At 52.1% G+C, this 72,089-nt stretch overlaps 1 protein-coding gene across 1 annotated transcript; it reads left to right on the top strand.

Moving 5' to 3' along the window:
* Positions 1–19,171: 19,171 nt before the first annotated feature.
* LOC119110185 (tyrosine-protein kinase Drl) lies at positions 19,172–61,244 on the top strand. Its single transcript, XM_037233922.1, has 10 exons — positions 19,172–19,349; positions 34,136–34,267; positions 34,695–34,801; positions 49,345–49,475; positions 50,666–50,834; positions 51,604–51,745; positions 52,854–53,042; positions 58,160–58,662; positions 58,874–59,173; positions 59,468–61,244. Exons 3-10 carry the CDS (start codon positions 34,695–34,697, stop codon positions 59,577–59,579), a joined length of 1,653 nt encoding a protein of 550 aa, XP_037089817.1. The 5' UTR covers positions 19,172–19,349; positions 34,136–34,267; the 3' UTR covers positions 59,580–61,244.
* The last annotated feature ends 10,845 nt before the right edge of the window (positions 61,245–72,089 follow it).

The following is a 72,089-nucleotide window of genomic DNA, read 5'->3' as shown; positions in this document are numbered from 1 at the left end:
CCTCTTATTTCACACGCATCTCAAAATTTCCAGACATTTATTCCAGTCGAACACGCACCCAAAGCATCGAAAGCAGGTTAAGAGCGGTTAAATGCATTAGTTCCCTCGAATGATGTAACAATTCACTCAAACTCCTGAGCTTGCCATGTCGACAATTGTTGCATAACCCTGCGCGGCGCTAAGCAAGGCAGCAATCCCTAAGAGCCCATAAACCGAACTTTAGCGAGCATGAGCTTTGTACAACACACATTAAATACTCCCAAGGCCATGCGAAGACTAATATGCCGCTTCCCTCACCGCGGTGGCGTTTATCGCGCAAAACGGCACCACGCGATGAGTCCCAGCGGCTCGCTATGGTAATGGCTGTCGTCTCGAGAGCAGCCGATGCGTCGCCGCTGATGCCGCCGCCGCTGGGCCAATCCAACAATTAATTCTGAGCCAGTCGGAATAGCGGACGGACGGATCGCACGGCGGTGGCGCGAGATAGCACCCGCGCCGGATCTATTTTCCATTAACTTCCGCTGTAATCGGATAAAATGCTCGCGCCGGCTTCTGTCGGAGCGCGGCGGCGCGGCGGCCGCGCTGCGGCGCCAGTGGCAGATCTGGCGCCACCGACACCCGCCCGCCAGTCGCCGCCGGCCGGCCGCCCTCTCCAATCGGTTTTTCGCCGGTTTCATCCAAACGGCGCTGGCAGACGGCAATTCGTTTAAGCCGGTGCAATGATTAGGGTGGCGGGGTCGGCCGGCGACCAGCGGGGCGCCTGATGGCGCCGGGGCCGACGGGTGTGCGCGCACCACCGCTGTCCCCAGCTGATGAAGCTGATGTGAACGCGATTCCCGGGGACCAGAAGCTGACGTGGGCCGCAGCGGGCCGTTGAGCGTCCGGGACTCGTCTGCCACGGACATGGTCTGATACCTCCACCGCAGCTCAGGCGCCGCGACGGATGTGGGCGCGGTTAGCGTGGCGCCGGCTCGGACCGGGCGGGCCGCCCCCACCCCGCATCCGCCGGACAGCGGATATATGGCGGTCGTCCGCTTCAGACACGACCGCCGGACGGGCCAGTAGCGGGCCTGTTTTTCGCCGGCCTTCCGCTGCCGCTGGTGAGGGGCATTCCGGAGGCGTGCCGAACACGACCGGAGCGGGCCAGTGATGACTTCATCAGGCTGCGCCGCGTCGCCGCCGCCCGCAGACACGCCTCAGCGCAGGGCTCCTGGCCGCGGGCGGGCTACAGACGCGCGCCGTCGCTGTCGTCGCCGGCGCTGTCGATGTTGCTGTGGTCTACGAAGGTCAGCGGGAGGTACGCATCAGGCGCTGAACAGCTGCAGCTCTGGATTCATGGAGCAGCTGCAACCGCTCGGCCTGATAGCGGTCGCTGTTCAACCGATCAAAACGAGCCCGGTCCACAACGAGGTCTGCTTGCGCCCGATGGTTAGCGATGCGGGAGGAGAGCTGTAGGGAAGAAAACCTGCCAGGGCAATGCTTTTTAAAGGATGGCTGTAGCGGCCATAGACTTTCCTGTGCCATCACATGCACGCATACCTGGATTCAGTACACGCAAACTGAGATCAGTACCAGGAAAAAAGAAGGCTCATCGTATGCACTAAATAAAAGACGGATGCATTCGTCATTAACGTTTAATATTTCTATCAACTGTGTTGTAACACAATTAAGCACATCTACCAACATCTGAAATGTCGCTTAAAGTAGTGACGTGCTGGGCTGATCTTCGATCAGCAAGATAATCGCAGGCTTTCGCCACAAGAAAATGCGAAGCACGTGAAGCCATATTCTTTCTATATCCTTGCATCAAGTTGAAAAAGCAGAGCGAGCTTTCTCTTGTGTACCTCACGATTTCAAAAAATCTCCAGCTCACGCTAAACTGAGTGGAAACCTCTCCCGTTTGTTGGTAGCCATCATCTCCAGCCCTGGCGAGGCCGTACCTTTTTAGTGGCGGCGTCCCGTATTTCTTTACGATGCTCGCCCCTGCAGCACTTGTAGTTTTAATCTTCTCCGAGTGGCTAGACAACAGAGGTGGGAAACTTGGTGGCACCGGCTGTCGCACGCGGTAGGCAGCTCGGCTGAAATGCGAGACGGCCGCGGAGTTTTAGAAGCTTGGATAACCACGGATGCGACCGACTCTGGACGTTCCGCGGTGACGAAACAGGCCCGTCACGCGGGGGTAGCGGAAACCCCTCAGCGGGGGTAGGCTAGGCTACCAGTGCTTCTGTGGCTACGACGCTGGTCAGGGTGGAAGAGCTATGGCTTGTTTTCGTTGGACGGGGGCTGGAGGGAGAACTGCGGCGAGCGTCTCTTTAAATAAGCTGTCACACGCCAATTACACTTGCTCATGGCGTTTGTAAGCTAGAATACTATTCAACGCCTTCGCTGCATCGGCGTTATTCGGCTCTGGCGGCAAGTTACTTGTACGAATAGTTCAACACTGCATGTCCTCATTGGAACGCAATGATTCATTCCGTCAGTTCGCTATGACCTCCGACCTTTTCCAAAAATGATAGATTTGCCCACGTATAAAAATTAACCCTCCGGACCACGCTCTGAAAATTCTCTAGGTTTATCGCTAATCACAGCCCACTTACCGACTAACTTTCCGTGTAAGCGGTGCCAAATGGCATTCGGGAGATTTCCGACGATTACGACAATTACCGAAGAATATCGACCGGCCGCAGGCTGTTTATGTCATGATCGCTAGCGCTCCACAAGCAGGCGCGCGATGACGTGCAGCGCATTACTTTCTATTAAGGAACGCGTCGTGTATTGAAAGGAGTTGGGGTAATAACACAAATTGCTCTTGGAACTTGGAGAGAGAGTAAATCTTGGGAGCAGCTGAGGCCAGAACAATGGCTATTCATGCTTTCTTTATGTTACGTGGCTGACCGAGAAATTTCCATGGCCCTGATGGTCACTAGACCCCAACCGAGAATTAACACAGGATTAGCAAATGGCGTACTCTCCCTGGCACACATGTTTCGACATGTCTGTCATTTTCGGGCAGTGGTGGGAAAGTGCGAGGCATCGTTCCCTCTTTTTATCCTTTTCTTTCTGTCCCCTCTCGTCCTTCTAGTGCCGAAGGCAGCGAAGGCCAAAATACGTTCGCGTCTTCTATTTTCTGCATATAATTTCACCGGCAAGAAGAAAAACGCCAGTATTGATATCACAAGGAGTGTTTCACATTTCGACGGGGTCTTGGACCGAAATAGCCATCTTGAAGATCACTCAGTTCAGTTCACAGCCCTGCCCTTCTTAAGGCCTAAGCCCGTTTGGCTTTCGAGCTATTCACTCCCGCTGCGCCCGCGAAGATGGGGAACTATTTCGGAGAGTGTATTCTAAGGTCACCTTGGCATTCATGACGTCAGCATAACGTCAGTTGCATCTTGCCATTTCATAAGTCATACGGTGATCAAAGCCAAGAAAAACATAATGGTCGAGTCGTTCATATCCGGTGTTTGTGAGCACGATTTCCAGATATAACGGCCATCAATTGGCTCTCAGTCAATGTGGTGCAGGACACGGTGATGTAATTAAATAAACACGTGTAGAGGAATATATTTACTAAACAGAGAAACCGTTTGTCTAGAGCAGTCTGTTCTTGTTAAAAGTGACCAAGAGTTGTAGATGACTTTGTTGCATCAGATCTGACGCTTTTCTCAATATCTTCAAATGTGAGACATTCTCTTCATTGAATGGGCCCTATTATTACATCCGTACTTACACCAGGTCGGGAAATTTCCTCTACGAAACATAGCAGCACTGTTCATCGTATGATCAGCGTACGCCAGGTTTTCTTAGGGACCGGAACATAATATGATGTTCATGGCTGCCAAAGCAGCAGGTTTCAAGCATATGCAGAAAGCGATCTACTAAGCGTACCGGGGAGCTAATGGCAGAGAGGGGAGGGGAGGCATGGTAGACTGGAATGTGGTGCCTCTAAATGCGTGTGATGTGGCTCCACGTGGGGAATGCGATAGCAGCCATGCTGTTTTGTCTGGACGAGAACTTTGAAAAATCTATGTCGGAGCGAGGAGAAGGGTGGAAAATCTGGAAATTGTCCCCTTACGAAACCCGCGCCCGCGAGTTCGGCGTGGGCCGTCTCATCACTTTCATGTGATCCGGTGATCGCGCAGTCATAGATATGCTTCCCTCTTCAACAAGGCTGCATGATTCCCTGGGATCATGATCTGGCTGGGCTGAAAGGTCTGACTACTGCAAATCAGGAAACGCCACGGGATGGGGGACCGACAACTACACACCTTTGTGGACACGGGGTGTTACAGAATAGACTATTTCCAGCGGTGGGGAAAGAGACTCCTCTGAGAGGAGGAGGGTGCTCTCTGAGCGGTGTGGGCGTCTGCGGACCCGCTGCACCGTTTGAGAAGGAGCCGGCCGGCCCGGGAACCGGCGCTGGGCGTGCCGACCGGCCGACGGCAGTCTCGCAGCAGCCAATGTGACCTGGTTCAGCCCTGGCCACGAACAAGCGGGGGCGTGCCGACCGGCCGACGGCAGTCCCGCAGCAGCCAGTGTGACCTGGTTCATCCCTGGCCACGGACCGGCGCTGGGCGTGCCGACCGGCCGACGGCAGTCCCCAGCAGCCAACATGACCTGGTTCAGCCCTGGCCACGGACCGGCGCAGGGTGTGCCGACCGGCCGACGGCAGTCCCCAGCAGTCAATATGACCTGGTTCAGCCCTGGCCACAAACCGGCGCTGGGTAGGCCGGCCGACCGACGGCAGCCCTCCGGCAGCCAATCAGACCGAGCTCAGCCCGACGTCTCGGCCCGCCGGCCACCGCTCCAGCTCATTTCGCCGCCGCCAATGGACGATTAATAAAGGCCGCGGCGGCCCGCCGGTGCGGGCTTGCGCCGCGCGGAGGTCAGCTGCCGCGTCTTCCGAGGTGAAGCCTCCTCCGCCGTAGGACGTCGTCGATGCGGTCGGAGCGCGCGGTCCGAGGTGGAGGTGTGCATCGATCGCCCCGCCGTGCAGCTCCGACCGCTCGCCCAGATGAAATTATTTCAGTTTTCGTAAATGCTTCAACATCTGAAGTCGGAGAAGAATTTCCTGGGAACGACGTGGCTTTAATTGTATGCAAACACGTATGGGTGAACTGAACTTTTCCTCCAGGGATGGTGAGCTTTCCGTTCCGGTAGCGCACTCTGTTAATAACAAAAATGGCGATTTCTCCCACTCAATTAGCGCTGCTTTGCCAGCACGCTCGCCGCACGTATTTTCCCTCTCGATCCATTTGGCCCGCCTGATTCTCGTTTATACTCGTTAGCCACGACGGTGAAGTCGCCACGTTACGCCACTGGGACGGGCTGCGCTTGACAGAAATGTAAGATGAGGCTCAAAGTTGGCTGGCGCGCTCCCTAATTGGGCTACGGCACCCTCCGCAGCTCTCATTGGTGCCCCTCCATCGGCCCTATTAGCGTTCGTCCCCCGGGGAGGCCTGGATAAGCAGCTACTTTGCATAGTCCACCCAGGCGAAGCTGGATTAACGAGAGCTGACTCTCAATTGCCGCGTTTGCCAACGCTCCGCTTATTAGTGGGAACTAGTTACGAGGGAAGATCTTTTCTTAACTACCGTTGCTTGAAATATCTGCAAACTTATTTCGGTGCCTTACGCAGTGAACTCATCCAAGATAAACTGTCTTGAGAAAAGCAGAGAAGTTAGTGGGTGGTTCAGGAATGGAAATTGGCGTGCGGTGTCGGAAATAGTTACTGCATTACAATGATGACTTGACTCCAGTTCTTGCAAAAGGCAAGCGCAGTGTCTAAAATGCTCAGATACCTTCACAATACCTTACCTTACCTTATGTTACGCTACTGCAGCCTCTAAGTTATTTGAGAACATTTGTGAACTAGACACTGACGGCCTGCTGCGTTTATAAATACGCTCCGTACTTGCTATCACTCAAAACCCTACGGAATTACAGGAAACGCAGCGCCGATGGTTAACCAATCGGACTAAACAATCGGCATCGATGCCAAGGGCCAGTGGGACAGGCCATATTTTTAGAACCGTCGTCTCAGTGGATGCACTGCGCAGCATCAAAAACATACCGAGTCGGTGTGGCACGGGTCTCTCACTTACACTGCAGTAAACTTATCCGCTTTGGCCGCCTGGGGAGACGGGTGGTGACCTGATCCTAGAGGACACCTGGACCAAACGAGTGTTCATGCCCCAGCGCCGGCTCCCTAACGAGATGAGAAGGTTGCGGTGTTGCGGCGTCGGCGGATGGCGAGCCGAACGTTCCCGCTCTTCAAAAGGCGCCGCCGCCGCGCGTAAACAAACAGGCCATTGGCAGCTAATGGCCGTACGCTGCCGCATTAACGGCACACGCCCACCGGGAGGCCGACAGACGGACTGGACACGGGCACCGGGGGCGGTGCTCTGATGGCAGAGCCGGAGCTGTCCGTATGGGCCCCGGGGAATCCAGCCGGCTTTGTCCCGAGATAAACTCACTCAGCCTCTGAGAGACGCCTCTGTTTCGGGAAACTAACTTCGTCCTCGTCGGATCTTGTTTTGGTGCCTCGTGCGGCCCCCGTGAAAGTGATTGCTGCGATGAAGGTTTATACTTGGTGCGTTTATACGCAGCGCGCTTAGAAACATTACACCGCTATGAATGGGTACCTCGAGCGTGCGTAGTCTCCGTTACATTAGTTACAGCGTTACATTAGTCTCCGTTACATAGAACGCGCTTGCGTTGCCTCACACGCTCCACAATGCTCTGCACCGAGACATCGCGCGTCCCTCGCGATCCCGTTTTGGACGTCAGACGCTCGCCGCCGGCCCGTCCGTGTCGGGGTCTGCACTCCGCAGGTCGCCGTGTCCGGCCGTCCCATACTCAGCGCGCGGCCTGACTCGGGAGGAGCCGGCGGCTGCCGCCACAGATCAGTGAGGCGGCCGACGCGGTGGAACTGGCACGTCATCTGGCCCGCTCCCAGGCCAGCGAGCCGCCGCCCGGCTCGACCTGACGTGGCCGCCGCCCCCGAGCAGGCGGCGACGCGCCACAGCGGGGCGCACGTGGGCCGGCTCGGGCGTGGCTAGACAACATGTGTCGATTGGGCTCAGGTTTTTTGAAATTAAAAAAAAAATTGAAGTTGGAGATTGGACGGATGTCATCTGACAGGGCTAAAATTCTTTAGCTCATGTTATTCTGTTGTGACTTTGCATGCTCAGAACTTACTTTAGGCTGCTTGTTTTAAGATAATTTGATTCTGGAGTATAATGGAGCTGCTAATAGAGAAAATTAAAAAATTCCACGTCTTGAAACATAACAAAAACATCTTTTGATTCTGGAATGTAATCAAGTTGTCAATAGAATATGTTAAAAATATCACGTTTTGAAGTATGAGAGAAAGTTTCTATAATGTAGGACATCGATGTTCATCTTGGCAGGAGAGCTTATGATACTCATTACCCACCTAGTTACGCTTCGTCGTCACTCAACATCCGACTAAGCTGCCTTCGTCAAGCTTATTGATAGTCAAGCTTAGTGGGCATCGGTATTAAGTGTGAATTGTGGATGTTTTCACAAAGGCCTGTAACACACATCACTTACCCATGATCATTTTATTTCTTTCCATTCGATTCTAGTGAGATAATGAAGCGACGCGGGTAATAACCAGGTTTATTGATTGCAGGTAGCGGTTATTTATTATTGAAATGAGACTTGAGGATATTCGGACAACCTAGTTCTTTAGCACTTCTTTGGACAGACAGCTGGTCCATCCTTGGACTTTGGATTGGACTTTGGATGACCTTCAAGAGAACAGCATCTCTAGTTCAGACGGTGGGGGCGGCGGGTTTAGCTTACAGAGCTCAGTGAAATGTCAACCCTAGGACGCGGTAAGAGAGTAGGGATGATGCTTATGAGACAACTCCAGAGCCGTTTTCCAAGACGTCCATCGTGAGCATGCACATCTGTTTTACGTTTCGTTTTCGAGTGACGTTTTTCTAACGAATGAAACAATTAAATTACAAAGAGCGTACATGCGTACGCTCTTGTAATGCATGCTAACGCTTGGGCATGCTTTAAATCTGGAGTGATAACGAGTACAAGGGATCGACCATTTAGAATTCCGTTTCACTTTGTCCAGGAACAGCAGAAAGTTTGCTTATTTTGCAAACGGTGCCGAGGGCCAGACAGCCTCGGTATGGAAACGCCAGCTTGATTGACACAGCATAAAGGAGTAATGATGCAACGACCTTAAACCGCTACGCGCTGCAGACGTCTGTATAATCCAGCAGTCTGCAACAAACCATTAACAGTGGACATGCATTTAGTACGACTTCACATGGTACAATCTGGACACAAAGCATACCGCTCCACTGAGTGATGGCTTATTCAGAGTGGTGGTATCAATGTTATGTGAATGTTAGGGAAAAACAGCCGATTTGGTCCTTGGAATGGGATTACCAGGCGATGTTCTCAGCTTCTGAAAGCATATTGCAATTTAGAGAGCAGACAACGTCTGGCTGCCAAGCCATATGTTCTCATCAAAGATTTATCCAAATAATTTATTTCCAGCGGGTCACATATCAGCCCGAGACACTCAGAATCTGCCGCCGCCAGCCGTCTCTTGTTCTCTCCCGTCCGCCTCCGGCAAACAAGTTCATCAGCTGCGCGCGGTGCGGTCCGCGGCAGTTGAACCCAGAGGGGAGCGAAAACGTTAAATACCGCACAGTCAGCAGGTAGAATCACGCAACTCAATTTACGGGCTGTCCCCGGAGGCGGCCGGGCCGACGCTGCCGTCAGTCGCAGTGTCGCAGTGCCGCAGTGTCGCGCTGTCGCCGGCAGTCGGCGACCGGGCGCGGAGGCGTAATGTCGCGCGGTTACTGCGCCGTTTACGACAAAGCCGAACTCGTTTAGGCGCCGCAGTCATTTGGTTTGCGACCGGCGGCCGTTGAGTTATGACCTGTTTACGGCTGGCAAATGTGAAAAATGCGCATCTGTGACAGCCCCGGCCGCGCCCTGGAGCAGTTGCGTTGGACGCGGGCGTTGGCTTCGGTGTGCCGCTCCTAGGAGGCCGTCATCCGCGGCGGGCCGGCCAATCTCGCCCGGCCTTGCCTTATTCAGGTAAATGAGCACTTGGCGCCGGTGCCGCCGTCTGCAGCAGATTGAACGTCACCAACAGCGAGCCGCGGGCACCGAGACGGCGGCGGCCGCCGGCCTGTTAGGGCGGCCGAGGCCTTGCGGGTCGCTGTGCCTGGTCGCGGTCGAGCGGCTCCTATTTCCGGCGGCGGCGCGCGTGAGGCGGGCGCCCCGCCGAGAGGTCCGGCTAATCAGCTCCTGGGCAATGCGGCCCGCTCGTACATCAAGCCTCGACCGCTCCCCAGATCAATTAGACGAGGTCGGGCCGCCGGCTGCCCCCTCCCTCCCCCACTGCTCTACCGCCTCCACGCCCACCCGCCGCGGGAGGTGCCCGCGGCACCGCGGGCGGCTTACCCGCCGGCCATGGAGCTTTCCTATCTGCCCCTCTTCCGCTCCTCTCACCGGACCGGAGCTGCGCCCTCACCAGCAGGGACGGCGCCGCTGACCGAAAATCATGGAGACGGAAATAGATTGAATGAAATCGACGGTATTTTAGAACCATTCTTTTCGCCCAAGGCGTAATGTTAGGTCTCAAGATTATTTGAGGGGCGCATCGCTGTCCCTTCCGACGCCTCCACCTCTCCACGCTGATGCATATCGTCCACAGTATGAACGTAGAGGCTGCCGAGCGTAGGTTATTCCCTCCGTTACCGGTCCGAGCCAACAACATCCTCCCGTTCTGTTCTGTCCACGCCTCACGTTAGTCACCCCCTCCCCCTCTCCCTCCATTTCCCCGCCGCAGGAGAAGCCGTGGTCGCGGCTTCATCGCCGCGTCCACTCTCCTCGCCATTTTCGGGCGGTGGCGGCGGCCATCGGTCACCGGCCGTCGGTGACGACGACGGTCGTCGGCGCGGCGTCGCGCCGCCGACGAACCACGAGGACGCCGCGCGCCCGCCGTGGGCAAGTTGGACGTCCGTCCGACCGCGCCGAGCCGCCGCCCATTGTTGACGAGTTAGTTATGGCGAGTGGATCCGGCGGCGACGTCGCCGATGACGAGATGGCGCCCGCCGCCCGTCCCAGTCGCTCGAAGCGGGGTCAAGTGGCGCGCGGTCGCCGCCGGCTGCTCGGAGCGGCGCTCACCGCTGACGGCGTGTCAGCACAGGCTCCACGCGTCCTATCGCCGGCCGCGGCTCGTCCGGCGGCGATTACCAGCGCCGCTTCAGGGGCTCGGCTTTGTAGTGAGGCGCGGCTTCGCAGCGGCTCAAAGCCGGCGCCGCCGCGGCCGAGCCGGGGACAAATGGGTCCGTGAGGACGCCGGGCGGTGGGGTTTCTGCCCGGCCATAAATATGGCTCTGAACTGTCACCAGCCGTAAATCGGGGCTGGTATGGCGAGCCGCCCCGATGGCGAGTAATTATCAGACGTCCCCTGGCGCCACTCCGCGCTCTCGCGTCACGCCTGCAGCTTTTCATGGCGCTCGCCCCTCCCCCTCCCCCCACCACCATCACCGCCACCACCAGCACCTGCTTGGTCGTGGGATGTGACCGCGGTACGGGTTTATCCGCCAGGCTTTCTCTCCAGCATCGTCGTCGCGGGCGGGATGCAGTGTGGGTGTGTCTGATGGATTGCGAAGGGTACTGTTTCGTATCCTGGATTCGTGGATGCTCTTGATGACGGATGTGCTGGCGTGTGCGTTTTTCTACATCTATCTAATATTGTGATTCAGCTGAGGCAGCTGCGTTCTAAAAAAGTTTTGTAAAACTAGCGCGCACGTGAAAGCATCCAGTCAAGCGTGTTCACAAGTTCATATCGAATTCATTTATATGCTACGTGATGGTAGAAAGGACAGCATTAAAGCGATAGTTTCTTCCTCGCAATATTTATATAAATGATCCATACGTATATATATATATATATATATATATATATATATATATATATATATATATATATGTATATGTGTGTGTGTGTGTGTGTGTGTGTGTGTGTGTGTGTGTACAGACAGATAGATGGATAGATAGATAGATACATAGATCGATGAACATATCGATTAATACCCCTACAGAAAGCATAATTTTATGCTTTGAATGACTTCCGGTTAAGCGGCACAAAGGTGGCCAACTTACCCGTACCCAAGCTACCTGTGCCAAGCAAAGGTATGTTGCTTGATGGTCAAGTATACCACCAAAGCACAACGGAGGGACAATGTGGCCAAATTGCGGCCTAGATGTCGTTTTCAGTATCGTGTTTCTAAAGCTCGCACGGCGGAGATAAGGCAATGATAAAAACAATGTGTGTCGTAGACTGGACAAACTTATCCACAAGGCATATGAACGGCCAAGGAATATGAGTACCGAAATCACCCAGGCTAGTTTACGTTCAAGGAACCAATATAAATTTTTAGCGCTACACATCCGGTTCTTTCTGTCCATGCTTTTTTTCTGAACGGTGTCTGTGACTAGCCTGATAGGGTTCATCGGCCCCAAAACCATGCGTTGTGAAGACCACATTATGATGCAACATTTTTACGCCCTGTCATAATTTGGTAATTGATGTCATACTTGCAAATAAAATTAGCAAAAAGAATGTACTAAGAGTGCTTTCTGTTATTCAGCTTACGTCAAATGCTTGTTACACCCAGTGGGAATCCCTCCAAACCTACCATTATGCCGCTCCCCTACGCTGCACCTCTCAGACATATGCGAGACACCCCTCCAGGCTGGGTCAGCTGCGTATGCTTAGCCTCTCTCCCCGTCTCCTGCCAGCCGCGGGGGTCGACCCGGGAGCTCTCACCGCAGCGCCAGCTTCCTTTGTCGGCGGCCGCCGGCCGGCTGAGTCGGCAGATCCGGGGACCGTGTTTTTTCGCGGATCAGGCTAACTGTCCGGCCTGGATCGAAGCCGCGGCATCAAAGCTCTCTTAGAGGGAATGAGAACAATAAGTTCGGACATTTTCCGGCGAAGAGAAGATATTTCTCGGCGCGGTGTCAAAACAGTGTTTTTATCGGGGGCTCTCTGAGAAAATCCATTTCTTTAATGATCCCAAGCTGCACTCGCCACCCTGTCGCCGCCAAAGATTAATGACTTCAGAATGAATGAAAGACGTAATGCACACCAGGGTGGTCGCCGAGGCCATGATTTATAAAAGTGGGTCCCTTGAAAGTGTATTCAATCCGTTTGAAGCCCAAATCTCAGGATCTACTCTCACCAAAAGTGACATTTTTCGTCCCGGAGAATTTATTGTCAACGTTCTGTTCTGAATCGTACCGAAAATCAAATAAGGCCTGAAGCAACGTTCACACAAAGGCTCTACATTTCATTCATATCAGAGCAGGCATTTGTTCCTTAATCTAACAGGAGACGGATGTCTGCCTCTTGCAAAACTCTCACAATTGGGCGCTGATTTATTCCGGCTGAAAATGTTGTTTGTAAATAAATGACCTGTTCTTTGCCTATTTACAGGGCTTGCAGGAGGTGTTGTTTAAGATTGTCATAAATTTGCTTGTTTTGGTTCGAGGTACGCGATGATATCAAGCGGAGAAACAAGCACGGCAAGTTAGTTTAAAACAAGTCATGCACTCAGTTCGTATGAACGCAATACATTTGCAGTCAGGGCCGCTCTGGGAATACACACAGTTCCGACCAAGGCTCATACAATCCGGAACTTAATGACGTCATTTAGAGTAGCCTTCGCAGTATGACTAAGGTATATACTGATAAATGATACACTGACGGCATGAGAGATGCTCCAGCTGGTGTTACCGTGACACAAACACAACATACACTGCAGTGCTGCGCGTTTGCCTAGTTCTTGTGACGCACTGGCGGCATGAGAGATGATTCAGCTGGTGTTACCGTGACAAAAGCACAACATACACTGCAGCGCTGCGCGTTTGCCTTGTTCCTGTGACGCTTTTGCGGCCTGCATCGGTGCGGAAGTGTTACTAGTCACAAGGATGAATTTGGCAGGCATGCACTCTCGTCAGCACAGACACATTTGCACGTTCTGCCCAGGTCCACCTGGCTCAAAACAGCAAAGTACGCAACACATACTGAGAACTGAGGCCAAAATCGAAGACGAGTTTCCATTAATGGGGCTCAAAAATATCATCGGGTCTCTGTGGCTGCACAATTTGGGCTCATCATTTGCGAGTCAAAGTTCAATACGTTGCATTCGGAAGGTCTACGTGACACAACATACAAAAGTGCATGATAAGGCATAATCTTCCTGCTGGAATTTTTCATCCAGCCAAGCCCTCAAACCCCAAACTCGAATGAATGACCCAAGTATACCAAACGAAAAAGGAGGGAGATGCTGTAGCTGCCGCGCATTCAATACAGACGAATGGCTCAATTCCCTTACCTTTTAAATGCAACGCTGTTTAGCCAAAACTGCGACAATTATCCCAACAAACGGAGAGTCGAACGTGTTGACACCGAAAATAGTCGAGCACGGTCCGGCAGGGAGCCGCACGCGTCGTCGGGCGGTCCACCTGTACCGCACTGCCGGGAAGTGCTGCGGCACAGTATACCACACGTGTAGCCGTCCTAGCGCTCTGAATCGGATCGTGTATCCCCGCGGGCTAATACAGGCATTAAAAAGGGGGGTGTTCCACGTTTGTATCCGGTTTTGAACTGAAAAAGCCATCTTAAAGATCATTCGGTACAGTTCACAGCCCCGACCCTTCCTGAGACCTAAACCTCTGTAGGTTTTTAGTTGCACTCCCGCAAAGATGTGCAGACTTTTTCGGGGAGATAATTTCAAGGTCACCCAGACATCCATGGCATCATAATCACGCCAACTAAATTTTGTCATTTTGTTGTCCATGCGGCGAGCAAATCCGAGAAAGTATAATTGTCCAGTCCTTCACATCTGGCATTCGTCAGCACGATTTCCAAACATAACGGCCGTCAGTTGGCTCTCAATCAATGCTGTGCAAGCTACGGCGACGTAATCCAACGGTGACGTATTGAGAAATAAATTACTAAACCGAAAAATTGTTGCCTAGAGCAGCCTTTTCCACTCAAAGTACACCAATAGTTACAAGCAAGCTTATCTCACCATATGTGATGTTTACTTCAATATCTTTAAATATGGAATATTCCCTTGAAATCTTGGATAGCTCACCAACACTCGTATTATCCAGCTTTTTAGAGTACTTCAGTGTCTCCAGTGATAGCAAGTAGTGTATCTCGAAACCTCGCTTATCTAGAGCGTGTCTTCCGTCTTTTGTTCGTGCTGATCTTCCCCAGTAAGAGCATAGTGGGGACTAAATGTGTGTGTGTGCTGCGTGTCGCGTACGGACGATGTCATGAACGTCCCACATTCAGCCTATATGTTGTCTGCGCCTGATCTCCATGCTGCAATACATGCTAAATGGTCAGCATAGCGAGTCTCTTACAAAAACCGATGCATATTTGATCTTCATCATCACCGATTGATACGAAAGACGGGCGCATACCATGTGGCCTAGTAAAGGTTGGAATACGATGACGCCTGTGGGCCGCGGACTTGTTGAATCCAAGAACAGTTGAGCACTGCAATCGCATCACAGCCGCTATCGCCTGTAGACCACCGAGCCGGACACACCCGGCGCTCACTTCTGCCACCATCGGCACCGGCAGTTCACCTGAGCAGCACTCACCTGGCCGGACCGGCAGGCCGGCTGACTGGATCTGCGTTCTCTCGCTCTCATAACACCCCCACTTCTCGTTGCCACGGCAACGGGCACAAATACGCTTCCACCTCGTCGCCGCGCGACATTTGCGCCGCAGATTGATTTCCGGCGCACGGCGGGCACAGTCGGCCTCCGAGCGTTGCTGATACACCGAGCCGGCTCTGCCGGCGGAGGGCGGGCTGCTGCGCGTGTCGTGACGGCACTGCGTCTTTGCTAGCGCGTGCCGGGGCTCGTCCGCCCGCCCGAATGTGCGAGCTGACCCCGGATACGGACAGACGCCTGGGTCTGACTGCTACCCTAAATTTCAGCCAGCCGCATAAATTGTCCGCGTAACTGCGAGGCCCTGCGGAGGTGTCGGACGGCTCCTGTTTTGCCAGCAGTTATTCTGACGGAGAATACGACCCAAAGCTGCTATAACTGCCAGCTGGAATTAATGGATGGTTCATTTTGCTCGCATAATGAGCAAAAAGGCACGATGACGAGCGGTGTGCTCTGAGGCGAAATAGTCAGTGTTTAAAGGCTGGTGGTGCCGTGTTTCCGTAATGTTTAACTGGGTACAACGTGCCGGAAAAGGTAACGAATTGATTGAATTGAAGTTTGTCGAGATGTCAGTGCTGTTTCACGCAAGGGAGTCGGCAGCACGCGCTGCTTTCCGTGCGTGCTGCCTCATGCGTGCGCAAGCATGCGCTACCTCATCCTTGTGAGCATTGTGTCATAACGGCGTCTGGGACCCCTAGGTCTTGAAATGAGGCGGACCTTTCTTTTTTTTTGATCTTTTTATATATTTGTCCAATTTGTGTTGGGTCATCGGAAGGGATCTGTTTAGTTTCCAAATGCAATAGCGATGCCTCAGCATGCAAGAGTATTGCACCGAATATCTGCGCCCAAGAAATGTTCTCGAAAGTAGCCCTTACCCATCAAATGTTTTGTACACCCTCCTAGGCGTTGACCCACGGGCATATCTCCCATTCGTACAATCGCGAGGCTGATAAGGGCCATTCTTGCCTGCTGTCCTACGCCAGGTCGAGGGTCCGGACTAGAGACGCAACCTTGCATCCCGCCACCCCACCAATTTCTGCCCCGCGAGAGCACACGGGCGTTTGCCTAGGTTATGGGTCAGACTTGTCGGGCTGTTGTGGGTCCAACTTTTGGTAGGCAAAGGATGGAATCTTTGGGGCCTTTTGGCGAAATGTAGATTGAATTTCCACCCTTTTCCTTCTCAGCTGCGGTTGTAAAACTGCTATCACGGTGTTTAAGATCTAATTTGGTGCACTATAAATCCGTTGTGCAGGAGCTGTGATTGCTGTTCTCTAAGTAACACCGCTGGTGTTAGCCAAGCCATGTTATGTATTGCACAGGTCTAAAAGTAGGGTGAAATCCTAAAATGCATAACGCAATAAATTGGTTCTTGGAGATTAATGACGGATCATTATTGTAGCGTAACGGGCTTTTGTGGGCTGGATCACTTTCTAGGCGGGACGAACTGGGTTGCGGACTGATATTTTGTAAACAAGTTGCGTCTCTAGTGTGGAACCTCAGCGCGTTAAGTCGCGTTGCAGGCGCTACAGCGGTGAAACGGATGAGTGCTGCGCGGGCGAAATGCGGGGCGAATGCATGTACCTGATGTCGCAATGGGACATACAAACGACCACGAGTGGAAACTCCCCAATGTGTGCCGGCCTCCTAGTTGGAACTTGCGTACTGTTTTAGCCGCAGCCATAAAGTGGACTGTCGGGGCAGTGCAGGGGCACAAGTATCTGTGACAGGCATCATGGCCCGCCATCGGATATGTCAACTTATTATTGCGATGACGTAGTCACGTTTATCAAATCGCTACTGAGTTTCGATGGATGAAGTGCATTATCGGCCGTCAAACCAGGGAACAGGATGTTTGGACAGCCGAACTTTTTTGAATGTTGTTTCCTGGCTCCACAGCGTGGTCGGGTTCTTGCCCATTGTTGTGCTCTGTGGCATGTTGCATATTGTTGGGTGTAATCGGACCAACATCCGCCTGAAAAATATCACCAACGGCGGTGGTAGGCCGGTTTGACCAGGGCTCTCTTTTGGCCGCTGGTGTCGTATTTGTCAGCGAGTTCAGGTTCTCTTAGCGGTTTTCGTCAAGACTGCTTGCATCGCTGGTAGATCAATGTCTTTCAATTGATCCGCAGGGCTCAACCTTTAGACACTCCACTGCAATCCCTGGAGGGGCATGGTGCAATCGTGCCCTGCCCTTTGATTGATCCATGATTTATATGACCTTTTTATGCCCTCTTGAGTGAATGCAGTCCCTTGGAATGGAATTTGGTCGCTTCTCGACCATCTGAAATCTTTTGGGTTACTGTACTTGCACCTTGCATTGCCCTTTAATGTATACAACCGGTTTTTCTCTCCAATAGCAAAGCAAGCATGCGATCGGCAAATGAAACGCACCTTTCTGAGTTTGACGCGTTTCTTAGCGCATTGTCTAAATCTTGTTTGCGCGATCGTCGCTAACCACCGTTGACCCCTTGATATTCAGATAATTGCACGTCGGCGTGACCGCACTCGTCGGTCAGATCACAACTGTCACCGCTCTTTTTGTGTGCGCCACAATTTAATTGACAACGCACTTTCCGGTAGGAACTAAATTGCCTTGGAAATAGCACGGCTTGTCTAGAAGAAAATAGTTGGTAATATTTCGAGCGGCAGGAGTGATTCATATAGCTTTTAGCTTGTATACACTTTGAAAGACTTTGAGCATCCACCGAATCATTCGTACTGTTCAGCTCGCTGGGCCAAGCATTGTTCTCAACTGATTCATGTTTCACATCGTAGGTTTCCCTAACACGCAGTAGAATATGAGCGCAAGCGACAAATGCTGATTTCTCAGTGTTTGCACCATTCGCTATCCGTAAATTGAAACCATCCACGCCAGGAAATCGAAAGCCCTCCCAGCAAGCATGACATCACTCCGGTTACGTGGCATAGCTGTGACGTCACGCAGGCGAAAATCGGCATATGTGCAGCAATTGCACTTATTACTCTTGTTTTTACAGGCTAGTTTCGTGGGGGTTCGTTGATGCAAGGGCTACCCGGGCTTCCAGAGCTTAGAGCCGCCACAGAAAGTCATTTCAAAGAGAAATGGCAGGTGTTCCGGGCAGTTGTGTGTGTACTTGACATGATAATCACACTATTACAGCTGGACAGCTTCTGGTGGACGTACCCAAATATGCATATTAAGAACGACCAGGACCTGACAATCAAAGCCACAGAATCAATAGCCGTCATTGTCAAAACTGACGAGCTCGCCGTGCGCTGGACCCTGCGACCCCCACCCCGACACCGTGAGAGCCGGGCGTGGGTGGCGGCCGGGCCGGCGGGACTCTGAGCTCCGGCCACTGTCGTGTGGCCCGGGGCTGATTCTGTCCGCTTAGAGGGCCGGGCACGCGCCGCGCGTGTGACAAACGGCCGTCCGACGGCGCTTAACTGCCATCACAGCGAGGCGAGCACGCCCCCGGCCGAGCCGGACGTCTGAGCCGCCCCGCGCCCGGCCCTAAAAACGCCCCGAGCTCACCGCCGGCCGCAGCACAACGACCGCGCCGGCATGACACACCCTGTAATCACCCGGCCAATCATGAATTGCCGGCGTTATTAATTTCTATTGAATGCAGGCATGCACGGCGCTCGTGGCGCTGGGGGCAAGCAAGGAAACTTTGTAGACGAAATTGACAGTTTATGAGCCTAATTCCACCTCTGTATTGATCCTGCCCGGCAGACGGTCGCGTGATCTACGACGTTAGGTGTATTTACGACAGTCCAAGAGCTGGGGAGAATTTCAGTCTATCGTATATACAAGCAAGTGCATCAAATGATATTGAATTCCTGAAATAGCATAAATAGCCAGGATGCGTGACGATGCCAAACTTCGAAAAACATTTCCTGCCTTCAAATACCTGGATATTTTTATACGATTTCACTTGATGACCACACGTCATTCCTCGCTTAACCCTATATCAAGATTTGTTCAATCCCAGTGACGACCAAATAACAATTTAAGAGGTAGACTTGCCACTGGTTAGCGCACCACTAGGGGTGCAGCAAGTTAAATAACCTGATGATGGTCATTGATCCGAAGTCCTCGGGAAAACCGCCATTTGTGGACCGGCTTTAACAGCCATTTTTGTTACTGGCGAGACGTTTGAAGAATAAACAGGAAAAGCTTAACGTCTGAAGTTTTTCGGTCTAAATCGGCAAAGGCAAACAATGGAATGGAACGATTTCACCACCACTCTCGCAGAATCACGCTTGATACAGACGAGGCGATGGGGAAGTCACGAGACCTCACGGGGCGACCGCTGCCTCAACCCGTCCATCATTCTCTTCGACAGCGGATGCTGGTCCAGTCATTTCGCTGACGATGCCTGTTGTTTCAGGTGGTTAATCTGGTAGCCCCCCCCCCCCCCCCGCCTGAAGCATCGCCTCAGAGACAGCGGTGGTCGTCTCCACTTCCGGGATGCGCCGAGCGGCCGGCAGGCGGGCGGCGCTGCCGCTGCCGCTGCCGCTGCTGCTGTTGCTGCTCTGTCTCGCCGCTCGTGCCAGCGCCAACCTAAACATGTTCGTCGACAGGGACGAAGTTCGACGGTTCACAGGTGAGACCACTGCCCTCAGGCTCAGCGGCTCAGCGGCGCGACAGCTGCTGAACTGACGCCCGCTTGGGGCGCAACTAGGCCCGACGAGTCGTCAACAGACGGGTGGGAGGCAGGCGTGCTGCGCGCTCCGGTGGGACGGTGCCGCGACGGCGGGGATTTAGAGGGAGGTCTGGATATGTCGCGGTGCTGTGTCTGGCATATGTTCCAGTAGTCAGATGAATAACCTGTTTTGCTGCTACAATGCGGAATATATGCCGCACGCTTCGTGGGCTGAGAACGTACCCAATTTAAGCAATTGCTCTGGCGTCCCGACTAAAACTGCCGCAACAGATTTGAAATGCAGCTTTGTTTGACGGGTTATCGATATGAACTGCTCGTTCAATGTGGAGTCTTTTCACCCGGGATATTCCATGAGGTCAAACGCCAGACCAGGTGCACAACAAATGCTGAACAATGCCCTTGCGAATGCTTTATGGACCTGGCAAAGGCCGACCAAGAGTAATACGAGCATTAATCATTGCCACATCATTAGCGTCCATAAGCCGAGAATGCCGGTGCGACAGCGCTGCTGGACACCAGCACACATGTGCCCTGTGAAACGTGACATATGCTGGCTCGCAGCTGGCTTGTGAATGGTCACAAGGAACGTGATCAAGCCATTCTTTTGTAACTGTGGTCATGATTAATTGTCGCTGTCTGTCGGAAGCACCCACTGAAACGATGTCGCACTTATACGATGCCGGCGCGCAAAATCGATACTTTTGCGTTTCTTAAGGTGATTTGAAGGTAGATGCTTTGCTTTCCGATGCCTGTAGAATGTCATTTGCGGTATTGGTATTAGATTAGAATATCACTTCGTATTATTATTGTAATTCATAGTTTTGCAGGCCCGAGGAGCACGATTCCAATGACAGTGACTAAAAACGACAAAGTTGAACATGTGTTACTCGCCTCCCACCTATTGTGGTGCCCTAATATTAAATGTAGAATTCGGTGTATGCTGTCATTTATGGGTAGACTAATCACGTGGCATGTAAAAATTATTTGGCTTTGATTTTGATCTGACCTTCATGCCTGACCTAAGTTTATTGGAATCTATTTTATACATGACTGCAATTGTCTAGTTACCTCAGAAACCATTTGGAAGGTCATGACATCGTCTAACACTCCCTTGTCGCATCAGCTGAAAAGATTCACTAAGGAGTGTCTTCGCTGGCAGTCATAATCTGGCTTTAATCTGTTTCAGATCCGTGACCATAAGAGGCCTTTATAGTAAACGATTTACTGCGCAATTGGGTACAGAAATATAAAGTTTGGCGTCGCTGCGCCGCATCGCTCGAACCTTATTCTGAAAAAACCTTAGAGAGGTCAAGTTCCCCCCTACCCGAGGGAGCGTCAATAGGCCAATAGCTCTAGTAGTAAAATCATAGAGACTGGGGAAGGGAAAAAGCCAACATATTTCTGAACGCTAAAATCAAAATACCTCAAAATGGAGCTTTTCTTAACACACGCCGAGGTGGCCGGTTTAATGCCCTTCGCTCGGGTGAGGGGTGCACTTCGACCCCCTGAGAACTCAAAAGTAAGAGGGCTGGAAACACCAATCCCCAGGGTGGGATGGCCTGTGTGAGAACTCGCTTGTGTCAAGATTTGAGGTTTCTTGGTCATGACCTTTGGGTCAAATAAGGTCAAACAAGGTCAAACTCCAGACTGGTGTCCAAAGTGACCCTAGATCTCCTTATGCAACAGTCTTGAACCTTGATACCTATTCCAAGCAAAACGTCACTGGTGCTCATTTAAAATCAGTGACCTTGTTTGACTTTTAAAAGGTCGTGGCGGCCAAAATCTTACAAGATTGTTTGGTTTTTGCATTTGAATGAGCTTCAATGATTATGCTAGGCGGTATGTTCCTAAAAACAAAACGTTAGCATGGGTTAATTTGGGTGAGTGACCTCTGATCTTTAAGAAGTACATAGAAGTTGTGTTGTGGCTTCTGTTATTAATAAATTCGAAATGAGCATCAGAAACTATCTCATACAGTTAGCTTTCAACTAAAAAGCAGATAGGTTTAGACGTTGGTCAGGCCTTCAAACCTGCGCCTAGGTCAGTAAAATTTGTTGCAATCCTAAATTAAACTGATTTATATTTCTATATCTCAGAGGTGATGACTTTGTCGCATGAGGTTACACAGTTTCACAGAAATTACCTCCGCTGACAGCCACGTCCTGATTTTAACTTGCCATAAGTCAGTGACCTTACCAGGTTCATCTCAGTTTTATGCAACGAAAGATCTGCCATGTAAAATTTGGCGTGGTCGCATCTTGGTGTTCGGAAATTATGCTGTAAAAATTTTCTGTGGGGGAGGGGGTAAAATGACTGTCCTCCCCAGGGCGCATGTTAGCGGAAAGTTCATAAAGGGAATTATGAGGGGAATGCTCCCTTTCTGTTTTTCTCATTTCTGTAAAAGAGGCTACGGAATCGTGGCAATAATTGAAACTGTCAGTAAAACTCACCAACATGGGGATCATGTTGGAAACGTTTTGACCTTTATATCCCATCATTTTTTAAACCCTCACCGATTTGCGGTTTGATCAATGATTACTGCGACAGGTGAGCTATAAAACTATCGGCACGTTAATAAAGAGAGGGATTTCAAAGCGGCCGCGCAGTTTTAAGACCGATGACGAAGTATGATTGAACTTTATTGGATCGATTGAATTTCTGATCGGCCATAAAGTTTCGCGATAAAGCCCCTGTGCGGACGTCACAAGCATCATCACCCTGGGTGACTGGGTAATCCTTTGCCATGCCACTGACGCATGTTGAAATTGGCTCCCTCACCAACCAGGCCTGCCCATGTTCGTTCATTAGAAGTGCAAACGATTAATGGTGCGAACACTGTTATCCATCACATGCATTTCCGGCCCGCGTAAGTCTCGATGATTAAACGTTAGTATTCCAGCCGAGTCGCACCTACCAAAATGGTTAAAACTATTAAAACAAGTCCGACACCTTTACGATGACAGCTTCAGAAATCATGCATGTTTTCCTGACGTTAGAAATAGTATTCCCAAGATCAAAAGACGAGTTATATTCACCCCATAAAACCAGAGTGGGAATTTTATAGTAGATATTACTGTGCCTTTCAAGGCGTTTGGTCGATGGGCCTGGCCGTACACTTGGCTTTCCCCGGTTTGGCTGCTATTTGGTGGCCATTTCCACCGTCCTGCAGTTTGGTTATGGCCTCGTGTTTCATACAAACGTCTCCTCTTGTCATAAAGCCTGGCGTGTGGTCTTCGAGTTAACTTACACTTGGCTGTCCTGTCGTTGAATGCGACAGCTACCGGTCGTGTTAAACGCTGCCAGAAGAGGAAAAGCTTAGGAAGCTCATCGCAACCAGCTTGAACCGAGACGAAGCTGTGGAATGCTGCACCGCAAAGAGATACTAAGACCTATCCGCTGCCCGCTTTTCGCTCAAACCGACGACTAGCAATGCGAAGCGCACTCACTGGATCGTGAAAATTAAATAACGAAAACCTGACCAACCGCAGCCATTCGACGACCACCGAGACGGCTGCTGTAAGACGCTGCTCACGGCTGCTGCGTTGCCAGCCGCCACGCCGTGGGTCCATATCACGGTTCTATATTTAAGCGTGAGTGTTCTGGATTGCAAGTTGCGGCAACTCGATCGGCTTGGATCTCAAGTTTCCTGCGCCCGGCCGGGCCATCAGCCGATCGGCTGAAGTTGCCGGGTGTCTGTGCACGGTCCACTGCCGGAGAGGGGCGCTGGGGGCGGGGGGGGGGGACATCCTTGACCGCTGGAGCGTCACGCCGCGACATGTCGATCATCCTGCAGCTCCATCGAGCCGCCCGGCGCCGCGCTCCCAGACACACCCTCCGCAGTGATACCCGCGCGATCGCCGCCTGCTCCTGCCACGCGCGGGGCGGGTGTGAGGGTATGCCCTGCGCCGGTGTCGACGGGCGGCTCGAGGCCGTCCCGTCTTCCCTCGCGCCTGTGATGGCCGAGCCGGCGGCGTGGCGTGACGCCGCCGCCGTCGGCGGGGGCCGTGATGGCCGCCGGCCGCGTGTCGGCCGGTTGAATTGTGTTGACCTACCTGGGTCGGCCGGCCGCCTTATCTGCAGCTGATTTACGACCGTTGCTGACAGTGTGTGATACCCATCCCCCCCCCGCCTCCCCCCGTCCGGCCGCCGGCCGGGCGGACCACGCATCGACCTGGCCTATTGTCCCCGGCCTGGCCTGGCCGCCGCCGGCTTTTGAGCTCCGCTGTTTGCAGAGACCATGCGAAATGCTTCGCGAGCCCAGAGGCGTGCGCATGCAGAGGACCCAATAAGAGCGCGACCCTCTGCCCTTGCGCGGTTTATTTAATGCATTAATATGTGCATGAATGCATGCTGGCAATTAAACACTCGAAATGCACAACTCAAACTAAAAAAATCGAGCACACGCGATGTTCTACGCGATGCAAAAAAAAACAGTGCCTGCAGCACGCTGTCCTGAGTTTTCAGTGAAAATGCTTTAGTTCTGCCTCCCCCCCCCCCCCTATTGCAAATTCCTATGTACGCCCCTGCGCGAGCCAGTGTGCCAGTCCAGGCGGTGGTCAGTGGTCGGGGTTGAACGCTGGCGCTGCGGTGCTCGCGGGTCTCTTGAGGTGCCAGCGGGCTCGGGGAGGGGAGGGGGGCGAGGCGGGGAGTCGAGTAAGGAACATGCAGCCTTCCTAAGCGTGAATTAATCCAGCATTGTGTTGTCATGGCGGTACTTACACATAATTTGGTACCAGCGTCCCTGCGCAACGGTTACTTCAGCCACGCCAAGTGATTGCTTTTGGTGCCTGCTTACTGCATTTGGACGCACTCAGGCGCTGCCAGGGCGATGCAGATCCTGACGTTGCAGTAAGGCATAGAGACACTAGATAGAACTGCACAGCTTTTGAACCCAATGACAAAGACATTGGCATAAAGGCGTAATACCAACGCTGACCACGTGAATCACAGAGAGCACGACGTTAGCCTCAATTGGTAGCATTATGTTTGATGTCTTGCAGACCGCGGAACCAGGACAAGCACATTCAGAAGGTAAATGACGCCCGAACGAGTTATGGTAATTTAGTCGTCAAGTGTATTGGGTAGATATCAGCTTTCCGCGTCGTAAAAGCTGTATGATAACGTTGACGGTTACATGCTTTTCATCATATTGTTCGGAATATTATGACCTCTTTCGTAGAAGCACACCTAATCCATCACCCATGTTGCATTCAAATTTATGGTCTAATATTCTGGCCAGCCTTCGTATGCTGCATGGTACTGTGATTGCACTTGGCTAGGTGGCTGGGCAAAAAGGTCATTGTGGGAGAAGGTAGGTCGATATGGGCTTTCCCGCTGTCATGCCCACCAGCCGTTCTCTGTACGGTGGTCTGGTGCGGGCCGTTCTCTGTACGGCGGTCTGGAGCGGACCGTTCTCTGTTCAGTGGTGGGGAGCGGGCCGTTCTTTGTCCGGTGGCTGCCCAGTGGTGGGGAGCGGGCCGTTCTCTGTCCGGCGGTCTAGAGCAGGCCGTTCTCTCTCCGGTGGTGGGGAGCAGGCCGTTCTCTGTCCTGTGGTGGGGAGCAGGCCGTTCTCTCTCCGGTGGTGGGGAGCAGGCCGTTCTCCGTCCGGTGGTGGGGAGCGGGCCGTTCTCTGTCGGATGGCGGGGAGCGGGCCGTTCTCTGCCCGGTGGTGGGGAGTGGGCCGTTCTCTGCCCGGTGGTACGGAGCGGGCCAATCTCTGACCGGTAGGAGGCGGACCGTTCTCTGTGCGGAGGCCGGGGCGGCTCGGCCGCCCCACAGTCTATCACCTCAGCGACGGAGCGCTGCGTCATCACGTCCCTGGCTGCGCCGGGGGCGGACGCGGTAGACCCGGCGCAGATCCCAGTCCGCGGGCCGTCTGTTTGGCCCCCACTGGCTACCCCTGGCCGCGTCCATTACGGAGCTGACCTGTGTCAACAAACGACGCACAGTAGCCGCCCCCACATAGTCAACAAACCATTACGCGCCGCTCAATGGCGCACTCGGCCTGTGGAGCCGTCCGTCCGTGTTTCCCCCTCCGGTCCGCTGCGGGGAGCGGCTCCCTGCCGTGCCCAGGTCAGGTCACCAGGTCAACGCCCTTGGTCGGGTCGGCACCGCGGACCGCCAGACGCAGCGTCAACCGGAGGCTGAACCCTCAGTCTGACACACAGACCTGCGCAGCGTGTATCAGCAGATAATTGCCGTGAAATCGGCCACATAGATCATCAGGGCATCGACCTGCGTAGGCGGACGAGTCTCGAGTCGGTCGATGTCCGAAGGATGACCGTAACATGAAATGTCAAGCATTGTTCTTCCATCGACCACCAGGACCGGGCTGCCCCGCCCACTCTCTGAAAGTGCGTGCTGAGGATCGCTGCAAATTCCCGCTCTGTGGCACGTGACACATGGTGCACCGCTTAGTGTGTGTGTGCGCTGACAACATGAGCGTCCTTCATGAGTTTGACGAAGCCTGCATTTGGTACTGGCGTGTGTACAATCAACGCACCGCAGCCGCTTCTAGTGAAGCTGTAAAGCACCTGTCGATAATCAGCTGGTTCAAATGCTTTTGCATTTGCCTGATCCCATCAGGTGGGCGTGTATGTTTGGTACAGAACCCAGGTCCACATGAATCATAGGAAACGACTGCCGCCTTCCTCTCATTTGTTTCATGTTTTAAGCCTTTGCCCGTTAAAAGTGAATCGTGAGTTCCCCTCTGTGTATCCCTGTCATGTAACGAACCATGCGTCATCTCCAACAAACGTGAAACAGAAAGTCGCGGCACTCCGAGCTAAATGAAGACAAAACCCAAACAAGCGCATGAAGAAGGGTAAGATCGTTGTAATGAATACGTGAAATAAAATGCGTAGCTTAAGTGAGCAAATGGCTGTCATATTGCCATACATGGGCCCCATTCTTTCACTCATTCAGTCTGCGTCAGATATGTTATAAGTCGTACAGACCGAAGAACTTTTCATCGTCATACTTTCAGGCAGACCCCTCGCGCTTTATTTACATGGAGTCCATCCGGCTAAACAATCCCCGTTGCTGGTCGGCACTCCTGAAGTTAGCATTATTTACTACGGTGACAATGGTGACATAAGGAGTTGATGAGATAATCAGCGTATGAGGTCATTCATGATGGGTCATGCTTGATCTGATGCTCAGTTTCATTTGAATTAATGTTATATGTGACATCCTGGCGTATGAATGACATTTAAAGGGTCTGAAAACATTTTCAGATGCTCGGGGCGTTCGGGCGACATCCATTCATCTTATTTGATAATCTTGTATTGCTAATGGTGCTGCCATTTGTTAGCAATGAGTTAACATTACCGCATCATTATTCATAGTTTGTTGCTAATCGCGTGCTGATGTTTGTTTGTAATTTATTTAAGATTTGATCCGTGTTTCTTTGATATTTGCTCCGTATCGTCCGATATTTTTATGTGCGTCTGATGCACGTTTGGTAATCAATTTGTGTTGTATATAGGTCATTCACAATTAGTTTATACGCTTAATTTATTTGATATTGGCTCACCGAATATGAAATGTGTCTTAGTACGCTGAGAATTGAGATGCTTGTATTCATACTTGATTTATATAGTTCACTGTCACCTCACGTATGTCGCACATGCAGGTAAACAACACTCTCCGCATTGAAGGATTGCGATTAGGTTCATGTCTAATTCACTCATTTCCGAGCATGTGTATATCTGTGTGTCCGCAAGTCTTCAGCCAGATACCGAGGGCCTAGCCATCGTGACGATCGGCTACCTAAATTTACGCCCGTCCGGTACCGGTGTCTGTCGCATCGTTCGGGACCGGGGCGCCTTTTGGCGTTCAGAAGGGAGATATTTTTGAATAAAAAGAAGCATGAAATCGTGCAAAGCCCAATTCGTCAAAAACATGGCGCAAAGCCATAGCAGCGATGAAAACATGCCCACATGGAGGAAACTATTAACACACCCTCAGGTAAGGGGTCCATTTGACCCCCCCCCCCCAAGGTGTTTCCCAATGATTCCCCAACGACGAGGCGTAGTCGCACCAAACTTCGTCTATGTATACTCAACTAAAAGGCGGATCTTTTGAAATTTTAAAAATAGACACGCCTTATAATCTCGCTGACCTATGACAGACTAAATTTGGGTCTCATTTGTTAGCGAAGGCTAGTTTCTGGAAATCGTGCGATTTGATGTGACAACGGAGTGTTGGATAAAGCCATACATCTCTGAGATAGTTTTTTAGGCATTTCACCAACTGAATTTAGAATCACAACAGATTCCATAGACCTAATGCCAGGTGTAATGGTCAGATCGAGGTCAGAACTAACCTGCCTTTTCAATCGAGATCCTGCTTTTTGGGTAGTTCTTGGTGCTCATTTTGATCTTGATGACATGAACCGAGACAAACATGTTCCATGGGCTTTTTAAATGTCAGATTAGGTCAATGACTTGAAATTACCCAGGTCGGAATTTTGTGTTTAGGGACAAACTGCCTAAGGAAATCCCTGGCGCTTATTTGAATGAAAAAATAGCAGCAATATCGTTTTTTGTCACCTTGACATTTTAAACGTCTTAAAAGGTCAATGGCTTCGAATGAACACCATTTACCTCGGCTTAGAACAAGTATCTAGGTTCAAGGCGGTTGCACCAAGAGGTCTGGGGCACTTCGGACAGTAATCTGGAGTTTAACCTTGTTGGACCTTATCTGACCCCAGGTCATGAATTAGCAATCTTAGATTTCACAGCAGTGAGATCACATACAGAGCAACTCATCCTGTGAATTTGATGCGTCTAGTTATTATATTTTCCGAGATCTTAGGGGGGGGGGGCAATTCAGCCCCCTCCCAGCGAAGGGTATATAACCACCGACCCTGGCGGGTATTAATTGCCGCAGGCATTGAAACGCTTTAATTAATCATAAAGGTTCCCTGTGCATCAGTGAGATGCGAACCGATGTCATATGGCTGGAGACAGTGCTATACTGATGCTTATGGCAACGGCTCTTCGCGCAGCGAAACAAGCATGAACCGCACTTGAATAATATCCGTTTGATGTCCCGTGTCCGCGGAACAACGTTGCACGAGGGAGGGAGAGAAAGCGAGAGTGAGAGAGGGAGAGAGAGAGTGTGTGTGTGTGTGTGTGAGAGAGAGAGAGAGAGAGAGAGAGAGAGAGAGAGAGAGAGAGAGAGAGAGAGAGAGAGAGAGAGAGAGAGAGAGAGAGAGAGAGAGAGAGAGAGAGAGAGAGAGAGCTTGCACTTTGAAGGACTGCATAGCTACTGCTGCTAGTTAAACGCAATGACGATCTGTGAGAAGTTGGTGAATCATGTATGAGTAACACTCCACAGTAACACACTCACCGCACACACATATAATGTTAGCACAGCAGTCAAGCACAGGTAGACGCACACGCACACGCACACGCACACGCACACGCACACCCACGCGCATATGTACACGTACACGCACGCACGCAGGGCGCAGCATCGGCACTCGACTCATCACCGACGCGCCGTCACACGCGGACGGCCGGCGGGCCGCGTCTGTGCATGTTAACCACGGCCTCAGTCGGCCGGGGCCGGGCCGTGCCAGCGCACGTGCCGTTGGGCGTGGCACCGGCTTGGCTCCGGCCAGGCCATCAGCTTTGGCTGGCGCCGGCAGTCCGGAGGAACGCTGACCGAGAGGGGCGGCGACAGGGTCGCGCGCCGGAGGCGGACAGCCCGACACTTGACACCAGTTACGACCTGGGTCATTGTGATACCGGCTCAGTTACGACCTGGGTCGTGGTGACACCGGCTCAGTTACGACCTGGGTCATAGTGACACTGGCTGGTTTCGTCGGTTTAAGGGCTGGCCAGCTGGCCGCAGCGGTGTTTCACTAGCATCGAGCTTCGCCTCTTATTGGTAGGAAAGATGAATGGTTGAAACGGTTTCTTCTCGGTGTTTTCTTTTCTTTTCTTTTGGTTTTATGTTGCAAATTTTAAATATCTCACTTACAATCCCGGTATGTTTTTCAGTGCACCACTGTTAATAGTACGTAATTATAACAGACCTCATTTCGAAACTAGAGATTTGTTACCCTGGCAACCCATGTTCCATACCGTGACACCAAGACCTCTGACCAATCACAGAATGAGCTTGGCTGCTCAAATGGCAGCAGGTTTCTAGCGGGGTGATATTTTTAGTTGTTTCAACAGCCTTGCTTTTAAGTAATGCCGGAGAATTCAGAGTCAATTTCTGGTAGGAGCATGTAGATATTGGGAGCAAAGGTTAGAATACATGGATACACACACGTTTCGAATGGTGTATGTGAAATTCACATTTTGAATAGATGTGGTAAGCGCGTAGTTCGAATGTGATGGTGCTAACTGTGCGGTTAGATTCAGTGAGAATTTAAACGTGCAAACCACATCAAATGAAGGTGCGTGAAGATGAGGTGATCGCGTACTTAAAGTGACAAATATTTCATACGTTTATCGATGATTTTTGACGGTGCTCTTAATGTGTATTTTATTGCTGTCTGTGAGCTTCTTTTTTTGGCACCATCAACCACTTGTAATTTAACTCGACCCAAACACTTAGCCACTCGTCTCGAATTGCTTTTCTCTGGAGTCTCATCTTATATCACACGCTGGGTTCATAGATACTCAAAGCTCACATGCCACTCTATTACCCAAGAACCACATACTTGTCTCATGACCTGCCGGACTCCACCGACCCCGTTCCTCTTGCGGGCCGACCTCGCCACAGGTCACGCTGTGCTGAGCTCACCCGGCTCCACCAATTATCACTCTGCACGTATTCGCGTGACAGTGGAGTTCCAACCAATCAGAGGTCCGCTCCAGTCAAGCCGGGTCAATTTGCGGGACAAGGCGGCAACGGACGGGTGTTGTTTAACTCAACCCTTTAAAATCACGACACTAACATCCAATACTTTTACCGATACTCACACGCGCATACTCATACTGATATTTGGTATATGATTCTATGTCATTTCCTCGACATCTAAAAATAATAGCCTTCTAGCAATATACTTATACTTTCCAATTAGCAATGACCTAGTTTACCTGTATTCCTCAAATCATTACGCATCACAAGGGGTGCAGAAATAGTCACCAAAAGGTGTGGTTGCATCCTTTATGCAAATGCAAGCATATGCAACCGAAGTGCAAATTCGCAGGCGCACGTTTGTTATGACGCTTACCAGAATCCTACCATATTATGCGTCGATTTGATGCTTTGACAGAAACAACACAGGAGGGAAGCGAGGGCGACGTTTTGGTAACAGTTGCAGAAGCATTTAGAGGTAACGTTTATGTAGTTCATCAGACGGTCCGCATTCATCAGACGGCTGGTGGACGCCATTTCAGAATGCTTACTTTCGGTGTAGTTAGGTCTGGCAATTCCAGCCAACGAAATCGGACCATATTTATTTATTTGCGGTGTTGATGACTAAACAAACCCCTGGGAAAGGCGCGATTGGTTCGGGTGGAGATAGTTCACAATGAACTGGAATGCGCAATGTTCTGGACCGTCACGTCGATCAATGGCAATGCACTTGAGAGCAGACAAATAACCTGACTTCTATAGTAATGACACGCTTGCTGTGGAATTCGTTTTCAATGGTTCCTAAATGAATTATTCCTGAACCAATGAGGCTAATCTCTTTACTGCCAGAGCTTGTGGTTTGAGACGCCAAAAAGTGGGCATTGTAATGGATGACGGCGTTGTCGGTAAATGCATATCTTTCGTGTTCTCTGTAAGATATGACTCCATGCGTCTGACTTGGCATGTTGTTGGCATGCCTGTATAAGCGTATGTAAGGAAGAGTAGGAAGAGTCATATCAAATTTTACTCTTAGCTTCCTCCTGTTTCTGTTTAATGAAGACAGAACTGAAATTAGTATATGTGCAGGCAGCTAAAGTATTCAGCTCCGTCTAAAAAGACGCAATTTTGGAACGCACGTCTTAGTTTTTTGGTAAACGACTTGTGAACGAGCCCTTTCAAATAAAGAAGCCTGCCTTATCCCGGAGTAGGCTGGATCACATCGTGGGGTAAGTTGTGCTTGTGTTTTTTTTTCATAGAGTAAGCTGCATTGCAAGCAAGCTTAATGCGTTACGACATGTAGACGAATGTCATCTGCTGTGCTATTTCGCAAGTTGTCGTGATCGCGACCTAACAAGTCAGTGACGAGACAAGTCGTGACATTTTAATCAATCAGTTTTTTTTTCTTTTATGGCTACTGCCACCTCGATTTCGGTTGGATAAATCATGAAAATCACGTCCGTGAAACGTGGACAGTAAGTCGGTCAATAACAGATTGTCGGTACATTGTATGAATGATGCAACATGCCTTACGCACAACTGATACAACATGTACCACTCGCCATCCTAGAAGCACGTTGGCGCCACCCTGAAATTCTTGGTCAACACAGATCAAGCGCTTTGTAGTATGTACCAGACATATACTTCCCCACCACTCAGTATAGCGTTCATATTGGTTTGCTATGCCCCAAACCATTAAACATAAATTTACGCCAATCACTGTAGTTTTAACGCTATGCCAAAAAAAAACAGATTCGTGGTGCTTATACCCAGACGCGTGCACACATGCAGCCGGAAATACGCTGAAAGTTAGACTGAGCTACTGCGTGTCAGCCGAGTGACTTAAGACTGCCATCTGTCGCATAGATTTGGAACAAATTGCCTTGGTATTACATGGACATGATACGACGCACCCCAATCTCCCCAGGTGGTGAAAACATTTCAATTTTCTTTTCCGAACTGACGGATGTTCGGAATTTACTTATTATTTACCAAAGTAAGAGCGATTCGGACTAATGGAAGTCAGGCTTCGTCACGCCACATTCGATGACCAAACTGGTATTTTCGAAAAGGCATTCACAAGCGGAATTTACGTGAAGTTGCAGTTGGTATTACAATTTTGTTTTCATTTGTACTTGTATACTGCTCCAATAGTTGTTCAGTGAGTTGAGGGCTAAATGTGTATTACTTGTTAAGGCAGGGCGGCATTGGCCTTGCATGCCGAAACTGCAAGGACAATTATGAGTAGTAGAACGAAACAAATAATAGTGCACGGTTGTCTAGCATTTAACCGAATTATATCACATCCCTGCACACAAAAAAACAAAATGGTGGGTGTCCCGGGGATTTAAGGCGACTTCCTGACTTATGGATGAAAGGACATGATTTTAACCCCTGCACAGCACATCGTAAACAGCCAAAGAAAGCACTGGTCTTTGTAAGTTTTGTGATGTCCATTTCTTATTCTTCGAGTTGTTCTTTGCTGAGCTGCATGGGTTGATCAAAGCCTTCGAAGAAAAAAACGCACGGCAAACTTACAGATCGGAGGAAATTGCTGTAATTCTGAACGTACTGTCCGTTGAGAGTAATACCGTTGTCCCATTTTCCCCTGATGCTGTCGATGCCCCTGGGGAAGAACATCCTTGGCTGGCTCTCCATCCACTCCTTAGCAATTCCATGCACAGGCTCATCATCACTGACCTGCCTTCCCTGATATGAGAATTCAGAGACCAGAAAAGAAGAAGGCACTTGAAACCAAGTCCGGACAATATGGAAAGTACTGCAGTTCTTCAAAACCATAGATGCGAGTGGCGGTCTGCTCAACTCGAGCATTGTAAACAGACGCGTTGTCTCGAAGAAGCAGGCCACCGCCTGTCAGCTTTTCTCGCCTCCTCCTTGCGAGGAGGCGAGATGCACCGTCAGGCTGGCGCGTCAATCCTCGATGATTTCTCTTGCTTCTGTGCGCAGCCGATCATGACGGACCCCCAGAAAATCATCGCCATCACTTTGCCTGCAGACGCCTGGGTGCGAAACTTGGGAGACCCTGTGTGCTTCCACTGCGTGCTCTCTTGCTTTGATTCGGACTCCCAGTGGCGAAGCGACGTCTCATCTCCTATCAGCAGACTTGAAATGAAGTCCGCTGGGTCACATCTGTAAGAAACAAAAGACTCCTCATTCGATACGAGCCTCTGATGCCGATCGTGTGGGCTCACGATTCTGGGCACTCATCTGGCAGCCACCTGCTCATGTGGAGACGATCACGGGTAATGGCTCAAAGCCTACCAAATGATACGCGAATCACATCCACAATTACTCTGGTATTGATGTGCCTCCTTCTCAAGATCAACCACTCCATAGCGTTGATTAGTTCGGGCGTTGTGACCTCAGAGAGTCTCTCTGACCGAGGGTTGTCTTCAAGTGAGCTACGCCCGTGTGCAAAATGGCCGGTCCACCGCCGTGGGCTAAAGGAGGCCGGTCTCCGCATACACACATTTTTCACGCATTCTCTTATTTCCCTTAAACTATAGAATATTGGGTGCTATACAGCATGCCAAGTCGTTTGTCGTGAAATGAGCCAAGTGATGCAAGCAAAAACAAAACTATTTATGTTTTGGAATTCGAGTGGGTAAGTTTAACCCCAACGGACTAAGATTCGGTTTCAATTTCGATTTTTGACAACCACTTTGGGGCGAATTCGCCTTTGATTTAGAGCTGTGTCTCCTTCGGCTCAGATTCGTAATCGACTTCATCCAAGCAAAATCAAACAAGTCGGCTCCGCAAGTTGATGGCGCTCTGGAGGTCCGATGCGTAATATTAACAAACTTCGTCCCCTTCTGCGCTTATCTGTCTGCATACCCGCAATATGAAATGCCAAAGTTATCTAATCTGAACATGCTTTCCTCTCGCAGGGGTGCACGGATCCAAGATCCACTACATCCAAGAAGGTGTGCTCAATAAGTACGCCATCGGCTACGAGGTGCCCATCGGCGCAAACATCACCAGCATTCGCTTCCACTGGCAGAGCCTGATCCGAAAAGCCGGTCGGTACTAAACAGCGCCAGCGGACCTCAGTGTGGTGTGACCGCACAGAGCTAAAGCATTGGGCCAGTAGTGTAAAGCCCCGGATTCGTTCCTCTGGTCACTGTAGACGCACTGAAGGTGGCATGCGAACAGCTGAGGAGGTACGGGGCAGATGGCGCGTGCAAGTGGCCTAGGGTTTGGAGGGTTTTCAGTGGTGCGTTTCTGGGATGCCTGCTCATGCTGGAAAAACATTGCGGACCATATTAGAGCCACTGGCGTCGCGTCCATAACTGTTGACTCGTTCAACGTGGCGCTGTACGTGAACGACGGAACTGTGCGCGGAGCGCCCAACTCTCGTGATCTCGTCAGCATCGATGCGAGCATGCCAGCGCAGGTTCACCCTGAAATGTGTCCCTGTAACCGAACGACATGTGTCGGCCGCCTCAGATGCCGTACGAGATCAGCTTCCGCTGGAACGACCCGGAGGCGATGGAGCGGCCGCGGGCCAACATCTCGTACGTGGGCTACGTGCCGCGCGTGGAGCAGGTGTTCAGGTGAGTTTCGCTTCCGGCCGCGGGGAGGGGTGGGGGAGAAGTGCGCCGGCGCGTCACAGCTGGGCGGCTCGCTGGCAAGTTTTCCAGATGGCGGATGAGGGTCTCCAAGCTGGCCCCTCGCCGCCCGCCACAGTGAGGTCGATTGGTTTGGGTGCTTTCATATTCGGATGACGCGAAAAGTTGTGAAGGTTCTTAATTGCGTCTACCTCGTGTTCGGTATTGCAGCGCAATCACTTGTCTGCCACGAAATTTTCCAGCCAAATAGGGCCAGTAAAATCCAGATTATTTAAGTGAGTGTCGAGTAATGTTTAAGTGCACGTAACACGCTCCTCTGTTCCTGAAAAGTGTCTGTTGGTAGCAGCGCACTGTGTTAAAGTGAGGCATGCCATTATCTGTTACACGCTAAAAACTAAAGGTTCGTCTGCATCCATATCTCTCAATGTTGTATGGCCACCGCTCAAAAATGGTGAGAGCTGCAACAACCGTTTTTACACCAAAACTTGTGCAAGGTTATACCTTTGCGCGATAGGTTATACGTTATACACGTGCGACGTCTGAGACGCCCGCGAGAGAGGCGAGAGATGGGATCGCGGCCATCTTCGTATCAGTAGCATGTACGTTTGTAGACACGTGTCCCATCTAAGTGGCGCAAGAGTTCTTCAGGATGAAAATCAGGCATTGCTATCCGGAAAACATATTACAGCAAAAAGAAGACAAATGAGGCATGGCCAACTGATGTGAGACAAATTATATTATTGCATTGATACGCATAAATACACCCACAATGGAACCACTACAAAGACTGAAATGTGCCTCCACACGGTAGGTGCCAAAATACGATCTAGACATCGCCTGGTCAGAATTTTGACTGCAAATCGATAGCCCATAGTGTGCCAGAGTTTTGATGCCCCTTGATTTCACCGGCTGCTTTTCATGGGATGAGATTTGTTACGGCATTTTAGGCGGAGACATTCGAAAGCTTTCGATACAAGCTGCCAAAACAATGTGACAAAAGAACATAAAACTAAAGCTTATTTTGTACGGAACGAAGTCAGAGAATTAAGGTCCTTCTGTCACTATATTCCTTATCAGAGCCCTGGTCCAGTCCGCCGTCGGCGGCCACTGCCCCTGGCCCAGCTGTCCCCCGCATGATTGACTGCAAACTGGTCGTATGGCTACTTGGCTGCATATTCATGAATCAACATTTCTGCTTATAAGTGCGTAAAACATATATTGGACACCTGCAACAGTATCTTTTTCCAAACTTGTCTTCCCTTACACCACAGCCACTGTCAAAAAACCGGGATGCTACATGCCTTTCGCATGAATTGTTCCAATGGACACTCGGCTGACCTCTGTTCAGCGTAGCCGACTTCTTCTGCCTTTGTATGTAGTCAGGGGCGTAGCCAGAGCCTTGGCGACGGCACACGGGGCTGGTAAAAGCCCCCTTGTGATGACCCCCCCCCCCCCCCCTATAAGTCACCGGATATTGTTTACTTGTTAACAACTACAGGGTGACACGGTTTTTTTGCTTTGTTGCTATTCTTAGCTTGGAACCAGAACCGGAACAGAAACCAGAAGCTACCGCCAGATCAATTCTGTTTGTATATCGAAGTCAATAAACTACAGAAAGCGGACATTGAACGACTGCATGGGATAAATCACTGGCGATTTTGATGTATAATGGCTTAGTGGACTTTTCTACGCCGATGAAATTCAGAAGTTTTCTCTAAATTTGCACATGGGTTCTATAAACATTTGAAGGACCCCGCAAAGATAGATTGTAGATCGATGTTGGTCTGGAAATTTTTTCAGCTAGAATGGATTAGTGATACAAATTATATGACGTGATTTCAAACATGCGCGCTCGTGAATCTTGGCAACAAAATACTCCACGCCGGGCGTTGCTGTCCCCATAGGCCGTGCAGTGTTGGCTCAGTGGCTAGCACTGAGCCGTGTCCAACGGACGGACGAAAATGATAGCGTTTCTGAAAGAAGTTCCTTTCAACGCCTTAGGACACCAAATCTTACGTTGAAAAGGTAATCTGGGCGTACCTTTCACCTGTGTGATTTTTAAATTGATGATTATTACGCACGGGCCCTTACAGCACCGAGAAGTGAAGCCGGAATCTGATGATGGAAGTGGAAGAGTAAAGGTAGAATCTCTTGTTTGTGCTGTTGCTGTTAACATGTCCAGAGGACAAATTAGCACGGCGCCCTCCGCTTGGCGCCACCTGCAGTGGCCAATACCGCTCGGTTTTACGGAAACTGTAATCCAGGCCATCGCTGTCCTGGGTCCCGAGGTTGGGGACGCGCATATTCAAACCTTTTGATGTAATTTGTTTCATTAGCCGATTTTGAAGAGAACGAACGTTCTCAGGTAAATATTGAATGACCTTGTTCAGTTTTGAACTCATTTCGACTCACTCCATTCAACAATAATAAGACCCTTTATTTCCTTCCGGACAAGGGGCAGCTTCAGTAGAACACTGGGGACACTCGACTGTCCCTGGTTGAGGGCTGAACAGGCATTCCGTCCAATCACGGGGTGTATCTGGGCTGCCATTCCGGCGTCACGAGGCGGGATCCCCTGGTCGATCCGGATGGCCTTAGAAAGATATATCATATCACATTGTTCTCCTCCCTAACGCGGGAGGCCTTCTGACCGGCGCAGTTGGCCCCGGATCAACACGGGAACCCTCATTGACGCAACGACATTCCTGCTCACCGAAGGTCGTCCAATAATTGTCACATAGACTCCAGTTCCAAATTTGTTCTGTGTTCTTCAGAAATATTGAGGACCCTCAACCCAGATTGTGGATTGTAATGGAGTAGATGGGTAGGGTGTGTATGTAGGCATATATATATATATATATATATATATATATATATATATATATATATATATATCTATCTATCTATCTATCTATCTATCTATCTATCTATCTATACATCAAGAGTAAGTTCCAATATATATATATAATATATATATATATATATATATATATATATATATATATATATATATATGTGTGTGTGTGTGTGTGTGTGTGTGTGTGTATGCGTATATATGTATGAATATATGCACATGTCTATATGGTATCTATGTATACATACACATGCGTGAATATATACATATACATGTACAGATTCATATTATATATATATATATATATATATATATATATATTTATATTTATTGCGCTTGGCTGCTATTGTAAGGGTGAGACACACACAAACTTTCATGTTGCACACGGAAACCATACTTCATCATCAATATCAATGGTTCCTGCAATGGGAGGGACATTGTGCGCCTTTCATAGCCATAATCTCACTCACTGGCCATTACAGCCCGCAGTTAGCACAGCACTATTACCAGCGATGCGGCCCGCCTCTGCGGCCAGGCCGTCCCGCCAGGCTCGGCCGCTGGGCCGGCCAGGTTGCTCAGAAGCGACCGACCAGCGCCGCAGCCAGCGCCGAGCAGCATGACGGCCGATGCAAGGCTATATTACCGCAGTTTTACATGCGCAACGATTGAAGAAAAAAGAAGTGGTGGAAACGTAGCGTTTGTTTATTTATGCCTGCGTTCTTCTCAACTATACTGGGGCGTATATATAACGTTCGACCGTGACTGACTGCGGTGTTTACGTGTCGTAAATTGTCAACGTATATGCCCCGTGAGTTCATTTTGTTTTTCCCCTTCTCATCCGACGTCTGTGTCTGTATACCGGTCCGTATCTAAAAAATGACAGTTCAGCAATGACGCCAATCAAACATTTGAAAAGATTCAAAGGCTGCAATCAGCTGGTTGTGTGAAATGGAAACGGAGGCCTTAGACATGATTTGCTCAGGTCTCTTTACGTTAAGTCTTCGCTTCAACATTCAACAATATTCCCGGTTTTTTAGCATTGCATGATATGCGTGATGACACTTGGGGGGCACAGACAGCATTATTAGGCATAATACTATTACTACCCTTGTTTGTACGCAGAATCTCAAACGGTGCGGTGGCGGTTGACCGTAAATGAAGCATGGATAGTGGCAAGAAGGAAACGTGGATCATTTCATAGATGTCATGTTGTATGTACTCCGTGCTGCTGCGTGATGTGTTTACTTACAGACGGCAAACACTAAATGAAAGCCTGACTTCCGGCTCCTGAATATGTACATGACACTGTGGTGTTACACGTGCGTGCCATAGCCCCATGGGGCCATTGTGACGCATTCGAATTCTGTAAGGTAGGCAGGATGAGCGTGAGTAATAGTGCCAGTGCCGGACGAAAATTGTCTTCGCTTTCCTAGAACTGTATACTGTTTCTGCCCATTCAGAGTGTAATGAACTTGGAATACTTTGTCCAAGCATTATGAAATACCCAGCATTATGCGAAATATGCGCTTTGGTACTCTTTTCAATGCAAAGTCATCAGTTGTAATTTTAGACGGCCTAGCCTGTGACTTAAACGCAATGTTCCGCATTTGAAGATGCTGAAGCAATCATCTGGTATGATGAAACTAGCTCACTTTTAACTATTGGTATGCTTTTAAGCGGAAAGGCTGTTCTAGACAGGTCTTCGTTTAGTAAATGCGTCCTTGTTTGATTACCTTGTCATCGTGCCTTGCACAATATTGATTGAGAGCCATTTGACGGCCGTTGTATCCGGAAATCGTGCTTACAAACGCCAGGTATGAATGGCTCGACAGTCTTATTTCGTTTTGCCTTGATCGCCGCATGGCTAATTAAATGGCAGTATTTGAACGACGTTACTATGGCAACATGAATGCCTGGGTGATCTTGAGGTGGTCTCCCCGAAATAGCCCGCACATTTTCGCGGTCGTGTAACTCAAAAATGAGAAAACTAACACTGCCCTTTTTAGGTTTTAAGAACGGCCGGGCTGTGAACTGGACCGAACGATTCAAGATGGTTTTCCAGTTCAAACTCCCTTTCAGATGTGGAACACTCGCTTTGATGACATAGGTCGAAACTTATGTACATTTCGGTAATACGCCACTGTAAATTTCGCTCTCTTCTTTGTCATTTGTATTCAAAAGCTGCCACCCAAGTGTCAAATATGTGCCTTGGTATTACTGAAACTCCATGGTGTAGATGCCTTCGATAGCTGCTGTCTTAGCAGGATCGCTGGTATTATGACAACTCTGTTGCGCATTAGATGACCGTGACGTGACATACTGCGTGCACATTTCATGTATCGGTCTAAAAGTAAGAAAAAATAGCAAAGGGCAATTCGCCTTAAGCTTAATATTTGCGGCTTAATGCCAGGTCAGCATTGAGGCACAACGGGTTTTTGCGGTCTTAATTCCTAACTGGCTGCGGTGGGCCGGGCTGCGGGCTGACATTTCTGAAGAAGTTGCGTCTCTAGTCTAGACTACTTCTGACCATGAACCCTTCCCGTAATCGGAGGCGCTCTTCCCACGCGGCCCGCTGCCGGCACTCAGTCCAAGGCCAGAGCACGGCAACGCTTCCAGTGCCCGAGGTGCGAGAGGCTCCACAACGCAAGTATGGTGTTAGCCGGGGTTGTAACGCGCGTTATAGCGTTATAGCGTACTTTCATGCTGCAATTTGAAAGGTGGTGCTGTCGACTTCCATAGATACGAGCAGGGAAGAGCGGCGACCCCTCGCCCGACCGCCCCACACCCAATGTGTCGAAGGGGGAACAAGAATTCGAGAGGAGAGACAGCCCCGTATTTGTGATACGCAGATCAAAGAAAGCTATATATTGCGGTTTACTGGCCGATCAGGTGAAGTGAAATCTCGTTGCCGTCTGTTCGTAGCGTAAAACTGGTTCAACTGGAGGCACACACACCTCCATGCACTTCAAACACGCTCCAGCTTTGGGATTGGTCTCTGCAGAAAGCCGTATTTTACGACCACTTCAGGCGAGGGTCCGTTAGTCAAAACCCCTTTGAGGTCCCTTAAAATGCGACGCTCCGCATAAATCAACCGACACCTGTTTGGTCTCTGAACACCTCGAGAACCTCACCCATGTTTGTCCGTGAATACGATGGTCTGTCTAGAGGGAGACTGTCTAGAGGGAGACCAAACGATTTCACCCGGAGACCACGCGTCTACTTACAAAGCATAGGTGATCTCATTTGATATTATCTAAGGTTCTCAGTTAACAATTACAATGCTGTTTACAAACGCTGGTGGTTCCATGTGAGACCTAGCTTGGTTCTCAATATTGTGGCTATCTGCGGAGATGTGATCATGAAGTTTTAAGGAGTGTTCTGCTTTTTAGGCCTATTCCAAAAACCTGAGAACCAACTACGTCTTATAAATAACACTGGGCAGCGCCACTGTACCACCGTCAAGACGTAATAAGGATACCAATGTTAATTATATTCGAGTCCAAATCACGTTGTCAACGCATTGCAACAGCAACACGCTTCTTCACTGCAGTCGCGACCGCCGTCGTCATGACGAATGCCGTGGTTCCTCTGCTGGCGCGAATATAAAAAGGTTGTGATTGGTCCAGCGGCGATTGGTCCAGGGCGAGAAGGGCTTGTTGCCGAGAAGCGCATTGGTTGAAGGTTGAGTCAGTGTGTCATTATTAAACATGTGATAGTCCCATTCCCGAAGTCAAAGTGTGCCTCAAAAAGAGCGGCCTTGGTAAACGCCATGAGGGAGAAACCAAAGCCATAGCATACCGTTTCGCTGAATTCGCGGGACACCAGCTTCTTGCTCGCTCATCGCTTTTCACTTCGCCTTTGCTCGCTTACCGCTTTTGTCTAAACAGGGCGTTTCAAGCTTCCGTAGCGTTTATTACACAAACATTTTGACAGCGTAGTGTGTTGCAAACAGAACAGAACATACACGTTGGAAAAAGCAAGACAAAGGAAATTTGTTACTTTCATGGTGATGAGCAGGAAGCCCGATGAGACTCTTCCCGCAGGAGCGGCTGCATCAGTTAAAACTCGGAGCAATTCGAGAGGTAGAAAATTGGTGGTCCTGGTGAAACCTTGTCAGTTTGATCTAAAAACAAGTGAATGTACAAATAAAGATGGTATTCTTCGTCAAAAAAACATTTGGGCTTTCAGAAGAGGCCAAGCAGACCTGAGGTAAGAACCGGTCATTTTTGTAAAATTATTAATGGTCATATTAGGACATATGTAGGATGTTCTGCGAGGACCTTGTTAGTGTCCAGAGATGCCCATGGTCTTGGAAGAGAGAGTACATGGTATTGGTTGAAGATCACAAACAGTTGACACGCCTTTCAAAAAGTGTGGCTCATTGCAAAGACATGGTTTCTGAAAATTCGGGATGATCTGCATTGGTCGGATGATACGCGGTTTGGACTTAGGCAACCTAAGCAACTGCTTTCTCTGAGAAAATGTCTTCTGAAAATTTGCTTTTTCGGCGGAAGCTTTCTATGTTTAGGTTTTTTGGAAGAAGGCTTGCTGAACGCAGGGCTTCTGAAAGCAAACCTTCTCAATAAGGACTCAAAAAAGGTTTTTTTTTCAAAACATAGTGGGCGATATAGACCTTCATAACCTACGATTGTCATCTTTTATTTTAGCTTTTTTGCGTTTTTTAATGAATATAGAACTTCGTCGGACTTCCGACTGCTTAGGCCACCTGAAATAATGCTCACTGAACGGGCGCACTGGATGTCCTGAAAGTAAGCCTGCTGGCTTTAAGTCCTTCAGCAGGTCGTTCCGGAAGAGCTTTTTGTCCGTTGGATGGGTGTGCGTGGTCCATGCGCACCTCTGTCGTGCGCCGGGCCTCCCAACCGCGGGCGACGTGCCACGGCCTTGATGGCGTGGGCCCGCCCGGACCGCCATTCTGCTGCCGACGCTCCTGCAGAGATGCTGCGGTCTGTGCTCCTCGTCGTGCTGAGCTTGGCGGCCACCGGGCATGCCATCAAGTGCTACTCGTGTATCAGCACGGCCGCAGTGAAAGGCCTGTTGCCGGACGGCCTGCTGGACGGCCTGGACAACAGCGGTGTCTCGTCGTGCGAAGGCTTCGACGAAGCTAACCCGCAGAGCAAGTTCATACAGAACTGCCCGGCGCCCTACAAGGGCTGCATGAAGGTCACCGACCCCAACAACCCGAAGAACGCGGTCCGCACATGCTTCGCTCTGGACCAGGACGGGTGCCAGGGCGCCGTGTGCTACTGCAACTCGGAGCTGTGCAACTCGTCGGGTCGCGGCGCGGTGTCGGCCGTCCTGCTGCTGGCGGCGCTGGCTGCGGCGCTGGTCGGCTACGCCTGAGCGACCCGGCCGGCCAGCGAACGAGCCTGGCTGGACGGCCCGGCCGCCGAACTAGCCCGCGTAGCCATCGTAACGCCTACGCCCAGTCAGGGCTCCGAAGATGGTCCCCGCGCCTTCGCCGCCGGCCTATTCTGGGCGCTGGCAGCGTGCCGAAAACGCTCCTGACAACGCGCGTTGGCGTGACCCTAGCTGCTATGCGGCGATAGCATTTCACAATCGTACTCGCTTCCAGTGATGCGCTGCTTTGTTTCCTGTCCGGTTTTTATTTGTTTGTCCCCTAGCGTTGTTCATCTGTAGGTGTTTATGCTGACATACCATCATGTTATGCGGTAATAAATAACGATTGGTAAAAAATAGACTTTCAGTTTGCAGGTACGAACAGAAAACATGACAAGAACTATCTTATAATGTAATTAAAACTGGATACCATGCTGTGCGAGAAGCGAATTGCGGTCCTATTAGTCAGCCGCTGTAAGAAACTGACGCATCATTTACCACGAAAAACGTGCGACGCAAGTGAAATACAATGACGAGCCTGTTGAACATGTTTTACGTGTCGGACCAAGCTTGATTCGTTTCCGTTAGCTTGTTGGTTACCAGTCTCTGATCTTCCGTAAGTTGTTCAGATTGGACTCAGCTTATGAATGGTGGGATATCAACGAGTGGTTTCGCAGATTTCGTGAAATGCCGTGTGGAGCATTTAAAGAAAGACACCGTGCCTGACTCGCGACGGGCGTTATAATGACAGCATGGGCTATGAGCATCGTCATCGCGTGAATTCTAGGTGATCAGTGGCGTAGCCAAGGAAGGACCTTTGGGGCCACGCCCACATCCTGGAAGTGGTGGAGGGCCTTGAGGCCGACGGCCAAATCCTTGGTCGGCACTTTAAGGCATCTGCGATGCTTCAAAAAACATCAGAAAATAAACCCCCGATGCTTCATCTTCATTGCGAGAGTCTTGATAGTTGATTGTGAGAGAAATGCACTTATCACAGTTGAACAGGACGTGGGTTAACTTCTCTCTGGGTCATCTTGTGAAAACGGTAGTTGCATATCCGCACAGTCTGTTCATTTCACCTTTCTATGACCTCCCTGCAAGCCTGACGCATTGTTAATCCGAGAGCGTGCGGCGCAATCGGAAGACCTCACTTAGTGCTCCCTGCATCCGCTCTCACGGAAAAGAAGAGAAACTTTCGTGCGTCTACGTTCATGCCGCTGGGAAGATACACACTCTGCTACCCTCATCTGTGATGTAGGGAATGCTTTCTCAAGAGCAAAGCCATCGAGTGTGCGGAGTATAATAAAGTACGACCGGGGCGGTCAAAAAATTTTAAGATTCATTCCAAGCCTTTTGCTGGGATGTATTTCTTGGATTGGCGCCCATGCTGAGCAGTGCTTATTTGGTGACCTCTGAACCGAACGTAAAAGTTTGGGTCAACGTCAGAACCTGCCAGCGAAAACTGAATGTGCCGCAATGCTCGACACGGTCTACCCTGCTCTGTGACATTACCTGGCCTTTAGCGCAGCCGCTGCCACCGGCCGCAGGCTATCCCAATCGGAGATAAGTAGCAAACGCCTAAAGCAACTCGAACCCAGCCCGCCACAAGTCTGTGAATCGGATGGCAGACCGCCTAACCAGCTGAAATATCAGAACGGACTAACGCACAGCGCAGCAGGAACAATTTCAAGGACAGCTGGGTGGAATTTTATCACCGGGTGGTAGAAATTCAGAAAATGGCATTGGAAGTGTTTATCAACTTTTGCGAAGACATTTGACCGTGGGCGCAGCTTCGAAACGTCGACTTTCCCCAACACAATCCATTCCTTTTTTATGATGTCTTTCAGCCACTACCAATTTTTGAGAGTGACACCCGTGCTGGGGGCTTCAAGTCACCGGGCAGCGTAGGGAAAAGGCGCTTCTGGCTGCATTTGGGGAACGGTGGTCTGTCTTCGGTTATCCCCAGCCGTCTTCGGCTTTTCCCCACTCGCCCGGGCCTCCGGTCCCCGTCTTTTCTGTGGACAGAGTGTCCCCCGTGCCCGTCTCTTCTGTGGACAGCCTGTCTCCCGCCTCCTCCGCGCGTCGGCCTGCGCTGACCCGTGGACGGCAGGCGCCGCGCCGGCGACACGGGCGCGTCACTATTCGCCGCCGGCGGCACGGAAAAAGGACCGCTATCAGACCGGAAACGGCAGCAGACGGTGTCGGGAAATGCAAGATGGATGCGCGGGCGGCGCGCGACTGTCATGTGGCGGGAGCAGCGCCGCTCCGGCGCACACTGTTTGCCAGGAAATGGTCTCGCTGATGACGAGGATCAGCCCGGCCCGCCGGCCGGGTCGACGCGCAGGGGGGGAGGGGGGGGGGGGGCCTCGGACGCGCCCCCAGCTCGTTGAGCGCGTCCGCAGACGGCGGCCGTCTTTTCTCCGGTAAGTCAATTATTCGTGGGTGCATTAGCGGCGCGTCCCGCGGTCCGCCCGTGAGCTCGCAACGATATTGGATATTGATATTCGTGTAGATAATGGCGCGGCCGCGTGCGGCGCTCATAGTCCTCGGCATCCGATCAGGGCGTCGTACGCGCCGCGCGCGGCGAATCCGGACCCGGACGGTCCGCGGCTGGTCATTGGTCACTGAGCACGGCCAGCGGGTCTCTGGATGCGGTGCTTTGCAGCGTAGACCTTGTCTTCTATTCGTGTGGTGCGTGTGGGATACGTGGACTGCTCATCTTTTTACGCAGCGCAACAGTGCATCTGGCGTTCCCTACGCGTAGACAAAGTATTCCCAAGCGTAAATACAGTTTCCAAAACACCTACCGGCGGACATAGCAGCAATGGGTGTTGTACCACTAGCGGCGAGACGATTGGTGGACCCGGCAGACCCAGGGATTCTCATGCAGTCTTTCTGCAACTGCATGACTTGACGGGGACAACGACGCAGCTGCGCCAGACGCCAAACGCCTGTGCGCTGCGCCAGACGCCTGTGCCGCGGGAGCAAAATGGGCGGGTCGGGCCTGGCCTGCCGGCTTTTCTGCGATTAACATCCACCAAGCCAGCGAATGCAAAACACTCGCTCACAATACACAAAACAAAGCCTCCGGTGTTGTGACCTCGCCTACCGCACGTGATACAGCGAGCCGCATCTGGGTCCGCGCGCGGGCGTCGGCTTTCGACGGTGACATTGCGTGCGCCAAAACAGCCGGAAAACTGCGATCGGGGGCATGCGGCCTGCCCGTCCCTCCTCCACTCTGGCCGATTAGTGCAGCGAGCCGAGGTAAACAGGTCGGCCAGCGCGGCGACCGCAGCCCAGACGCCTGGCTGCGCGGCGCCGGCAGCCGCGGTGTACGCCTCCTGCGCTCGGAGCAGCTCTGGATCCCGGCGCTGGTGTTGCGTGCCGTGGCGAAGCGCAGCCCACGTGGCGAGGCGCAGTTGCTGTCGCCCAGCCTTGATGTTGCGTGTCGTGGCGAGGCGCAGCTGCGGTTCGGCACGGCGCAACAGCACGACGCGACCCGCTGTGGGTCGGCGCGGGGGCGAGCGGCTGCGTGCCACGGTACGGGGGAGCGCGGCTGTGTACCACGGCACAAAGAAGCGCGGCTGCGTACCACGGTACGGGGAGCGCGGCTGTGTACCACGGCAGAGGGGAGTGCGGCTGTATACGACGGTACGGCGGAGCGCGGCTGCGCACCACGGTACGGGGGAGCGCGGCTGCGTACCACGGCGCGACGCAGCTGTGGGCCGCGTCCGTGTTGCTGGCCGAAGCAGCACCCCATTGCGATGGCCATGGTCTTGCCGTGACATGCACTCCGGCGCTGCATGTCACGGTTTGCTGTTGCTGAGCCGTGCTGCGCTGCTCGCCGGCTCGAAGGTCGTGCGGCGCGTGATAACCTTGGCGTCTGCTGCGTCCGAGGCCACGCGGGTGGAGGGAGTGCCGGCAGCCCTCGCCAACGTATACGAACGGCCGGCGAGCACGAGCGCCACTCACATAACACTCCCATGTAGGGCGTCCATCCGCGTGAACTCCAGGCGCCGCTTATCCCGGAAATGTGACTGTTGGAGCGGCATAGTCGCTGCCGAACGAATGGGCCGAGTATGTAAATCGGACCACGTTTCATTGAGGTTGAATGTCGAACCTCGTGCGCGAGGAGCCGAGCGTGACACGAATCGCCCCGGATGAGTGCTGATGTTCGACCTTGTGTCGTAGTCGATGAAGTGTGCATCATGTGCTGGGTCGTGGTGTCGACGCGACCTCGGTTTGTGTAAGCCTCTTGTGATTGGGAACCTTGCGCGCTCAGTTATGCCTGATTGGTGCTTAGCCCATTAACGTTGAGCAGCTTTATATAAGGAGAGTGAAGGTGATAAAGGTGTCAAGGTGCGTTTGCAACAGGAACACACAAACAGTCTTTACTGGGCACGAAGTTGTTATGTTTATGACATCGGGGCATCGATGCCGGAGAGCTACTAGATTACAAAAGGAGTCTGTCAGAATATGCTACTAAAGAATTTCAGAGGTCGTTTTTATTCACCACTTTTTGGAGAAGTTAGCCTTTTTCTGTTTGGCGTAAGATGGGCCGTCTCTAAACTATCTTTGAATCAGACATTGCACATGGGGATGAGAGGCTTGGCGTGGGGAGCAACGAGCTGTCTTAAGCAAAAAGTGACTCAACCAAAGAGGTGCTAATCGCCCAAATACAGCCTTCTCATTGGATAAGTCTGGGGTGAATGCGGAATGAGAAAGACCAGCGCACACAGGTAGCACTAGTGTGCAGCATGCGGACGTAGGGTGGGGTGAAACCTGAGATAATCACGGCAAAAAAGACGTTGACCTGCCAAAGACCTTAGAGATCATCGATACATGTATTTCGTCGGTGCACGTTCTGACCGTATGTGTTACGACACACCTACTTTTAAAAGATCTGATGGCAATTCGCCGGTTGATGACAAACCACGCATCATGTATAAAAGCTGCCTGCCAATGCTATACACTCCTGGTTCCGAATCTTGCATTCCCAAAGGGTGTAAGTGCAGCTGTGAATGAAACGTTTTCATCACTTGGGGGCTCGGACGATCGGAAACTCAGTGTTCCCTGCCACAGGAAGCGTTTGGCTCGCCACATTTGAAATTGCGGGGCTCGGAATGCTAACGACTGTGACAGGTACAAAGCTCCATAAGAAAAACAATGGTTAATAGCAATCATTTAGATATCCGCCTGGTTCCTCGTGGAATTTGTACCTCATTCATGACGTCCTTCGTTTAGGGGAGACCTATTGATCCGTCTGTATGCCATGAAACATTGCAGCGGCTGCGGCCAAACCCAAACAAGAAAGCGGTTCGCGAGAAATTTTACGACCAGAATACCGGTCATCGGGGCCCTCCTGGGAGCTTGCAATTGCTTCAAAACACCCTGAAGCACGCTACGAATAAGCGGCGCTCCCAGTGTTGGTGCTGTGCACCGGTGCACCACCTCCACCACAGTGCACGCCGCTCACCACGTGGTTCTATGTGGATCTTAACGTGAAGTGTTTGACAAACTGACGTTGATGCATCATTCAGCTAGCTCAGTTCATGATATTACCAACAATGGAGGAACCGAATGGCATCCCTTATTTACGCACGTTGGTTTCGACGTCACACAAAATGTTCATGAACATCTGATTTGATTTTGACGTCTATACATGGTTAAGGTGCTCAGTTACAAGAGCGTTTTTCACATCGATTGGGCTGCTGCAGAGATAAAGTCAGTTATTATGCCTGAAGAATGCCACTGATGAAACTTCAATCCACCAGTAACGTTAAATCAAAAATCTCATGTAATCCAAAATCCAGAACAATTAGAGCCAAAATAACCATTGCGAACACGTTAGATGCCTACATTGGTTAATGCCGCGGCGCAAATAACAAAAATGACTGCGGAAACGCTACAGCGTCTTCATCAAATGACGAGGAAATTGTTCTCCGTCCCTAGGGATAATGTATTACTGTAAAACGTTCACCTGAACTCAACAGCCAATAGATAATGAAGGCCGTCAAATTCCAAACTGACAAGCAATTTTGGCATGGCTGAGGATCGATGGGTTAACGAAGGACAATAGGATAATCAACTGGACGTTGAATCTAATTCGCTTTGAGACACCATGACATAACAATTTTCTCAACATCAATTGTGAACATTGCTGCGCGCGTTGGCGCCGACTCCCAGTTCCCCAGCGTGGTGCCGTCAGCAGACGGCACATCCACGGCGCCGAGTCTGCGTGCGCCGTCAGCGTCACCACGTTACGATCTGCCCGAGGCTGACGCGCGCCCTCACCCGACCCCGCTCCCGTCGGCAGCGTCCTGTTCCCGTGCACCGGCCGCCTGAACGCCGTGGTCGACGTGGAGATCATGCTCAACATCACCACCTACCTGCCGAAGCGGCGCATCACGTTCCTCAAGCTGAGGAGGAGGAAGACCTGCCTGCAGGGTGAGGGGTCGCTGCAGGATGCGCGGGAGACCTCGCGGTGTGGGGGACCGCGGTGAAGTGAGGGACCGCGACTCGGTCTCCGGGGGACCGTGGCTTGGTCTGCCGCAGATTAGGGTGCGGTCTGAGAGTGATTGTAGCTCTTGGCCCTTTCTGCCCTTATTAAAACATTGCGCTTGAAGGTGTGCACATTTGCTGCCTCAGCACCAAGGTAGCCATATTTCTAGCTCGGCATCTGTCTGCGTTCTAGATGTAACTGCCTGTCCCAGGTACAGTAGTCATGAATGATCACATAGCACCTTTTGTACCGTACATCGTGGTTTCGAGTTACCCGCGGCGCATTGTGATCCACTCACTCATCCATTTATCGCTGTGAACTCAAGCCGCAGGATCTTAGCTCGCTTCACCACACGCAGAGTCCAGCAATTTACGCTGTTGTTTTTCCCCTCGTACGCAAATTTTCAACAGAGGCGATTTTTTACCGCAGCCTCGGCGCAAACGCCCTCGGTGGTACCTATCACATCCCGCTTGTGGAGCTGAGCTCGTCGGCAGCTGGGAAAAAAACACGATTCTGATCCCCTGCTGCTGCCTGTTTGTTCCTGAGCCCCGGTAACTAGGCGGTCGTTCCGCAGCCTAACTCGCGTAATAACAAGACCATAGCTATGCGTTGGGGTTAGCGTGACGCAGTGTATAAAGTTGGCTGCCGGTAATGAAGCTCGACACCATTGCCATCTGGCGGCGGGCTCCGTGGCGAAAGTCGGCGGACCGGGAAACGCGTGTTGTTTGTTCGCGTGCCAGGATTGAATTCTGTTTTTGTACCGACAGCCCGGCGGCTTGGTCGGAGTTCCGGCCCTACGCCACGCCACCAGTGATCATAAAGTCACCATGCTGATGCGCAAGTTATATTTTATGCAGCTGTGTACACCTCGCAATCGCAATGTGTTAGCGCCAGCACCATCCACGCCCACCTGACTGATACAATATTCATTCTGGAAACCAAACAGCTCTTCTGGCTCAACAGGCCATGGAAGCCCCCCCCCCCCCCCCAACGCCCCTCGGTGACGTCTGCGAACTGCTCCGCTGGCGGCGCGCCAGTGCCCAACCGCCACCCAGCACCCCGCCGCCTGCAGGTCACGTTTTCGGCGCGGCCTCGCCCGCGTGCGAGGGCTGACCCGGTTCCGTGCTGCCGCCAGGTCAGCCGACGCGGCTGGAGGCGGCCGGCAACGACACGGTCCGGCTGGAGCTGAGCTCTGAGCCCGACCTGAGCCTCGTGCTGGGCGTCACTGGCGCCATCGCCGTCACCTTCGTCACGCTCGGCGGCGCCATGCTGCTCTACGTACGGCAGCGCAAGGCGGCCATGAGGTGCGCGGACGTGCCGACGCGACGTTGAGCAGCCTCACAGCGGGGCTCGTCGTTAGGCTGGCGAGGGTCGGCGCTGAGGCGTGCCGCCATCAGAGGCGGGCTGCTCGGACGCTGTTCGGGGCAGGCTCGCAGCGCAAGGCGGTGTCAGGCACGCGCGGCGCGGGACTCAGGCCTCTGGGATGTGTCGTTGACTGTCTCGGGGTATGTCGGGTGTTGGGACCAATTACTCGCAACGTCAACACTGATTTTGTTTGCTTTTTGGCCAATCCTGCACGTATCGATTTGATGTCGATCCAGGTTATAATCAAACCACGAAAAACGTACACCCGAGACATGCCTGCTCACATTTTGGACCATTCTTGAAATGCCATCCCTCCTCTGCAAGCAAGACGTACGAAACTTTCCATTCCGTCCGTTGCCGTTTGGTCAGACATAGACTGGTAGCGAGTGCGTTGTTGTCTGTCCATACCACACACAGTTCAGCTTCGTAGCGTGCAGTTGCCGGGCAACGTTCGTGCAGCACATGTGGGCGCTACACAAAACGCGCAAATCATAATAACTATTCCACGATGAACAAGCCAGTTTTCAGGTTTCAAAGGATGGCACCTATTAATCTACCTGCATTGCCCCGGTCGGCTAATACTAAATAGCTCAATGTTGCCATGGCAACTATTTTGCATAGTAAGCTAGTGCCCATTGATCGATGAGAGCGTTTTCAGCTGCAGATCTGTGCTGAGCACTGGATTGTGGATATGAAATGTGTCCACAGCCCTGGGTATGCTGGAACTGTGAGTTCCGGAAGCCGCGTTTTCCTGAAGACGTTTTCCAAGAACTACCAGTCGATAGACCTGATGGCAAGAAGCTGCAGTTATGCAACCATAGCCAGTTTCAAGAAGATGCCTCTTTTCGATGTAAGTCTAGTGTATATCAAAAACATTCTAAGAAGTATATTTTTGGGACGTTCTCATTCAAGCGTGCTGATGTGCATTTTGCGAACAATGACTGAAAAGACAATCACATGAGATATGTCAACTGCTGTAAGAAGCAACTTATTGTGCTGCAATTTGTATGCAACCTCCACTGCACCGCATAGTTCACCGAAGTGGGTCAAGCCTCACCTGGCCTGCACAGATCTTGTGTTACGTTTCGATACGCTGCTGCTCTAAGGGTATGCCTCCACATGTAAAATCAGTTGTTCTCCGAATTCACCAGCACCACGCCAACACTGTGTAAACACGTTCCCTGCTCTACTAAGTTTCCGGCATTGTTAGTTGGAAATTAGTTTCTGACATTATTGATGTTCATTGTTCCAGAGGTACTGCATAAATGACCATCCAAAGCCATCATTGGTCTATTTGGTAGGACCTTACGTTTCATTGGTCACCAAGGTGGTCATGGTCACGAACGACCACGAGCACAGCTGGAAATGACGTCAATGCGGACAAAGCTTGTTTGGTAGCATTGAGTACCTGGTACCTTCTGGTGTATTCAAGGAGAATTATTGTCAGCAAGAGCTCCCAACTCTGAACACACCGCACCAGCAGTTATCTTGGTCCACATTGGGATAACCTCTCGCCCAAATTACATATACTTTTTTCGCTTTTGCCCACGCTATGTTGTTTTTGTAGCTTTAAAAGAGGAGGTAACCGATCATAAATATAACATGAATCAGCTTGAAAAGGAAATGTATTGGGAATCGTTTCCATATCTGTAATTAACGAGCGTCCGCTACGCGACGGTCGAAATCCGCAATAGAATTATGTACACTGGCAACCTCGACCCGAAAGAGCTTGCTCACATACTCAAGTAATTGATGTGCCATTACAATTCATTAGAGAAAAAAAATCGCCTTGGAAGACGCGGTATAGCAGCCTGAAGACTCCGTTTAGCATAACCATCCCCACCGCATGGAGTTAAGTCATCGGACCTGCACGCAAGTCATCTTCCTGCTATTTGATCATTGTGTGTAGAGTATCATTGTTTGCCCTGAGATTAACTGACTCTCTGACTTCTCTGCAGCTGGGCGTGACCCAACCGCCGTCCACACCGCTGCTGCTGTCCACCAATCATGGCCAGGGCAACGTGACGTCACTGCCAAACGCCAACAGCGACGCTAGCCGGACAGTGACGTCACAGGGCAACAGCGCCGGCAGGCGAACGGTGACTTCATTACCCGTGAAAACGTCGCATCACTATGCGTCATCACAGGTACGGCGGGAAGGAGCTTATAGTTCTGTAGAAAAGCCGCTTCCAAACCACAGCCTCTTGATGACGGGATTATGCGCCGCTAACTAGAAAAGGGAAATACCCGTGCTCCAAGAAGAGAGACTTGCAGAACAGCATGGCAGTGGGCCGAGTTCGGTCCGCAAACCACGTGTGCTGCGACGCTTTTCCGTCGCTACGGACGGCCACGCGTGCCGTTGATGCTCCGGTTCTCCTTTGGGTGTGCCTCGCTCGCAAATCACTGTGCTGAGGTTTTCGTTTCCGCCTCACCCCGACAGTGGTGTCGGGGTGTGGCCGCGACCGCTCCAGCTTTTTCCATCGGGGGTAATTTCGGCGGCGCAGTAACTCTAGCCTCATGTTTACAAAAGGCCCCGCTCGTGGCGGCCATCTGTGACAGTGTCTCGAGGGTCGAGAAACCGCTCCCGGCTGGAAACAAACACGGCTGACGATCGTTACCGTAACTAGTCCTGACGTGGCCGCCAGTAGACCGGGCACCGGAGGGTGCGTGCCGGCCCAGCCCCGGCCCGCGCCACCCGCTCCCTGTCCGCCCCTCAGTCCCGCCCGCTCCACGTTCGTCTAATTATCTCGCAGGGCCAATCTGTTGTCTGTCAGGCCCCGATAATGACGGAGGGAGGAGGACGCATGGAGCTGGGGTCACGCTGCTTTAGGCTCGATGAACTCACAGCTGTTTGTTTTGAGACGCTTAGTCTGGTTTCCGAGCGATGCGGAACCAATAATAATCATGACCAGTGGCAGATCCAGGATTTCGTCACGGAGAGGGGCACGCAACAGTCTGGCCCTACTGGAGTTTGGGGCCTCTCCCCCAAAATTCCTCGGTGTTCCGTCTTGCGATTTTACGATCCTCATGTATGCCAATCCTTCATACAGAACCCCACCTTCCTGTGCGCAGCCCTGTAAAGCTGGGCGTGGTACGTATGTACGTACATGAAATGCGTCACTTTTCTCCAGGTCATGATGAATCCTGCTGCTTTTAGACTAAGTACTTCGGCGAAAATATTGACTGGTGTGCCAAAGTTGGCTGCTAAATACCAACGGAATCCATCACGATACTTGATCCCAAGTCGGCTGCGGCTAGCCGGCTTCCGGCGGGCTCCCTACCAGTCGATGTTGTGATCAGCTGACGGCTACTGACTACTGCAGCGTTTTGTTTTAACATTATTGAAGGAGTACGAAATACGTAATCTTTCAATACGCGTTAAGAATGCAATACACAAGTGTGATAAGTGTCACAAATTAAACAATGAAGGGAATCAAATATATGACGGCGACGGGTGAATTCATATTCGGCAATGACGCGTAAAAAATGTCGGAACGTATGCGTCAACTGCAATATGCGACTAAAGCAACAAAGGAAATCGCCATCGTGTAGATTTCGGACTTGCGCGCCTACATGGAATCATTCAACTAATGCCGCATACAGGAGGCGGCAAAAGACCATAAGTGGGGGAAGTACTGGCACTCTCAAGCTCATGTGGGACTGCCGACAACAGAGCGAGATTCTTTTCACCTTATCACTTTATTTTGACTTGGCATCAATGTGGAGGACCCTAGAGCGATCAAGAATGCCCTGGATGATTAATCCTACCCCTGAGTCGCCGTTTTTCATAATGTGGACTGACGGATGGGTGGGGAAGGGGCGACGAAACCCCCTGTCGATTTTAGACTAAGAAAGCTGGCACCTCGCGGAAAAGCAAAGCGTTTGTTTGATCTCGAAAATATGTCGTGATTGGTGATAATCGTACATTGCTAGGTCAGTGAATGGCTCTGCAAGGCCAGGTTAAATGTTAGTTTTCCCTAAAATCAAACTTTTTCAAATTGACAGTGCTCATGTGTACCATACCACGTCTGGCGGCGACACGAAACGCAAATAAGCCTCTTTCTTGTTCCATTATGAGTGCATTGGTATATAGTTGTATGTGTTTTGAACATATATTTATGGTGCAGGACTCTGTAAATGTAACGGTGCCAGCCAGCTGCGCGCCGCCCTACTGGACCGTCCCGTTGTAGCCCGGCACCCGCCGCCCGCGGGACCGTGCCGTTGCAGCCCGGCACCCGCCGCCCGCGGGATTGTCCGTTGCAGCCCGGCACCCGCCGTCCGCGGGACTGTCCGTTGCAGCCCGGCACCCACCGCCCCCGGGATTGGCCGTTGCAGCCCGGCACCCGCCGCCCGCGGGATTGGCCGTTGCAGCCGCCAACCGCCGCCCACGCAGACCGTGGATCGCTGCGCAGTGATTGGTCGAAACCAATCACCGCCCTCTTAATCAGCGAAGAACTGTTTTTGTCTGCTCGTGGGCCTTCCATTTTCGCTAGCGGCTGGTCTTTGTCGCCTAGAGGCCCAAAGACGTCCATTGTTGCGTGTTTTGTGCTGAAAGCCTGCTTCCGCTTGGCCGGTCATGAGCCCCTTCGTACCCTATGGGCCCCTTGAAGCTCAAGGGGGCCATGTTCCCGTGTCCCCCTTCCTCTGTGTCCGCCACTGATCAAGACATTGAGCGTGAACGCAACGCCAGAGGAGAGGTTCCAGTCAGCCTCAACCTACATAGTTACAGCCCCAATGTGCAGCTTGCGGTAGTTCAGCCTTTTAGACTTCTCGCTGGGATCGGTTTCCTAGCTTGCTGTCAGGTCTTGGGAAAGGGGAAGAATAACGGGCTGAGCCGTTGCAATCCTCATTTCAGGCTCTTTATTGCCTAAAGGTAAACGATGGGCCAGGCGTGCGAGGACTCTCAATGTTGATCTTTTACCCGGATTGCAGCAAAATGGTGATCATAGTGGTCTTTAGTTTACATCTGTTCATGCATACATTTATCATGTCCCGCGGATTTTTTTCATCCAGCGATGATCATTGGACCATTCCGGATCCGAGTTAACTATTTGTGGGACAAAAACAATGTTGGAAAACGCACATCCGTACACATGTTTCATGCACACACGGGACAAGAATAGCATTGGCCGCAGCTTAACACATGTTGGGCGGTACTGGGCGTCCACGTGAAATAATTTTAGAGATACCTGCAAGATGCCAAACCAGAGCGCACTGTCGTTACTTGATTCCAGGCTCTGTGATGCACTGCGTCCATCGTCGTTAGACAGCCGCTGCCGGACGCTACATTTTTCTAAGCAATGCTTACATATACGGCAGTGGAGTATAGCTTGGGTGAACTTCAAGTCTAGGTGAAAAGGGAAGGTTAGCATTAACATCTAATTTCTTCTCGTGCCTAACAGCGCTTCAGCTGAATTCAAGAATTCGACGTTTAAAACTGCTACCTAGATTCAGTTATATTACTGCGCGCTGATACTGAGGGATTTCTAGCAGCTGAATCGTCTGCTTGGGCAACTTCAACTTCGACTTGCTTCAGCCGCAACATTCCTTTGAAGCGACATTTAAACAATGGGCGAGCCTAGACCTGGGTTCGTCGCGGGTGCCCGTGTTTGCCCGAGAGCGCGGAGAGCGATGCGACCCCAAGCTCCCTCGACACTGTCGTTACTCAACTTCATGTCCTGTAACGCACGACATACTACCGCCACCAGGGCAGGGGATGGGCGTCAAGCTGCTCGAGCTCGCCATCTGTCAAGCACCTCTCCCGAAACCCTCAACCAGGCCTCACGTGCGGGGTTAACGACCGTTTTCACGGTGGGTGGCGACAGGCCAGCTGGGCAGCGACCGGTCCAATCACAACGCTGCCCCAGCGTCAGAGGACCCCCGCTCATGGTGGACGGCGTTGTTGCCGCCTACCAGACCCATCTCTGGCACAAGACGCGGGGCCAATACCGTGCCGTGCAGCGGCGTCCAGCCGCAGGGAATCATTGAACATGCTTCGTGAGCGTCCGGGTGTGAAAATTCAGCCCTGCTGACCGCGCGAGGCTGGTCGATTGTTCCGCCGCCGCGGCCGACGCCGCCGACGCCACCGTGCCTACTAATGCGGCATATAATCTGATGAATGTCCAGTCAGGGGCTGGCGCCGACGGCTCACTCATCAACGCGATGGATTGTCGTTAAACCCAGCTGGTGTTCGAATGGCCGGCGCCGCTCCGCTCGCCTGCGGCGGCTCGCCGTCCTGGACAGCCGGGGCTGGGTCGCTGAGGCACGTCAGGCAGAGGCGTCGCGCCGTCCCGAACGGCCGGGGTTGGGTCACTGAGACAGGTCAGCCAGAAGCGCCGCGTCGTCCCTGACAACCGGGGTTGGGTCACTGAGGCAGGTCAGTTAGAGACAGCGTGCCATCCTGAGCAACTGGGGCCGGGTCAATGTGGCAGGTCAGCCAGGAGACGCCGTGCCGTCCCGAACGGCCGGGGTTGAGTCACTGAGGCACGTCGGACCGAGACACCGCGCCGTCCCGAACGGCCGGGGCCGGGTCACTGCGGCAGGGCAGCCAGCGACACCGCGCCGTTCCGGACAGCCAGGCGCCGCCCGGTGTCCAAGGCGGTCAGGAGTCGTCCTAGCATCCCGGACAGTCAGGAGTTGCACAAGCATCCCAAACAGGCAGCAATTGCCTTCAGCATCACAGACAGCAGGAGTCATCCCCAGCATCCCAAACAGGCATGAGTTGCCCCCAGCCTTCCAAACAGCAGGAGTCTCCTTTCCCAGCATCCCAGACAGTCAGGAGCCACCCAGCATTGCAGTCAGCCGAAATCCTTCTCAGCATCCCAGACAGTTTTGAGCCCCCCCCCCCCCCTCCCCCTCCTCAGCATCCCAGACAGTATAAACCATCTCAGCATCCCGGACTCCCGGACAGTCAGCATGTCGCTCCAGCCTCCCAGGCAGCCGGAATTCATGCGATGTGTCGCGGCCGTAGGAGCCAACCGAGCATCTAGTACTCAGTCAAGTGCAAGTCATGATACATTACGTCGTATGACATGCTTTGCGCCGGGATCGGCAACTTCAATGAAGTCGGCGGTGCTATCATTTTGCGATCGACAGATGCCTGATTTGTCAGCTTGCCCATACCGGCCGTTTGCAGTATTCTCCACTCGTGCACGAAAATGTCACGGGTTGGCTGCGGTCACCGGCGTGCGCAAACCCCAAGCCGTCGTTTTTTCCATGTTAATCTGGTGGCCTGATGTGGCTGACGATTCGCCGTTCTCGGTAGATCTCCTGTCCGGAGCGGCGGCAGCCGAACCCGCTGGAGCTGGCCGCCTGCCTGCGCGTGGACCGGTTTGACGTGACTTTCACCGATCTGGTGGCTGAGGGAACTTTTGGGCGGCTATACCATGGCGTGGTGGGTGGCGCCGGCGGCGGCGGCCGGCCCCGGCTCTGCCTCGTGAAAACGGTCTCGGCGCAGGCCAGCGCCCAGCAGGGCCGCCAACTGCTGGCCGACGGTCTGCTGCTGGCCGGTTGCAGCCACCCGGCGCTGCTGCCCGTGCTGGGCTGCTGCTCTGTCGGCGACGGCCCGCCCTGTGTGCTCTACGCAGACCTGGGCGCTGTCAACCTGAAGCAGTTCCTGACGTCATGTCGGGCGGCCGATCAGCCAGGCGGCGGCCGCGTCATCGGGCCGCGTAGCATGGTGGACATGGCTGTCCAGCTGCTCGGAGGCCTGGTGCACGTCCACGACATGGGCCTTCTGCACCGAGACGTCGCCGCCAGAAACTGTGTGTAAGTAGCGCAGACGCGCCCCGCACCCCCGGTCTGCTGCAGCAAGCGGCAAGTGTCTCGCCTCGTCGTAAATTCTCTCGTTTATCGCGTGTCGGGCGGGCGCCGTCTTCGTGCAAGCGAGGCGTCCTTGGTTTTGTTAGGCGCTTCGGGGGGGTGACGTCATTGAAACAGGCCAGCGCGGCGCCACTAACGCCGCCTTCCGGCTCCGCAGCGTTGACGACCGCCTCCGCGTGCGCCTGACGGACGGTGCGCTGAGCAGCGACATCTACCCGGCCGAGTACGCGCGGCTGGCAGACGGAGCTTGGCGGCCGGTCCGCTGGGCGGCGCCCGAGTCGCTGCTGCGCGAGCGCCACTCCCCGGCCAGCGACGTGTGGTCGGCGGCGGTGGCCGCCTGGGAGGTGGCCTCACTCGGTCAGCTGCCGTTCTCCGAGTTGCGCGAGCCGCTCGAGGTGGTGGTCCTGCTCCGCGAGGGCTACCGGCTGGCCCAGCCTCCCACCTGTCCGCCGCAGCTGTAAGAGCTGAATATGCCTCGATGTGCGACCCTTGCTGACAATACTTCTTAAAAGTATGTGCACTTAGAACTGCTTTTAGGGAAGAATCATCCTCGATAAGAGAAAAGCAAAGTAGGTTGTTCAAAGAACCATCACCCACGTCTTGTGAGTTAAGAATATATTGCTCTTACCTGAGCCTCTGCAGTGAGATGCTGCTAACATAATTGAGCCGCCTGCGACACCAGCATTTCTTCTACAACTCCACGAGTGTCCTACTTCGAAGAAGGAGCGGTGATCAGGCCTACCCCCGGCAGGTACACGGCCCTGCTCAGCTGCTGGGCCATGGAGCCGGACCAGCGGCCGCGACTCCGAGACCTGCTCACCTGGATGCAGGACTACTCTGCCACGTTTGACAGACTGATCTAGCGGCGGCGAGCGGCGGCTGCGCTCGGGCGGACGCCGGCGCCTCGCCGCAGCTCGCCGGACGACCGGTGATGAACAGGAGGACTAGCCCCGCCGTTTGGCGGTCGGGACGGCGTCAGGGCGCGCGCTCGTTCCCCGCCAGAAATGGACAAGAAACTGCGGCCGCACGACGGCTGGCGTCAGTCTGTCGCATGCAGTGGGATTGCTTGGTCGACAGGGGGCGAGTTTGTAAGCTGTGATGTTTTCACCCGTGGTGTACTACAGATGACAAGGTGTCAAGAAGTTTCAAGAAGTTACGTGAACGACGCGTTGTTATAGTGTTGGACGTGTTGAGAGGTTAGGTGTTGGTCGGTATCTGTGCTGCTCTTATTGGCTGCGTTTTTTCTCCTGAGCTGTTGTAACTTCTAAGTACATGGCCCATAGTTTTTTAAAGACGGTTGTGTCCTAACATGCTATTTTATGAGCCTCCAAGTCCAACCAGCGCTTAAATACGTGTTTTGTATTCCCGATAGGAAATAAGTTTGTGTTAAGTGAGTAGCACATAGTTCTACTGTTTCTTTAGATGGCATTAGCATACGAATGTTTGCAACGTACCGTTTCATTGTCTGTCATAAAGAATCCCCATTTATTGTTGTGAATTTCCTAGTCGTGATATACAGTTCGCTATCGATGCTCTATTTATTGTGTGTGATGTAACCATTGACTGTAAGGCAATGGTTTCCTAGATAAATATGGATCATCACGCAATGCCACGCAGTGCTTGACACGGATGTTGGGCAACTAGGGGTACTCAGTGTTTCTGAAGTTGTTGAAGGCCATGTTTTTGAGACAAGTAAAGATGTGCGAACATGCTCTAAGTGATTAGCTGCTCGGTTACACTAGCTGGGCCCATAATGTCCACACCTGCATCTTCGAACACTGTGTACCCTTGCTATATCCCCATGTCACGGTAGAGAGACCTCAGTTTAATGTCAGGTCGGTCCTGACTGTCCCCGAGCTTGTTCTGAGGTGGGGCGCGCTGCCCCACAGTCGGTAAGCTCGCCGTGACATGTGTCGGTGGCTGGTTTGTGTGTGTGTGTGTCGCAGGCCACCAGCGGCGTAGTGGCCAGCCAATAATCGTGATGCGTGGGAGGGCTGGTTCGGACGGCGAAGTAAGCCGTTCGTTATGTTATCTCGTTATGCCATGGGCTTATTCCCCGTTTGATGTGCGGGAGCTGTTCACAAGCGCTCGCAGTCCGAGTGTGGACCCGCTGCGTGCTTGATTTTCTCTGTAATCAAAGAGCTGCACCCGCTCCCATTACGATTCGGTGATGTGAGATCGAAGAACATCTGGCCGGAGAGACTGAATGGTATCATTGAAAGATCATTATTTGTGCTCAAAACTGACGATGGAAATTGTGTTAATTCCAGAGCACGACCTTTCTCGCACCTTCGGAAGACCCCTGACCGAGCACACTATCCCGACCAGCATGAGGCCGCTGTCATACGCCCAATTGCTCATGTTGTCGCTACGCAAAGCATGCATGTGCGAGTGCTCCTGTCCATAACCATCTGGAACGAACCGCCGCGTCCTGTCACCTTTGTTTGTGGCTTACCTTTCGTGGTTTCGTGTTATGTCTGCATCGGACGTTGACACATGGTGCGACAATAAACACAAAACTCCAAATATTTTTTGGTGGTTACTGTGAACCATGAGCCATCTTGGAATGAGCCACTTCATCTTTGACTGATAGCGCTAAGAGTCGTCAGGAAAACAACTCTGCCAGACCGGGGATTGGCCCCTCTGTAGTGCCGCAAAGCCCCGTTGTGCCTCCTACTGCGCGCTACGTGGCTGTTGCCACAGCCTCGTGGTATCTAGGGCCAGGGTCCAGACGAATCCTGTCATGTGCCAGAACCCCGGGATCTCAGATCCATGAAGCCGCAAAGCGATCCTTGACCTTACACATTTGCAAACCATTGGCTTTCACTGAGGCCAGCAGCACTGGCAGCTCCATCCCGCGAGATATCCGATTGCGTTCGAATCGTGAATAAAACCAAATACGGAAAAGGCGCGAACCAAGACCACAAAGAGCTCAACCATCACCTCCTACTGAAGCCTTATGTACGCGTCGTCTGACAGGGGCTGGCCATGTGACCTCCAGCTTCATCCCGCCCCTGGCAGCAACTCGATCCGCTGACGTCTACGTGAAGGTCACCCAAGTGATCTGAGCCCCTACACCAGCCCCGTGAAGGCATTTTCTATGCATCGCATATGTAAAGTGTAGAGGTTAGTGTCATGGCCTTGTGACTCATAACTACATATCATTCCCTGTGGCCGATTTCTTTTGGAAAACCTAGGATGAGAAGCCTTAAGCACTTATGCATGATGCATGAACGCACTGGCAAGACATGAGTTGCTTACTTTTATCGACCACTTTCATTAATCAAGAACTTTGGAAAAACGCATCCCGTTGGACTGCGTTGCTTTGCGTTGTTGCGTTGCGTTGCGTTTGCGGGTAAGGAACGCGGCCTCTGCTGCGTCCGTTTGAGCCACTGGCCACCACCGGCCTCTGCTGCGTCCGTTTGAGTCACTGGTCATCACCGGCCGCTGCTACCGGCCGGCCGTGGCTTGCCATCCTCGCTGGGACACGGGGCTGCCCACCAGCCAGCGCGCGCCGCCTCAGCCCGCCGCGTCGGCCGTGTGACGTCAGAGCGCGCCTCAGACGAGCGGCATCCGGCGCACATTCCCGCCGGTGACGACGGCGGCGGGGGCCGCGGCGCCGACCGTCACCGACGTCAGTCGGGGTCGTGACGGGCCGGGTCGAGGTGCGGAACCGGACGCGAGGCGGCAGGCGGTCGGACAGCGGCGGACCAGGGACGGCCCAGCGCAGGTACGCCGGCCAGCGGTCCGCCGGGCCGAGGTCATCGGATGAGGGGGGGGGGGGGTCGGACTGATCACAGTTGGGACGACGCGCTGGTTTTGCTCACTTGTTTCTGACTGGCAGATGTCATCGGCTTTCGTGTATTGGAACACCGCGAGACGCCCAATGAAGCGAAAAATCTCGTACGTGTCACTCTAGCCCACTCCGCTATCTTACGAAACCCCTTCATTCGAAATCAGAATCCTCTGGTGCTGTGAAGATGCCGGAATGCATTGATTCGCCTGCAAATCAACTCCTCAGTCGGGCAGAGTGCGTTTTCCGTCTGGCTGAGCCACGCCACGCTTCCCAGCAGAGTTTTCGACTGAAGCACGCGGCCATGTCACACCGGATGCGCCTGTTTTCGGACGTTGGCGCCAAAATGTCCATGTTCAACAAGCGCGCCAAAGAGCACCGCGAGAGTCAGATGATCAATCCGTTCAGCGACTTGGGACGGCTCGGGGACACGACGCAAGCTTTCCAGGGAAGACCCGGAGTACGGAAGGTGAGACAACGGTGTGGTGCGGCTTGCGGGTTTGAGCATGATAGGGTTAAAGGATTGGCATGACCTGGGGAACATCACGGAGCCTCGAAAGACAACAAATCAGAAGTGTTTAGTACCGTAGGTTAAGTGCATAAAGAGCTTGTGAACATGAGACCAAGTTATGCTTGGTCTCACTGGTCGTCCATAAATCATGTCGGTTATTATGACAGGGAACGACATGGCAGCCACTATGACAGGGAACGATAGGTCTGCTCTATGACAGGGAAATGGAGCATAGTTATGACAAGGAACGACGTGCCGTGGATAACCTTGCCCCTATCCTGTGTTGCCACCGGTCCCTGACCTGGCCCCTGCTTCAGTAACCGCCGGTCTGTGACCTGCACTTGTCCCCTGACCGCCGTGCCGCCGCCTCTCCCCTGACCTGACGATCGCCCCCTGACCTGGTGACCGCCGGCTCTTGACAACGCCCCTCTGTCGGTGGCCCCGCAGGCCGGTGGAGGGGAGCAAGACGGCCGAACGGGGCCGGCTCGCCCAGATGCAGATGATCGGCGATATGGTGGAGCTGTGCGACATGATTTACGACTGCGGCATCCGCAGCCCCGACGGCAGGGCCGCCATTAGCTTCGGGGACGCCTTCCGCGTGAGTTATCGAGGGCTTCCTTCTGGCACATTGCCCTCCCCAGCTACCATGCGGCAATGCGTCGTGTTTTTTTGGGGGTGATCTTGTCAAAAACTGGACCTTTAATGAGCATTTGTAGGTGTTATGCATTACGCAAATGTAAGACGCATTGCTACTTAAGACGAATAGAATGGTCGTTGCGCAACATCTTCAACGTCGTGACTTCTTCATCGTAGACTTTTCACAGTAGATTCTTCATCGTAGCTTCTTCCTATTAGAACATTACGCGAATGTAAGGTGTCGCATAACTTAAGGGAAGTAGAGTCCTAGTTACGTAATATCATTCAGGGTTCATACTTGCAAACTCGTCGACAAGCTGAATATATAAGATAACTGTCTGCCCATGGCTGTTTGCGCTTTGTCTGCGGTGTTCTGGGCCGTGCTGCAGCAATTAAACGCACCGTGACGTTAACCTAAAGGCACATGAACAGCTGTATACGTACTGGCGGGCCCACGTAACTGTTTGATACAAGGTCTGCTCCACTAACTTTTTTCCATTATTTCAGTTGTACAGTTCAATCAACGATAAAGTGGTGGGACTTCTTATGCGAGGGCGGAAGCACAAGATTCTTGACTTTGAGGGCGAAATGTTATTCCAGGTAAGTGGGAGAACTTATGTTCTTCTTCACAACGCGTTTATACTTTATCACAACGTATCCCTGCTAGATAAAAGAACTACAAATGTCGTGCCCTCAGGACGTTGGGCAGTGGCCCGATATTCGTGCTTGACCGACCAGGTCGGTGTTGGTATGCCGAAATGCCGAGGCTCGTCCTTCGTGTGACCGTCATCGAGTTATGACTGGCGGTGTCACAAGACTGTCACCTATATATAGCCCCACCGGGCCCAGCCATTCGCTGGGGATTGGGTGTCACGTGGACAGCGCGAGGCCACGATACGCAACTGGGGACGCCTATGGGCGAGGCACGTGACGTCCGCCAGGCAATCGCATAGCCATCACGCGGGCGCCGCATTGTCCTGTCACCGAAAATGCAGGAGGTGACGATGTCTAGCACCATTCCGTCGCGGTGTGATGACGACAAGGAACAAACCACGCCCGGGGGTACCCATTATGGGATTTCTCCGCCTCCGTGATCCGCTCCGTAAATCAAAGCACCACTAATGATGGTATTTCCTGTCTCGAGCTCCGCATATTTCACGTGCCGCCGCGCCCCGCGTGTGCGGTTTCACCGCCTGCCGCCAGGGCGCAGCACCATGCTCAGGCGCGCCGTTTGCCTCCAGGGTCGGGACGACGGCACCATGATCGAGCTGCTGCTGCCGCTCAACACAATCCGGCACAAGTACGGCATGCCGGAGCGGGCCGGCTGCGGCGAGGTCTGCCCCGAGCTACTGCAGCAGCTGGCCGAGCAGGAGCGTCCAGCAGAAGCAGCAGCGTAAGCAGCAGCGCACGCGCTCCATGGGCGTGCCGCCGCTGCCGCCGCCGGCGCCGCGCCACCAGAAGAGCCGCTCCATCGACCACAGCTGGCCGGCGGACAGCGCAGACCGCAGCGGGGACGCCCTGGCCGCGGCGCAGGCGAACGCGGGGGGAGATCGCGACGCCGGGCTGGAGGCCGGCGGGCAGGGCCGGGCTGACTGTGAAAACGACCGCGGCGGAGACCCGCAGCCGACTGGCCTGGAGGCGGAGGTCAAGGGTCAGGAGGACGGTGCGAAGAGCCGCGGCGGGGCCCTACCTGCTGCTGACCCGGAGGCTCAGCAGGATACGCGTCAGGACTGTGTGGAGGACGCCGGCGACGGTCGGCTTCGGCATTCTCTTGCGGCATCGCCCGCAGGGGCGGACGAGGCGCTCGCCAGCCCTGCGGAGGCGGGGGCCGGCACTGCTGGCGCCGCAGCGGCCGCTCTGCCCACGCGCAACTCCGGTCGGCCGGATAGCCAGCGGGAGCAGCCGAGCCCCCAGGCGGCGCCGGAGCCCGCCGGGGCCGAGGCCGAGCGGTGACGTTGCCGGGGGATGTCCGAGTGTTAGGATGGTGACGTCATCAGAGGATGTTTGGGTGTTGCAGGCAGCCGTGAAACACCAAGCACGGACGGGAGAAGGGCGCTGGCGAACGGCGGAGCCCCAGTGAAGGGTGGGGCATGTCTCAGGGAAGACCACAGTGAGGAGTGTCGGGTAGTGGCAGGGTCCAGCAGTAAAGACGGGAGTGATAGAAAGGGAAGCAGGCGATACCGTCGCGGTGATATCAACTGGATACTGAGTAAATCCAGGCAGGGAAGATGTGAGGAATTGCTTGTGTTGCTGGTTTGAGACCAGGAAAATGTGAGCTTCTGTTTGACATGGGGAAATGTCATGACATGGCACAGAAGCTACAGACAGCCATATATAGCACGTTGACGGATGTCATAGTATGGTTGTGGTCTGCGCTTGTCAGATTCGAGCCATGTGCTTGCCCTTCTTTCTACCTCCTCCTCCCTTTGTCTGCTTCTTCATTCTGAATTCTTTTCCCTAATTTACTCACCATACACCACGTCTCGCCTACTCTGTGTTAGATAAGATTCGCTAGCAAAACCGGGGTGCATAGAAGTTCGCGCTCCGGCCTCCCGCTCTGTCGCGAGCAGGAGGAGCTGAGATAGCTAGCATTCTTGGCCCGTGTCCCGCGCCCGACGTTTTTTTCCTTTGCTGACGAAGGTGCCACGTTTCTGACGAATGGCCAGCCCCAGTGACGTCAAAAGCCGAGAAGTTGGGCGGAATGCGTAGCGATGCGTAGCATAAATGCCTTGCATGCCTCGATAGATATGTACTGGCGGTCGCCTAGGAACGCCGAATTTTTCTGGCTCAACCGTGACTGTGACACGTGACAACCGGGATAAATAAAGGCGTGTGGTTGCGTTATAGCTTTTGGCTGAACGCATCTGCATTAAGACCGAGAAGTACAGGACGTACATATAAAATTTACCACAAAGATGGGTGCTTAATGCCACAAAGCATCTGCACAAACTTGTGCTTGTTTACGTGTAAAACTGGATTCAGGGAGAGCATGTCATTTGGAGGCAGAGTTATAAGTTAGTCTGCCGAAGAAAACAAAACTGGCGCAAAAATCACTCATGCACGTTACGGCATGTACTGTTGAGATACCTGCCACCCCGGAAGGCGAGGAACACCTGGGCTGGTACAGTCCTCTGGTCAGCCGCCACGTGCAGCGCTGGGGAATCTGACATACGACGGAGGCCTGCTCGTGTTTAGTTTTCCTTACCGGACGTTGTCCGCCGTGCCTTTTCATGCCCCACGACTGCTCGGCCCCTGCCAGCTATACGTGCATTCACGTTATTGGCACACGTATTTTTCAGCGAGTTAGTTCCAGTCTTAAGCCGGACTAAGAGTTTACTCCGTGGGGTAATGCCAAATAAACGATTCCTTGCAATCAAAAGTGGCCGCCGTGTCATTTGCGATGCTGGGCCCCACCAGCATAAGGAGACGACGTGCTTGAGAATCACAACAACCCGCGTGCGCGGCCGGTCATCAGCCTTGGTCATCAGCGACGCCGGGCGTGTTCCCGTCCCTCGCGACCGACGGCCGGACGTCACCGACAGCCAAGCGCCGCGCGTGACGTCAGAGCGCTACCCTCTGGCTGATCGGCCGACGCAAACACCGCCATAAAACGCTCCGCCGGCCGCCACAGGCATCTGCGACTGAAGCCGATGACGTCACAAGAGCCGCCGCTTGTCGCCGGCGGCGTGAGCAGCTGCCAATGAGCGGTGGCTTTGGCTCTGGCGGCCGCGGTCGCGGTCAGGGTCGACCAAAACTGCGTCGCCGGGAGAGAGAGAGAGAGAGAGAGAGAGAGAGAGAGAGAGAGAGAGAGAGAGAGAGAGAGAGAGAGAGAGAGAGAGAGAGAGAGTGAGAGAGAGAGAGAGAGAGAGAGAGAGAGAGAGAGAGAGAGAGAGAGAGAGAGAGACAGAGAGAGAGAGAGAGAGAGAGAGAGAGAGAGAGAGAGAGAGAGAGAGAGAGAGAGAGAGAGAGAGAGAGAGAGAGAGAGAGAGAGAGAGAGAGAGAGAATGGATAGAAGAAATCGAACTGAAAATGATCACGTGTCACCAAAGAGCGGCTCTTCGCAATCAGGGCTAAAAGGCGTAAGGATTAACTCCGCCAAGAGGCGAGGTAGCCCCCAGTCCCATGCGACAAAGGAAAGCTTCTAGAATTGAATGCAGATGTCTTAGAATTCTGAAATGAAGATATCCAAAATAATCATTTCCGTCTGTCAAAGAAAGCTGACAGTGAACAAACCTTTAATGGGTACGCGATTTGAAGCCGTCCACGTAGTCAAGCGGAAGGCATTGGGGTCATCCATAGCCGCACCCCTGTTCGCGGAGGGACCCCTCGAGCCATGTGCCTCGGTGCTCTTTTGCAGTTCAATCCGTCCGTAGTGCGCAGGGCCTCCTTGGCTGGAACGGTCCTATCAGACCCGACTTCGCCCCCTTCTGGGTGAAATTCCAGGGGGGCATCGACCCGGGGCACGAATAAAACTGCAGAGTGACCGGTAACCAGCACAGGTTCACGAACGGCGCGTCAAGCGGAGCGGCCCCTCGGCCTGCTCCCAATCTCAGCCGGACAGGACGACGGCGACCGGCTCTGGGCCACCCGGAACAGACTGTGCCCGAGATGGCAGCACCGTCGCGGCGAAGGTGGCGCTACTAGCGGGGCGCCATGCCCGCCAGTGGCCCGAGCGCTCTACAGACGGAAGGCGACGCGCGCGTGCCCCAGGTACATGACGACGCTGATGATGGCCAGCGAGCACATGGCGGGGCCGGTATCGCGCGTGTCGCTGTTGTATCTGCTGCGGTTGCTCGCGATGGTAGGATCTCGTCAACGACGGACTGTACCATTTTCGAAGCGCCACGCATACTTGTGATATTAACGTAGCTGTAGTTGGTGCTTTGAACTGCTACTTGCGTGAAACGGCTTCAAATGCATCCCCCTGTGTCATTTTGCTGATCTGGCACCGTACATTGCCAGTATCGAGCATTACTCTTTGACATATTCGTTTCTTTTACATGTGTGATGCAGTTTCGAGTTAGGTAACTTGACGTCATATTGCTGTGCAATATATGATCGCACGACACAGTGTAATCGCAAGTGTTGTCATCGTATCTTTACGACGCACTCAGGTGGTGATGGCTTGCAAAGCGTTGTCTTCCTCTCTTCCGAACAGGATAAGAGACTTCGCATGGAATCAAACCCGGCAATTTTGGTTTCCCAAACGCCCAGCCTAACCACAGTACCGGAGTTCCGGAATACCGGAGCGGTACCCGAGCAGTACAGAACGGAGCAGCATTGGAGCCCCGAATCGCACGTCGTGCTACAATGTTTAAGGCGGAGCCTTTCGCTTGCAGGGCTTATGGTTTACAATCATTTTGTTTCCGAATTCGTTCACACCGTTATGGTCAATGAAGCCGGGAATTCCGAGTAGCTATGGACCCTGAAGCAGCGGAAGCCTGACCTTGCGGAGGCCCGGAAGCAGATGTGCAAGCAAATTAAATACAGATCACGGATTCGGAAAAAATTCAACCGAAATATTCAACACGTTGAAGTATGAATTCCTCTTAACTGGATCCCGGGGCAGTGGCCTGATGGGACACGACCATTCCAAGACGGCGTAAAACACCCACGTTTGCACCAGCTGTGTTTGATTATTTTGCAACTGGCACAGTATTTACACCTTGGGCCTCAAACAGAATTGAGGTCCCCCAAATCAAATGCACTTTTGCATCTCATACACCGATAGGCCTTTTTACAATTTCTCCAACGCGTCTCAGATGTTCTGAATGATTCCCTTATGGTTTGCTAGACAGTTCTTACAATTTTAAGACACTTCAAATCTGTCACATGTCATTTCAGAGCCACGCACTTGTCACACATGTGAACTGTCTTTTGTCATGTTATTTCATTGCACTATTCGGGGTGCTCTGCACCGTTCTGAGTTCATGCACCGTTCGGTGAGGCTTGTGAAAACGCATTATCAGGTGAAATTGGCTTCAAAAAGTGGGCTAGCCACCAGAGTAAGTAAGCTCCCCATGGGGGGTTTACGTCCGTAAAGGGGTCTGGCATAGCTACTAGAATATGAGCGACATTTTGTGAGGGGGTGGATCCTAATCAATCTTTTATAGGACAGATCATGTGTTTCGAGATGCTTGATTTTAGCGTCCTTAACCTCTTGGAGGAGGAAGGGTTGGAATATGGACAACAAAATGGTGGACAGAACAAACATCGAGAGGACCACTGAACATCACCAGAGATACCAACCTCCACACAGGGGACTCACAAATTACGTCAAGCGTACAGGCCGAAGGTGGTGGCGCGTAACGAAAGGGCAAAGAGGAAAGGAGGAAAGGTTCCTGCCAGCATGACGTTACGCTCAGGTGTGGTTGGAAATCATGCTAAAATGTTTAAAAACAAATAAAACCTTAAAGCTGGATGCCGTCAGCTTAATTTTATGATAAAGAGCACGCTCATTATATGCTTCGAATCTCTGGCAAAATTGGACGCCAAACGGACTTTACTTTTGGGACGTTACGCTTGACACAGCGTAACCAGGAGACATGAACGGTTTCGTCGAGCGTTACAGTTTTGTAACCAACGGGTGGAGAAGGGCTGAAAATGACAAAAAATGCGTGACGTAATTTACGGACAGTCCAAAAAAGTCCTCGTCAACTTACGTTTTTTTTATCTTCTAAGCGAGACCATATAGTGAAGACCATCACAGGTAATAAGGCTCGTACCCAATCCACCCGTTACCCATGAGGGAGGGAGCAGTAGCCCTTTCTTCCCCCCCCCCCCCTCTCTCTCGATCAGTTGTAACCACCCGTTTTAAATTTTTCCAGCACTTGGCGCTTTCAGCACTTTTATTCCGGAAATCGATCTACAAGACGTTAAGTATGAAATATCAAATAAGCCTTGTACACACACACCACACACACACACACACACACACACACACACACACACACACACACACACACACACACACGCACCACACACACACACACACATAATGCATGTATATATATATATATATATATATATATATATATATATATATATATATATATATATATAAGGCGTTCACGAACATATTTCTTATATTACAGATCTGTGGACATTTGGATATTTTAAGTTATATGTTCAGCGTTCATCTGCCTAGTAAAACGATTACGTGGATTGTAAGACTGGTGTTGGACTCCGGGCAGTCTCTTAGTCGACTCAAGAATAAAAGGTCGTGGGGTAAGAGCGGAATCTATTATCTGACGTGCTTCGGAGTTGGACTTGGGCCACTAAAATGTTCAATGAGTTGGTTCAAATAAAAAAGCACGCAATACAGCATATTAACATTATGATAATTAATGAACGGACCGAATAGGTGGTAGTCATCGATGGCGGTTTTGCTATAAAAGTGCATAACACGTAACACAAATTGTTCTGTGGGGAAGATGTCAATGTTTCCGAACTCTTACGAATTTGGACCAAGAATTCCTCATCACCCAGCATCTAGTGTAAGCCTCTGCCCAGGGTGGAGGAGAGGGAGGGGCATGAGTGCGACCCTATGTCCCTTGACAACATCCCTACATGCAGGCCTTTAAGAAGCCCATAGAACTATTTATATTGTTAATTGCTGTCACCGGCATCAGCCTCCATCAAAATTGCTCAAGCCGGAATCAGACTTCCAAGCCGACCCGAAGGTGTCCTGTGTTGCTATAATAGGGGTAAAACCCACATCTCTGCAGTCGGAGTCGGAATCAATTCCGCTTGTGGTGGAATCAAGCCCAAGGCTGAATAACAGGTTAGGATTTTGTGGTAAAACATAGTCAGGACTATGTGTGCACATGCAGGCCCTTCAGGCATTTATACGATTTTATGTACGGTACGATACATATTTTGGTTCCCAAGACAACCAAAATTGCTTTCAAAATAAATTGTTTTGTTCTGTCCCCTTGGCAACACAGGACACTGCGGCCCTGTTAGACACTGCGGGCCCCTGATTCGGCAAAGAGAATCTTATTCTCTCAGGGATTCCGATCAATGCAAATCGCGGGTCCCGGCCTTACTCTTGGTTGGAATATGGGCCCACAGGGCTAAGACCGACACGGGAGGAGGATGTTGTTTGTTGTTGGTCTTTGGCCAAAATGGAGCCTGCAATGTCACAAGGGTCTCCAAACGGTACCAGAGGCCCTCTGAATGACATTTGAGCTCACGGTCCGACGGGCCGGGATCCTTAGTGAGACATGCAGTCAGCTGTCAGGGACCCCAGCACTCCAATCGGGCCCTTGATCATCGGTTCCGAGAAGCCCTTCTGATACCTCTTCGGTCCCCTCAAACACTGTCCCTGGCTGACCCCCTGCCAACACAGGACCCTCCGTTAGGTGCTGTGGGCCCCGGGCCGACACACGTCATTGACTCAGGAGCATCGGCTTATGTATATCGTGGATCCCG

Source organism: Pollicipes pollicipes, unplaced genomic scaffold (assembly GCF_011947565.3).
Source record: "Pollicipes pollicipes isolate AB1234 unplaced genomic scaffold, Ppol_2.1 Scaffold_7231;HRSCAF=8579_pilon_pilon_pilon, whole genome shotgun sequence".
NCBI lineage: Eukaryota > Metazoa > Arthropoda > Thecostraca > Pollicipedomorpha > Pollicipedidae > Pollicipes > Pollicipes pollicipes.
This window is presented reverse-complemented; position numbering and strand designations above follow the sequence as displayed.

What these genes read in the sequence shown, in the direction of transcription:
- LOC119110185 (XM_037233922.1), top strand. Translation starts at nt 34,695, where the DNA reads ATGCCGTACGAGATCAGCTTCCGCTGGAACGACCCGGAGGCGATGGAG. An exon ending in CGCGTGGAGCAGGTGTTCAG is followed by an intron (nt 34,802 to 49,344) that starts GTGAGTTTCGCT and finishes TCCCGTCGGCAG; the next exon opens with CGTCCTGTTCCCGTGCACCG. An exon ending in AGAAGATGCCTCTTTTCGAT is followed by an intron (nt 51,746 to 52,853) that starts GTAAGTCTAGTG and finishes ACTTCTCTGCAG; the next exon opens with CTGGGCGTGACCCAACCGCC.